This window comes from Helianthus annuus, chromosome 14 (assembly GCF_002127325.2).
Source record: "Helianthus annuus cultivar XRQ/B chromosome 14, HanXRQr2.0-SUNRISE, whole genome shotgun sequence".
Lineage (NCBI taxonomy): Eukaryota > Viridiplantae > Streptophyta > Magnoliopsida > Asterales > Asteraceae > Helianthus > Helianthus annuus.
Window position 1 is genome coordinate 47,278,883 of NC_035446.2, and position 72,089 is coordinate 47,350,971.

Sequence of the window (72,089 nt, forward strand, 5' to 3'; positions counted from 1 at the left end):
TCTAAACTTGGTTATAAGAAGAAACCTTAGGTGCAAGAGCTCATTTCACACACACTTAAAAAACACACAAAACCTTCTCCTCTATTGGGAGCTCTCGGCCGAACACCCACACTTACACCACCACCATCATTCAACCTTCTTCATCCATTACCAAGTAATCACAAGGTGTTAGAAGGTGTATAAAGGAGCTTTGAGCTTGTGGATCTTGAAGGACCTTCTCTCATTGCTTTTATCCACTCACTTTCTACACTTGAATCTTCCCTAGCCTTGTGCTAGTGGTAAGATCCTTAAACACTCTATTTTACATCCATTTTGAGTGGTTAAAAGAAGTATCATAATAAAAACTTCAAGAACACTAAAGAACATAAGCATGTAACTTGAACATAAGCTTGATTTATGAAGTAATCTTGATGAAACTAAGTTGTTTATGGTATGAGTGCTTGTTGGTCATTGATTATTTGTAAAGATGATGTTGATCATCATAACATCTTGCTAAACCATGATTAGAAACATAGTTTAGCAAGATGAGAAAGTAAGAAGGTTGTAGGATGAAAGATCATCCACACTTGAGTCATGAACTTGAAAAGGATACTTTAGTTTCTTGAAAAAAAATAATCAAAGTGAGTTAATAATTATATAGATCTAAAATTTATGAATGGTTTTTCAAAAGAACCAAGCTTAAAATATGAGTTTTAGTGGATCTTGGTTCTTAGATAAACAAACACTATTTTTAATGGTTAAACAAATGTAGAAACACTTGTGTAACAAGAAGATTACATAAAGAAGCATTTTTAGAAAATGTGATTTGAAGTTGTAAACATCCAACTCCTTTAAAAATGAAGTTTTTAAGGAAGTAAACACATCTTGAAGGGTAACTAAACTCACTAAACACACTACCAAGTTACTACAAATTTTCATAAACTTTCAAGTTCATGAAGTAGTAGATTAAGCATGATTTTGGAAAGATTCGTAAGTAAATTTGATTTGTTGATGATTGTAAATTGATTGTGATTATTTTTACAAAAGAAAATGATATGCTTGAAAGCCATAATGTGTATGATTATTTGTGTGTGATTATTTGTATACTTTGTATAATAGTTATATTATTTTAGGATTTAAAATAATATAACACATTAAAACACCAAGAATTACCATAAAAAATATTACCAAAATATCAAGGAATAACTATACAAGTTACACACAAAATATTAGCGAAACCGAACAAGAAATGTAACTTACAAAATATTCCAGAAAATATGTTCACAAAATATATTATGGTAAATAATATTTTGGATACAAATGAACAAAAATATGATTTTTTATGATTACCACAAAGCTAGGTCATATTTTGACAAAGGAAAAATATAGCATTTTTGACAAATATAAATACATATATTTTCCTTGGAATTATTAGAAAGTATATTATTTTTGGGAAAAATATATATTTTCTTGAGTAAACATGAAATACATTATTTTTGGATAAAAATAAGTTTATATATATTTTCTAAGTTAGACTTGAAAATATATTATTTTGGAACTACAAATATTTTTGCCAAAAGAAAAATTATGAATAATTTTTCTATATAATACTTCTTAAAATATATATTTTGGAAATATATATGTTGGTGGATTTTTATTAGAAATAATATTCAGGAAAGTTTAATAATTAATTAAGTATGAGGATACTTAATAACTACAATAAAATACGTATTCTCGTACGTATAAAAACACATCGGAATACGACACCAAAGCATGGCAAAAAGGTACAAATACAAGAATACGAGTACACATGTATAAGATACCCCCATCCTTGGGAAAGAAATACAAGTATTAATACTTGAGAAGTATTAAGTTAATATATATTGTTTAACAATTATTCCAAAAATTTATAAATATAATTTAAGTTAAATATTAATTATTTTGACAATAATTATATAACTTGGAATAATATCAGAAGCGTAAAAGAAACGTAACTCAGAAACGTTAATTCTAAGTCAAGGCATGGCCCGTTCGTCTAATAGACATTAGTATGTTGTAGGTAGTCGTGTTCACCGGAGAAGTTCGAGTTACGATTGTTGAAGACGCAAGACTGTGAGTTCCGTGTTCCCCCTTTTACTTTAACTGTTTTCAGTTTTATAACTTCGGGGGTGAAATACATGTTACAACTGTTTACATACATTGTTATTTGGTATGGTTAGCTAAGGAAGGGTATACTTAGATCATGTGAGTGGTGGGCACAACGCTTAAGGCAATCAATCCTAGTTATAGGACCGAGGGACATGAGTGATAGATCTATTTGGGTGTAGCGAGCCCCGCCCATGTTGGACCAGGGTTTGGCCCATGGGTAGACTATGTCTTACAGCCAGAAGCCCGGTGCAAAATTTGCTAGGTTTGAGCTACCTGCATCACGTCACACATATTAATGGCCTTGCAACCCATTGGTGATCTGTTTTCCTTGTTGCTTTCATACCGGGATTTATAAACTTACATACATACTTACAGTGATTTCAAAGGTTTATACATACACGCAAACAAATACACGAACTCGCTCAAATTTTGTTGATGTTTTCAAAATACATGTATTTCAGGGAATTAGTAAGTGGATCTGGCGGGCGTTGTAAGTTTCATGCTGCGTTGTGAATAAAGATGTCATCCATGGTTTTGAGGTTTGGGTTGGGTGTCTTATTCCTGGACGAGACACGCCCTCCAAACCTTGGTCTTATTTAATATCTTTGGATGAGTCCTTAGTGAACTCTAAAACAATTCGTATGGCCTGTAAAACTTGTGTTTGAAGTTTGCGTCTTAAAACAATGTTGTTATGTTTAAACTTATTTAATGGATGACAAGTCTATGGTTTTTATCATATAGCTGTTGTTATGATTGAATGCAATGGTATTAAGAAAGTCACACCATAATCACGCTTCCGCAAAAGTCAGGGTGTGACAGCTTGGTATCAGAGCTTCTATTGTAGCGAACTAGGATTCCTTCTCGAGTCTAGACTGCAATCATTAGGGCTCTCATGAAAATGTTTTCACAACATACTTTCATTGCATACAACACCCAGATCCAGGAGACAAACATTTTTTCAAACAAAAGACACGAAACACACTTCAAAATTTATGTTCATGGGGCAGTCTGAGAGACTGGGTGGTTCAGTCTGGGAAGACTGGGTGGTTCAGTTTGAGAAACTGGGAAGTTTAGTCTGAGAGACTAGGTAGTTCATTCTGACAGGCTGGGTGGGATAGTCTGGGAAGACGATGGATACGTGCACACATTGTTATTGATTACATGCTTATTGATGATTGTTGATATATGTGCATATGTTGTGATTGTTTTGTTACAGACACTATGTCTTCGTATGAAAGTGGACTGTCTGATACTGTAGACCCCATGGCCATTGTTTCGGACGATGAGATTGTCCCAGAGCCAGAGATTTTTACCTCCGACACTGAGAGTGACCCAGAGATGATGTCAGATGACGATGATGATTTCCAGCCTTTTGCACTACCCGACTTTGGCGACGATGTACCGCATGCTGGTGGTTTACCTGATGAGGATCCCTTTCTTATTCCTATTCCTGACCAGGACCATCTCATCCTCGGACATCTCGATGGTGAGCATGTCGTGGTTTCGATCCTCGCCCCTTCGCCTCTTGCTACTTTTCCTCTCGAGGATTTGGCATTTTGATGACTTGTCTGATGACGATGTCGATCTTTTCATTGATGGTCCCCCTGATGCTGCCAGGGTGATGGAGTTCCAGCTGAGGATGTCATTATTGTTCCATTCGTTGAGATTCCTGTTATTGAGGTTTCATCTGATCATTCTGTTCCAGATTCTTTCGAGTCTGTGTCATCCACCACTATGCATGCATTGGGATTGCAGCGTTACCCCACTGATTCTGATACTGACACGGCCCTATCTGTCGCACCTGTTCCTCCACACGACTTTGATCTTGACCTTGAGCTAGACATTGCCCCTGACGATCAGCCTATTGATGCACCCGTTTATCCTGAGCTGGTACCTGCTCCTGTGCCTATACCTGCTTCTGTGCCGATACCTACACCTGAGCCTTTACCTGATCATGATCCTGTACCATTTGGCACACCTGTTGTTGCACCCCTTATACCAGACCCAATTCCTACACCCGCTGACCCTGCTGCTTTTGCTAATCAGATAGATCCCCGATATGCCTTTACTAGTAATGGGTGGATAGAGGATGATGATGATATGCCCCCTTTTGTTGAGCCTGTTACTCCCCCTCATACACATGCACCTGTTGATGTCGCCCCTTTTCACCCGATTGTGGCCGATGTACACCACACTGACCTGCCTATCACCTTCTTATAGGACATACCTGCACCCCGTCCAGGGGAAGGTCCGTCTAGCCAGCAGCCTAGCCATGTTCCACACATGTCAGTAGGTTTTCCTCACATGTCTCAGTATGCACCTACTGCTCATTTTACTTATGCGCCGTCAGGCGAGCCATTCATATGGTTTCCACCGAATACTATGCCGGTTTCTGATCCATACCATCCCTCCTACTTTATTGGTTACACGAGGGATGAGTTACTCCTGTCCTTGCAGCTTCAGCAGGAGATCTTGTGTCGTAGAGTCATGGAGCTTGAGAGGGCTCCACGTCCTCCACCTTGTTCATGTCCGTCACCTTTTGCGACTCAACCTGCTCCTCTTTTGCCTTATCCATTTTGACGTTCGAATTCTCACCATGGAGCAGCAGATCAGTTATCTGTTGCGTCGCATTTATGCTCATGAGGAGGAGCTAGCGCATGTGCGCAGCTTGCTTTTTGTTCCTCCACCTCCTCCTCCACCACCATCAGCATAGCCGGTTTTTGGTTTTATGTTGGTAGCCTGCTTTTGATGAGAGTATCGCTATTGAGCCTAGCTTACAGAGCCTTTTGGAGACCACTTTTTGAGTATATGACTGATGTAGATTAATAGACATTTTGGGTAGTGTGACCCTGTAGTCCCTTTTGATATGATGTGATACATTTGTAGAACATGTAACTGTATTTGTGGTCGATGATTTATGAAAGCTCAATCGCAATGTTCTCATTATTGTTGGATCGTCGTGTGACCTTAACGAGTCAATATGAAGAGTTCAACATCAAAAACAAAGGCGGAATCATTGTAATTGATGCAATAAAGCTTGTTTTCCTTTAATTTTCTTCTTATATTGATTTCCTGGAGCTTTTACAATTCTGATAACAATTCGGCAGCACCTCGGTTCTCAAACAGTGACTTCTAATTTTGTTTGAAATGACACAGCAGGATCTCTATATATAGGGTGGCGAATTCCGCATGAACTGACTGAAGCGGAATTACCTGTTCACACGAAATCAGTAATTCCGTGTGGAATTAAGTAATTCCGTATGAAACAACTAATTTCGCTTGAAATGACATTTAGGTCATTTCATGCGAAATTACCCTACAACACTGTTTCCTCGATTTCCGTGCCCTGATCTATCTCTTACAATACAAGACTCTATAAAGACGAAGTTAACAGACATCAGTGCATCAACAGACTCCCCCTCGGATGTTGACGAAGTCTTTAGCATCCAGTCTTCAGTCTTTAGTCTTGTTCTATCATTCTCTTCCCTGAATTGTCTTTAACTTGTAAAGCATCCTTCAATCTACTATCTTCAAACTTTATCCTTCAATCTCCCCTTTAAATGTTGATCCAGAATCTAGACTCCCCCTTTCGTAGACTCCCCCTCTCGATAAGCTGGGACTTGAATTCTCGTTCAAACTTTAACATTTTCTTTGCCATAGGGATCTTGACTCTTGTTTCTCAAACGTATAACATTAAAAACTATACAATCTTAAACTTCTCTTAATTGTTCATCAGTTTTAGAAATCTGTGACATCTGTGCCTCCACGGCCATCAAACAAATACCAAATCGATGAAATATTGTATTTCATACTTGGGATTTGTATAAATATGTGTATCATCTGCACATATCAATTCTCGTTCTATTTCGAGCTCTAAATCGCTTTCTGGAAAGTTATACGCAAACTGGTTTGTAAACGCAGTCAGTTTAATGCAACAAACACTCCGGGATAGTGAAATAAGCTTAACATACCTTAAATAACCTTCACATAACTTAGAAATAAGTTTTGGATGGTTTGGTGTGTTGAAAACAAGTTTATTCGCTTACAGGGACTAATTTCGACAAACTGCGAAAGTATGCCGATTCGTACTATAACGAACAGTCCGGAACTTGATCATAAGCTAAACATACCATAAATAACCTAAACATAGCTTAGAAATAAGCTTTGAGGGGTTCGGTGTGCGAAAATATGCTTATTTGATCTTTCAGGGACTAAAAGCATCAAAAAGTGCACAAGTTTGCATTTTCGCGCATATCTTACATTCTGAATATATCCGGGCATCGAAAAATTTATGTAATCATTAAAATATTTTATTTTAGTGATTGGCATGATAAAATTCCATTCGTCGCTTAATTTGGACCGTTTTTGCGTTCGTTACGAGTTCCATCGTAATTAACCGAACAACGCGATCGTACGACCAAACGAACCGACATCCAAGATGTTTTTGAGTATGTTTTGAGTTCTCAATACTTTAACTTCATTTTAGAGCCTTGAAATGAGGTTAACGGGGCTTAAACGTGTCAAAAATGGGCCGAAACGCATGTTTCTAAGCTGCAGGGACCAAATTTGACAATCTGCCAAACTTGGCCAGGCGGCCCGCATAAGCCCAAGCCATATTCTTACGCAGGGTGTGTGAGCCTGTCAGACAGAAGCATTGAATCTGGTCATTTTGCACGAATTTGATGGTTTTGATGGGTGGTTTTTCATGCTATAGGCTGGTTTGTGTGTTCTCCAAGTCCCCCAATCAGTCTATAGCAAGTTTATGGCCTAGATCATTCCCTCCTCTCCAAGAAATGATCTTAACGGTTTTGCGAAAACTATATATAGGCCATCCCATTTCACTTGTTCTTTTCTCATTCCTTCTTTCTCTCCTTCACATCTGCTTTGGGAGCTCTCTCAAGCATTGGGACTTTGTCTTCTTTGTAGAAAAGATAGCAAGGACCCTTAGTGAGCCTTCTTTCATTCTTTTATTGCTTTCCTAGCTCGAAAGTCAAACTTTGTTTGACTTTCAGCTTTGACCACGAGATGGTCAACGAGAAGTTCGTTAGAACTTCGCAACGTGAGCGTAATCACGATGGTTATAGTCCTTAGTGACTATACCTACTGATTACCACGTTGACTAGGCATAGTGACGAGTCGTAGTTTCGGTCAAAATGCGCATTTAAGCGTATTTTGAAACCAAACTACTCAAGGTATCAAAACACTTTGTTTTGATATCAAAAACCTGTTTTCTAACTTAGTTAAGCATGTTTTAACATGCTTAGCTCGTCACTTTTAGTTTAGTGCTTGTTTAGAGTCGTAAGTCAAGCGGTCTAAACCACCGCTTAGACTTTCGAACTTGACCCGTTTGGTCGATCTTTAGGATCCGACCAAGCATGTTTAGTGACCATAGTTGTATAGGGAATAACCTTCGTAGGTTATACCTTATGGTCACCAAGTTTAAGTAGTTGTATGATAGGTAGATTATATGCCTTAGGTAAATTACCAAAATGCCCGTTTCATGCATAATTGGACTCTAAGAATATGTAACCTAACTTTTGTCACCTAAACTGATTATGCAACTTATTTAAACATGTTTAGGCATATAATACTTGTCATAGGACTAGTTAGACGTCTCGAACGCGCATTTGCGCGTACGACGCGTTAAAGTAGCGTAAGCTACCTTAATGGGTCATAACGGGTCGAAAGCACTTAGGTAGGTTTCAATTTAGTATGTAGGCATTGTTAAACCATATCATATGAGTTCCAATAACTCATTTGGTTTACAAGACCTCATCCTATCCGATCCTCCGACTTAGGTCCGGTTTATTTATATAGCTATTAGGTTGCCGATTGATTCCGTGCTCCCTCTAGCTTTGCTTGGTTATTGTTCAAAGACCACTAAGCATTCTCAGGCGAGTACATAGTTCCCCTATTTTACTGTTTTCAATTGTTTTGCGGTGATCCATATGTGTTAAATGATTTCAATGTTTAAACGATGGTTTTTTTGAAAACGATTGAAATGGTTTATATTAAATTAATAACGATTTTGATAAAGTGAACAAACTTGTTGGTTGAAATTACATAACGAATGACATTCATTAATTTTGGCCAAACCGACTAGTATTAGGTTATGGTACCATAGGATCTGACAAATCCCGTTATCAGACTGCACCCATTGTTATGTGTGGGTTAGGTGGGTAGCGACCGAATCTGTAATTGTCAACTTACCCTTTGGTGGTTAGTTAATGCGAGGTTGTTAACTTATCCTTTGGTGGTTAGTTAATGCGAGATTGGCGAGTCACGAAGGTTTGAATGTTATTAGCGAGGCGACCAAAAGTAGTTTCACTATTAAAACGAGTTAAACGATTTTGGGATGAGTTACACGATTTGAAACAATTTAAACGAGATAAACGATTTGGTTAAACGATTGGTTTTGGGATGTGATTAGATAATGGGACAGGTGTAGCATGATAAAAGCATGGTAGATACGCCGCTGGTACATCTTATATATAAATGCTCTTATCATATTATATTTTGAGTCATTATTTAGTTCACTGGGGGAAACGATTTTAAAACAATGTCACACAACGAGGTTTTTGAAATGATATAAACCATACGAGTTTTGTTAGCGAGTTTTTACGAGATTTTACAAAATTGATTTAACTAAATGTTTTGGGTTAAGAATCATGGCTACGAGATTTTATAACAAACTATAACCAATTTGATTTGAGTTGGTTATTTATGTTGCAATAAACTTTTCAAAACAAGGTTTGTATTTTGACTCTTGTAGTCTAACAAGGTACTGCAACATATAAACTAGCCATGAATCCGACACTCTCATAAAACCTATATACTCGCCAGCATTTCTTTGCTGACTTTGTTTTCACATATGTTTCAGGTATTGTTGATTGATGTCGATTGCTAGAATGCACACTCATATTGGACTGGACGAGGCCTTAGTGACTTAATAACAATGATAGACTATGTTTAACTTGTTTGTTAGATTTCAAGACGATGTAAACGTTTAATGTTTAATAAAACAAAACTTCAAATTTTCGTGTGTTTTGAAACAATGATTCTGTTACAACACTCCCCGACGTTTCCGCCACGGTTTGTTGTTTTAACGTGGTCGGGGTGTGACAAAATCCACTTAAGTATTCAGGTCCAAGTTAATGACCCTGATTACTCAATTTATCTACCAAGTCCAACTTAATGACCTTGGTTGATCTGTGACAAAAACAAACTGATTTTTGATCAAATTTTCAAACAATTTCTGAAATTTACAAGTTTCAATATAATGAACTTGTTTTGACTTTCCATTTTCTCAATTATCATGTAAAGCTCCCAACTCAACATCCAGCTTAGAATCTTTCTGCATCTGCTCCAACCTTCTGAATCTGAAGATCAACTCTCCACTTTGGTTTGTCGGAAAATAAAGCAGAAATGAAAAATCTTTTTGGATTTTGAATAAAGTTTCTAAACTAGAAAATGAATTACAGAAATTAAAATGCAGAATATAAACTATTCACAAACATATTTTTGATGAGCGTGTTAGGGAATCATATCAGCTTTTGACAAGTTACTAGCACCATTAAGCTTGATAACATACTAAGTCTTAAACAATTCACTTAGATTGTCGATATGCTGATCCTCTTAAATTTTCATACAAACTTCAATCTGTTTAGGATACGATTTAGGTGTATTAAAAACTTAAACTTATATGTGTGTCCCACCTCTTGAATATACTCCCGTATCCAGATCTCAATTTTCAGTCTTACAGGTGAGTATACCTAGATGATATCTGTTAAAGGGTTAAATGCGAAACCGTGAGAGCTCATGTCAGAACTTCCGTTCAGCAAAGAGATGACGGCTCGTCTTTAGGTGTGTTCTCTTTAGAGAATCTTTTCTTCAACAGCAGATGATTAACATTTTGCAATGTGTCATCATTTTTTATGCTGAGGGTGAGCTATAATTCAAGCAATGCAGAAAGTATTATACGGGGACTAGGCCATTGCTTCTGCAAAATCAGAAGTCCTGGGATAATACCCCAGATATCACTGAGTATAAAGACCTAGTATCTCAGAAAGAGGATGTGACAACCCGAGTTTTCAAGGTCTCTACTCGACTTAACCTATCACTTATTTGCAAAAGTGTGTTTTTATATAATTGGTGTGCATTATATTTGAGTATGTGTTAATAATGTGTTTTATGTTAATTTATGTTTTATAACTAAATATGTGACCTTGGCCAAACACCCCTGCCCTCACAAAATCACCCCCAGCCGAAAAAACCCACCCACCCACGAAAACACACCCCACGAAAACACTTCATGTTTTCGTCACCCACACCTTAGCGAAAACACAAGGTGTTTTCGTCCACCATGAGGCCAACGAAAACAAGAGTGGGCTTGGCCTAGTAACGTTAAGATATAGTTTTGTTTATAACCTATACGCGAGATCAGTATTCGTCAAAACCCTAACCACCTCTCACATTCTCCCTCTCTCTACCCTTTGAACCCGGCGGCAATCTCTAGCTCTTTGGGAACCGTTGTTGGTCTCTTGTCAAAACTGGTTAGTATATCATCGCGGTAATTAGATTGTTGTTACGTATAATGGATGATTGTTATATTTTATCTGCAAATTGTTATGTGTGTGGATGAAGTGCATGTAAGATGATCGACTGATATGTGATGTTGTCTGTGGATTGAGTGATGATCTTGATTTCACAGCGATGTTATGCGCGAAACTGTGGTCTTTGGTTTGATCAATTGTGTGATGATTCAATATTTACTGGTCAATGAAATCGTGTAAACAGTAGGGTTAGGTTAATGATAGTTAACTACTGAAAACTATACTATTGAAACTGCCATGGATGATTATGCTGAGTATAATGGTGTTGATGATTGATCAGGTAACCGATAGAATTATGATTAGAATTACCAGATGATTTTGCTTAACTGTTACATCGCCTAGACGAAAACACAGGGACCACGAAAACACAAGGGTCAGACGAAAACACTTTGTGTTTTCGTCACACCTTATGCTCGACGAAAACCAAAGGGTTTTCGCCAGACAGGGATTTCGCCAAGCATGGTGTTTTCGCCAATATAGGAGATTTCTCCATTAGTGTTTTCGCCCCAGGTGTTTTGGCCACGTACATGATTTCGTTGAATGTTGTGACACATTTAAATATGTTAAGTTATTAACTCTGTTAGTTCAGTAAACTCAGTTAGCTTATTTATTTCAGTTAGTTATTAACTCTGTTAAGATATGCATGTAACTCTATTAACTATATAACTTTACTAGTTTGTTAACTCTGTTAGTTAACTAACACTATTAGTTTATTATTCCTGTATGTATGTTTATCCTGTTAAGTTATAAACTTTGTTAAGCTTGTTAACCCTGTCAAGTATGTTAATGAATAACCATGATTAGTACAAACTGTGAAGGACATTTATATGAAGCATGAATTGCATGACTTTGATTAACTGCTTATGTGATACATGATAATTGCTTAGGCACACTTTGTGACATAGATTGTATGTGAAACCTTACAAACATATACTGATCGTGTATACGTGCATAACTATAGGACTTGACTGATTACTTATGAGCATAGTTTAGCATACCGAGCAAACCAAGGTGAGTTCACACTTTCTACAAGGCATGGGATTCCCAAGGGTTGGGAATGGGTTAAAGAACTAAAATGGAAACCTACATATCCTCCTTGGTAAGATATTTATGGCCATCCTCCTTGGGTAGGATGCCTCTATAAATCCTACGTATTCTCCTTGGGTAGAACTACGTACGTTCGTCCTCCTTGGGTAGGACAACAACCTTACAACTTACTAGACAAAACTCTATCATGAAGTCCCTCACTTTATATCGACTTAATCGCGGAGGCCGATGGCGAGCGGGTCATTAGTTAATAGCACTATTAGGTTTGATAAACCTCACACCGTGTCATTCGAACGGGCGTGTACTAATGGATCATGGCAAACTGTCAATGATGATAGACATTGACGTAGGGCACAACTATTGTTCGTCAGTGGTTGATATGGTAACAGTCTAGTGGTTCACATGGGAAGCCCCCACTTATGGTTATGGTTTGGGAAACAAAAGAACTGGTCAACTTGTGGTTTACGAAACAACTCATGATTTCAAAACAAACTGGTAAAACTAAACAACCAACTGTGAACTCGCTCAACTTTGCTGTTGACTCGTTGTTACATGCCTTGCAGGTCGTTAGGTACTCATGGAGCTTGCACAGGGAGACATGGTCGTTGTGGGACATGGATTGTCATATACCATGTCAAACATTTGATACATTTTAACTTTTGTTTTGGTTTTAAACATTATGCCTCCGCTGATTACTTAAACTATGTTTTGTTTGGACACCAATTATATTGTGTTTGGGTTTTACATTTATTTATACACTATGTTCAATATGATTGGTGGTGTTGATGCACTACATCTGTTGATTTCGTCTTGGATCAAGTCAAACATTGCATTGTATAGATTTGGCTCAATATACGAGAAAATAGGTGAATGTATGTGTTTTAGGAAGAGGTTTCGCTTGTAGATACATATGCTAGAGGTTCCGCTTGGTTGTCACTGTAGAGGTTCCGCTTATGTGTCACGTACACGTAAGCGAAACCATATGCACTATGTATAGCTGTCTCATGAGCGAAACCATAAGAACTTTTGCGATTTCCATACCGAGGTGCTGCCGGTGTGACGTTTGGACTGTAAACATTGTTAAATCAATGAAATCCGTAGTTTAAGTGAAGAACAAGCTATTTCTATCTACATTTCTTGTTATTCCGCACCTGAAACATAGAAGAACGCCTCTGAACGACTCTTTCGGGTCAAAAACACGATCCTACAATTGGTATCAGAGCTTGGGAGGAGGTTTTCTACAGAAATTAGCTGGATTTCATCTTGTTTTCTTGCTTCTACACCTTCTTTTATAATTTCAGAAAGTTTTAACGGTCAGAATTGGATCAAAATTTCTCAGATTGTGCGCAATAGATCAAAGACAAACCATGGAAAGTTTCATGCCAAAATATGAACTAAAAGTGAACCAAATTGATCTTCAAATAGGTTCCGCTTATTTGGACATTTGATTAGTTCCGCTTCAAGGTTTCGCTTCAACTGACAATTTGGTGTTTCGCTTGAGAGTTCCGCTTCAAATTGCAATATAGTTCCGCTTATTCGGTCATTTTTCAGAGGTTCCGCTCCAAATTACGTGGTAATTTCGCTTATGTGTCACAACTATTGTTCGTCAGTGATGATAGACATTGACGTAGGGCACAACTATTGTTCGTCAGTGGTCGATATGGTAACGGTCTAGTGGTTCACATGGGAAGCCCCCACTGATTATGGTTATGGTTTGGGAAACAAAAGAACTGGTCAACTTGTTGTTTACGAAATAACTTATGATTTCAAAACAAACTGGTAAAACTAAACAACCAACTGTGAACTCGCTCAACTTTGTTGTTGACTCATTGTTACATGCCTTGCAGGTCATTAGGTACTCATGGAGCTTGCATGGGGAGGCGTGATCGTTGTAGGACATGGATTGTCATATACCATGTCAAACATTTGATACATTTGAACTTTTGTTTTGGTTTTAAACATTATTCCTCCGCTGATTACTTAAACTATGTTTTGTTTGGACACCAATTATATTGTGTTTGGGTTTTACATTTATTTATACACTATGTTCAATATGATTGGTGGCTTAATCCTGGTCGGTCACGCCTCCAAGCGGTGATACTCCGCGAGTGGATTTTGGGGGTGTGACAGATTGGTATCAGAGCCATTGGTTATAGTGAACTTGGTTTTAAAAAGGGGAAAAGCTTTTTGGTAAAACCAGACTATAACCCGTACAGTGCTCAACGATCCACAGCGACGCTTCGCTCCACGTGCAAGGCCCAACACTATAGGCGATATGGTTTATGTTTTTATTGCCTACTTGCTAGTTAAATAGAACTTTGCTCATGGTATCCTTAGATGAACGTAACAACTATTGTTTGAAAACGAATGTCTGCTTACTCTGTTCTGTCATCGCACTTTCGCGAACCACTCTCACCCATGTTTTCTTTGATATGAAGATCATGAGTGGACGCGTTAACCTAACTCAAGCCCAGCTAACGGCTCTAATCAATGAACAAGTTACTGCAGCACTCACAGCCGCTCAGGCAGGAGGTATAACCTGCCATTGCAACTTACTCTAGGATCTCTGGATCCTACTCTCGTAAACCAATACTTGTGTTTAACTTTGTCTCTTCTTACACACGACAGGTCAACATGCTCAGCCTCCTGCATGTACTTTCAAAACTTTTATGGACTTCCGACCTACTACTTTCAACGGCACTGAAGGAGCTGTAGGCCTCCTCCACTGGTTCGAGAAGCTCGAGTCTGTTTTCGAGATGTGCGAATGCCCTGAGGGTCGCAGGGTGAAATATGCTACTGGTACTCTTGAGGGTGTAGCGCTCACATGGTGGAACGCTCAGGTACAAATGCTGGGGAATGTTGCTGCTAATGCCACCCCATGGAATGACTTCAAGGACTTGATCAAAGAGGAATACTGCAATCGTGATGACATTCACACGTTGGAAGTTGAGTTCTTTAACTTAAAGATGACGGGGTCAGAAATCGAAGCATATACGAAAAGGTCAAATGAACTGGCTATTCTGTGTCCTACTATGGTGGATCCTCCCATCAAGCGAATCGAGCTGTATCTTAAAGGTTTGGTGCCGGAAATTCAGAGTCACGTGACCTCAGCTAACCTTGGCACTATCCAGCAAGTTATTCATTTGGCTCATCGTCTCACTAATCAGGTAGTCGAGCAGAACAGGCTACCCAAGCTTATTGGTGTTGCTGCTACAGTTACTACTACATCTGATGCCCCCAGCGACAACAAGCGCAAATGGGTTGGAGTCTCAAGCAAGGGTTCGACATCAGCTCAGTCTCAGTCTCAGCAGTGTAAGACTGATGATTGCCAGAGTCCTAGTCAGCAATGTTCTGGTAGTCAAGGCAGGGTGGATACCGAGGAAACCACCCCAAGTGCAATCGATGCAACAGGCATCATAGTGGGCATTGCAACAAGGGTCGTTGTTTGAGGTTCAACAAGTTTGGGCATGAGGCAAAGGATTGCAGGGGCGGACGACCTGTTAATCAAAATCGTCAGCAGCAACAGCAGGCTTCACAGAATCAGCCGCAGCAACAGCAGGGTAACAGGGGATGCTTTCAGTGTGGTGCTGAAGGTCACTTCAAGAGAAACTGCCCCCAGTTGAACCAGAATCAGAATAACAACAACAATCAGGGAAACGGAAACAACAATGGGGGTAACAACGGGGGAAACAATGGCGCCCGGGGCCGTGCGTTCGTGATTGGTCAGGGTGATGCAAGGAATGATCCCAACGTCGTGATGGGTAAGTTTCTACTGGATAACTTTTATGTTAATGTTTTATTTTATTCGGGTGCCGATACCAGTTATGTGTCCCTAAAAGTTAGTCAAATGTTAAAGCGTGTCCCAACACTTTTGAACACTAAGCACATGGTAGAGCTAGCAAATGGTAAAAGTTTAGAGGCCACACACATAGTTAAGGGTTGTAATCTCATCTTAGCTGGTCAGGCCTTCTCTATTAATCTCATTCCTATCATTTTGGGTAGTTTCGACATTGTTATTGGTATGGATTGGTTATCTGAACATCGAGCAGAGATCCTATGCAAGGAGAAGATCATCTGCATTCCTCGTTCAGATGGAGAACCTTTAGTGATTCATGGCGACAAGAGTGGTGCCAATGTGGGCATCATTTCTTTTCTCAAGGCCCAGAAGTGTTTGCGAAAGGGCCACACTGCTATTTTAGCCCTTGTTACTGACACCTCGAAGAAGGAGAAGAAGGTAGAAGATATCCTGATTGTACGTGACTATCCGGAGGTATTCCCTGAGGAATTACCTGGTCTCCCACCCTACCGTCAAGTTGAATTTTAAATCGAGCTAGCCCCTGGAGCAGCGTCAATAGCTCGTGCACCTTATCGTTTAGCTCCATCAGAACTTGAAGAACTATCCACGCAACTACAAGAGCTATTGGATAAGGGTTTTATTCGTCCTAGCTCTTCGCCTTGGGGAGCTCCAATATTATTTGTGAAGAAGAAAGACGGTACCTTCAGAATGTGTAACGACTACCGCGAACTCAACAAGGTGACTGTAAAGAATCACTATCCACTTCCACGCATTGATAACTTATTCAATTAGCTGCAAGGGTCGAGCTACTACTCGAAGATTGACCTGAGATCAGGCTACCATCAATTGAGAGTCCGAGATGAGGATATCTCTAAGACAACATTCAGGACTCGTTATGGGCATTACAAGTTCCTAGTTATGCCTTTTGGATTGACAAACGCACCCGCAGTCTTCATGGATCTTATGAATAGAGTGTGCAAGCCCTACCTGGATAAGTTTGTTACTATATTCATCGACGACATCCTGATCTACTCTAAGAGTCAGGAGGAACACGAGCACCGTCTGCAGCTTATTCTGGAACTCCTCCGAACAGAACAATTGTACGCTAAGTTTTCAAAATGCGACGTTTGGCTTCGCAAGGTCCATTTTCTATGCCACGTGGTAAACAAAGATGGGATTCATGTTGATCCATCCAAGGTAGACTCGATCAAGAACTGGCCTGCACCTCGCACACCAACGGAAATTCGCCAATTCTTGGGTTTGGCAGGTTACTACAGAAGGTTCATCAAGGATTTCTCCAAAATTGCGCAACTGCTCACCTCACTAACGCAGAAGGGCGTCACCTATCATTGGGGTGATGCACGGGAATCAGCGTTTCAGTACTTAAAGGATAGACTTTGTAGCGCACCTATTCTCTCATTACCAGAGGGCACAAACGATTTCGTGGTTTATTATGACGCGTCGATCCAGGGTCTTGGTTGTGTGTTGATGCAATGGGATAAAGTCATAGCTTATGCATCGCGCCAACTTAAAGTTCATGAAAGGAATTACACTACACACGACCTGGAGCTGGGAGCTGTTGTTTTCACACTCAAGATATGGAGACATTACCTGTACGGTACCAAGTGCACCATTTACACCGATCACAGGAGTCTCGAGCATATCTTCAAACAGAAGGAGTTGTACATGCGACAACGTCGATGGGTCGAGCTCTTGAATGATTACGAATGCGCGATCAAGTACCATCCGGGCAAGGCCAATGTGGTGGCCGATGCCCTCAGTTGAAAAGATACTACACCGAAACGCGTACGTGCTTTACATCTCACCATCCAATCTAGTCTTCCTACACAGATACGAGATGCTCAGGTGAAGTGTTAAAAGCAGAGAATGTCAGGGCGGAGTCCCTACGTGGATCAAGGAAGCGATTAGAAAAAAAGGAAGACGACGCTTACTACGTTACAGGGCGCATCTGGGTCCCACACTATGGAAACTTACGCGAGCTTGTGATGGATGAAGCACATAAATCTCGTTATTCGGTACATCCTGGTTCGGATAAGATGTACCACGACTTGAAGACTACGTACTGGTGGCCTAGCATGAAAGCCCACATAGCAACCTACGTTGGCAAATGTTTGACTTGTGCGAGAGTCAAGACTGAATACCAAAAACCATCGGGCCTACTCCAACAACTAGAGATACCACAATGGAAATGGGAGCAAATTTCCATCGATTTCGTTACTGCCTGCCTAGATCTCAACGTGGAAATGACACTATTTGGGTGATAGTGGATCGATTAACTAAGTCTGCACACTTTTTAGCTATCAAAGAAACAGACAAGTTCTCTACTCTAGCAGACGTTTACTTGAAGGAAGTGGTTTCGAGGCACGGGGTGCCAACCTCCATTCTTTCCGATCGTGATGCACGTTTTACTTCTGAACTGTGGCAAGCAATGCACAAGTCCTTTGGCTCACGCTTAGAAATGAGCACCGCTTATCATCCACAGACGGATGGGCAGTCTGAACGCACCATCCAAACCCTTGAAGACATGCCCAGGGCATGTGTGATCGATTTTGGCAACGGCTGGGAAAAACATCTGCCGTTTGTGGAATTTTCGTATAATAACAGCTACCACACCAGTATTTTCAGGCCGCTCCATTTGAGGCATTGTACGGGTGTAAATGCCGATCACCTCTTTGTTGGGCAGAGGTGGGTGATAGTCAGATCACGGGTCCAGAATTTGTAGTAGACACAACGGAAAGGATTGCACAGATACGGCAACGAATGGCGGCAGCTCGTGACCGTCAGAAAAGCTACGCTGATAAGTGCAGGAAACCACTCGAGTTCCAGGTTGGGGATCGAGTGCTACTCAAAGTCTCACCTTGGAAAGGTGTAGTTCATTTTAGCAAACGAGGCAAACTTAACCCACGATATGTTGGACCTTTAGAAATCGTCAAGAAGGTTGGCAAAGTAGCCTACAAGTTGAAGGAGCTCGTAGTTCACGTGTCAAATCTGAAGAAGTGTTTGTCAGATTAGACCCTCGTAGTTCCTTTGAAGGAGCTCACTATCGACGATCAGTTACGATTCGTCGAGGAACCAGTTGATATCACAGACCGAGACGTTAAGGTTCTCAAGCGCACCAGAATACCTCTTGTTCGAGTTTGCTGGAACTCCCGTCGTGGCCCAGAGTTTACCTGGGAACGAGAAGATCAAATGAAACTCAAGTATCCCCAGTTGCTCGGAAACAGTGCAACCACTACTGAGGCTGAAGTTACTGCAGAATTTCGGGACGAAATTCCAAACCAACGGGGGGATGATGTGACACCCCAGGAAAACCACGAAACAACACAACACAACTAGCTTCCTCAGTAACCACGTGCTAAATTTCGGGATGAAATTTCTTTCAAGTTGGAGATAATGTGACAACCCGAGTTTTCAAGGTCTCTACTCGACTTAACCTATCACTTATTTGCAAAAGTGTGTTTTTATATAATTGGTGTGCATTATATTTGAGTATATGTTAATAATGTGTTTTATGTTAATTTATGTTTTATAACTAAATATGTGACCTTGGCCGAACACCCCTGCCCTCACAAAATCACCCCCAGCCAAAAACACCCACCCACCCATGAAAACACACCCCACGAAAACACTTAATGTTTTTGTCACCCACACCTTAGCGAAAACACAAGGTGTTTTCGTCCACTATGAGGCCAACGAAAACAAGAGTGGGCTTGGCCCAGTAACGATAAGATATAGTTTTGTTTATAACCTATACGCGAGATCAGTATTCGTCAAAACCCTAACCACCTCTCACATTCTCCCTCTCTCTAGCCTTTGAACCCGACGGCAATCTCTAGCTCTTTGGGAACCGTTGCTGGTCTCTTGTCAAAACTGGTTAGTATATCATCGCGGTAATTAGATTGTTGTTACGTATAATGGATGATTGTTATATTTTATCTGCAAACTGTTATGTGTGTAGATGAAGTGCATGTAAGATGATCGACTGATATGTGATGTTGTCTATGGATTGAGTGATGATCTTGATTTCACAGCGATGTTATGCGCGAAACTGTGGTCTTTGGTTTGATCAATTGTGTGATGATTCAATAGTTACTGGTTAATGAAATCGTGTAAACAGTAGGGTTAGGTTAATGATAGTTAACTACTGAAAACTATACTATTGAAACTGCCATGGATGATTATGCTGAGTATAATGGTGTTGATGATTGATCAGGTAACCGATAGAATTATGATTAGAATTACCAGATGATTTTGCTTAACTGTTACTTCGCCTAGACGAAAACACAGGGACCACGAAAACACAAGGGTCAGACGAAAACACTTTGTGTTTTCGTCACACCTTATGCTCGACGAAAACCAAAGGGTTTTCGCCAGACAGGGATTTCGCCAAGCATGGTGTTTTCGCCATTAGTGTTTTCGCCCCAGGTGTTTTGGCCACATACATGATTTCATTGAATGCTGTGACACATTTAAATATGTTAAGTTATTAACTCTGTTAGTTCAGTAAACTCAGTTAGCTTATTTATTTCAGTTAGTTATTAACTCTGTTAAGATATGCATGTAACTCTATTAACTATATAACTTTACTAGTTTGTTAACTCTGTTAGTTAACTAACACTATTAGTTTATTATTCCTGTATGTATGTTTATCCTGTTAAGTTATAAACTTTGTTAAGCCTATTAACCCTGTCAAGTATGTTAATGAATAACCATGATTAGTACAAACTGTGAAGGACATTTATATGAAGCATGAATTGCATGACTTTGATTTACTGCTTATGTGATACATGATAATTGCTTAGGCACACTTTGTGACATAGATTGTATGTGAAACCTTACAAACATATACTGATCGTGTATACGTGCATAACTATAGGACTTGACTGATTACTTGTGAGCATAGTTTAGCATACCGAGCAAACCAAGGTGAGTTCACACTTTCTACAAGGCATGGGATTCCCAAGGGTTGGGAATGGGTTAAAGAACTAAAATGGAAACCTACATATCCTCCTTGGTAAGATATGTACGGCCATCCTCCTTGGGTAGGATGCCTCTATAAATCCTGCGTATTCTCCTTGGGTAGAACTGTGACAACTCGAAATTTAGAACCTTTCGTTGTAACTTACTTGTACGTTATGTGACTAGTTAAAATGATAACGTGAACCTTTTTATGTGATAGGTGCTTGGTTATGTGTGCATTTGTATATATTTGTGTACGTGTTATATGTGACCCGAGAACCCGACACGAAACAACAAAGAACCCGACTCGAGACCATGAGGTCTCGAGTGGACTTGGGCCGAGAACCTTTGGCCGGTTGGGCCTTTGGGCCGTGAACCCCACTCGAAACCCACTAAGGGTGCACACACTTGGAACTTGGCTATAAATACACCACCCCTAGTTACTTGTTACCACTTTGTTGAACATTACAACACACACTCTCCTACTTCTCTCTCTCACCTAAACTCTAGAACACAAACACACTCCATCATTCTTGGATCTTTGGACTTGGATCGGCTCACACACACACCCGGTTGGAAGCTTTTCACACACCCTCGAAACCCATAACCGGTTAGTATTCTTGATGTTTTGTTGAATGTTAGTGTGTTCATGTTATGTTTGTATGAGATTATGTGACAATATGTTAAGTTGTTGAGTTATACATAGAAATCGGTTCATGAATGTTCTTGTTATGTGTTGAAATTTGCATAAATACTTGATGTTGAAAATGGGTTCATTGTATGTTAAAAAGGGTGAATGATGATATTGGTTGCACTTGGATTAGATCCGAAAAGTTTGGGTGTTTATACTATGAAAATCGGCTAATGAATATGTTTGTCAAGTAGGATGCATGCTAGTAAAATTGTATCTTGATAGTTGTTCATGATTTTGGGTGAATAAGTGGTTAATATGTTATGAACTTGTTGAATATATGTTTGAATATGTGAAGAACACTTTGAATGATAGTTAAGAATGCGAAAACCCTTGTGATTTTGATCCATCTTTGACTAGTAACCTGATTAGGAAAACTGTTAGTGGAATGCTATTGGTAGTTTCCTGATTTGGGCCTGATTATATTGTACTAATGGGACTGATACACCTGCATCAACACGTGAACTTGAAAACGACAGCTTACCGACTCGCAATCACCCGGTTGCGACTCGCAACCACAGCGTGATGACTCGAGACCACGCGGTTGCGACTCGCAACCATAACAGGACAAGCCGAAACCACAGGTTACGAGTCCGGTTGCGACTCGAGACCTTAGCATGATGAACCGAGACTACGGTTGCGACACCGGTTGCGACTCGCAACCACCCGAGATCAACACACAGCATGACTCGAGACCATGCTTGCGAGTCCGGTTGCGACTCGAGACCACACTTTGGGCCTTAGTTAATGGGCCAGACTGATGGGCTTCTGTGTTAACTGCTTTTACGTGTTTGGGCCTAAGTAGTTGGGCTGAACCTGTGAACCGTATGTGCTACTGTTGATTTAGAATACTGTTACTGCTAAACGTGCTTGCCAAACGTGTTGAACATTTGTGCACTACTTGGTTCGAATCTGATTATACGTGATATCCGTGTTAGGACGTTATTGACTGCTTGCGACTTGATTGACTTTCTGTGTTTGACTGCCGAGCAAACCAAGGTGAGTTCACACCCTTTACAAAGCATGGGATTCCCTGGGTTGGGAACGGGATTCAGGAACGTGGGTTCCTCGTCTACCATTGGGTAGGACGTCAGTGGTTCAGGAATGTGATTCCTCGTCCGGATGGACGGATAAACGTACTAGACTAAAACTCTATCGCGAAGTCCCTCCTTTTTGTATCGACTAATCGCCGGGCCAATGGCGAGCGGGTCATTAGTTAGATAGCGCTATTTAGGTCTGACAAGCCTCACACCGTGCCGCAGAGGACGGGCGTGAACTAATGGATCTGGGGCACGTCAATGATGATAGACATTGATGTTTTCAGGGCACATAAACATGACTACAGTCAGCAATCGATACGGTAACGAGTCTAGTATACACATGGGGTAGCCCCCACGGCTGGAGAGCCAGATGATGTACATGGGGTAGCCCCCACGGCCGAAATGCCTGAAAACTACATGGGGTAGCCCCCACGGCCGGAGTGCCGGAGTAACTGGGAACGAACATGTCACGTTTTTTTTAAACTATGGGGTAACCCCCACGGCAGGATGCCAGATAAAGTAAACTGTTTTCGAAACAACTAAAACGAACGCCCACCCGTGAACTCACTCAACTAGTTGTTGACTCGTTACTACATGCTTTGCAGGACCATAGGTACTCAGTGGGAGCTTGCATGGAGGAAGATCGTTGTGGGACAGGGATTGCTACAAGACTATGTTAAACTTGAAACTTTTGGAACTTATGTTATAACTTTAAACTTATGCTTCCGCTTGCAACTTAAACTTATTTGTTTTGGAACACCAATCGTGATGGTTAAACTTTTATAACTACTTATGTGCTTGTTCAGTATGATTGGTGGCTGGATCCTGGTCAGTCACGCCTCCAAGCGGTAGTACTCCGCAGGTAGGATTTTGGGGGTGTGACAGATTGGTATCAGAGCCATTGGTTATAGTGAACTTGGTTTTAATAAAGGAGAAACGTTTTTGTTAAAACCAGACTATAACCGGAACAGTGCTCAACGGTCCACAACGACACTTCGCTCCTCATGCAAGGCTCGACGTTCTAGGTAATATGATGTATGTATATTGCCTACTTGTTAGTTGCGTAGTACATTGCTCATGGTATGCTTGATTAGTATAACTACTGTTGTTTGAACATGTGCGTGCTTACTCTGTTCTACTATCGTACTTTCGCGAATCTCTCACACGTATTACTCTTATTATGAAGAACCATGTCTGGACGCGTTAACATGACACAAGCCCAGTTGACGGCTTTGATCAACGAGCGAGTTGCCGCAGCGCTTGCAGCTGCACACGCAGGAGGTCAGTATGCTCAGGCACCGGTGTGCACTTTTAAGACTTTTATGGACTGTCGACCCACGACTTTTAGCGGCACTGAAGGGGCAGTAGGTCTCCTACACTGGTTTGAGAAACTGGAGTCTGTGTTCGAAATGTGCGAATGCCCTGAAGCGCGCAGGGTGAAATATGCTACTGGTACTCTCGAGGGTTTGGCCCTCACGTGGTGGAATGCTCAAGTGCAGATGTTAGGGTTGGTTGCTGCCAACGCCACCCCATGGGAAAACTTCAAGGAAATGATCAGGGAGGAATACTGCAGTCGTGACGACATTCACAAACTGGAAGATGAGTTCTACAATCTTAAGATGTCGGGGTCGGAGATTGAGGCATACACTAAGAGATCGCATGAGCTTGCCTTGTTGTGTCCTACTATGGTGGATCCTCCCTACAAGCGAATTGAACTCTATCTCATGGGCTTGGTGCCAGAGATCCAAAGTCATGTGACTTCAGCAAGGTTGACTACTATCCAGCAGGTTGTACAGTTGGCTCACCGTCTCACTGACCAAGCGGTGGAGCAGAACAAGTTACCGAAGCGTATAGGTGCTGCAACTACTTCTGGTGCTTCTAGTGGGGATAAACGGAAATGGGATGGAACTTCAAGCAGGGGTTCAACTTCAGTGCAAACTCAGTCTCAGCAGAGAAAGACGGATGATCACAAGAGCCCCGGTCAGCAGTCATCTAGTGGTCAAAGTCACGGTGGATACAAGGGGAATCACCCCAAGTGCAAACGTTGTAGCCTACACCACAGTGGGCCATGCACCAGGGGCAACTGTCATCGATGCAACAAGCCTGGTCATGTTGCAAAGGATTGCAGGAGCGCATATCCTGCCAACCAGAATCGTCAGCAACCTCAGCAAGACCAGCGACAGCAGCAGGGTAACAACAAAGGGTGCTTTCAGTGTGGAGCTGAAGGTCATTTCAAGAAGGATTGTCCCCAACTGAACCAGAACAACAACAATCAGGGGAATGGTAACAATGGGAACAACAACAACAATGGTGCTAGGGGGCGTGTGTTCGTGATTGGTCAAGGTGAAGCAAGGAATGATCCCAACGTGGTGACGGGTAAGTTCCTTCTCGACAACTTTTATGTTACAGTCTTATTTGATTCGGGTGCCGATACTAGCTATGTGTCACTAGAAGTTAGTAAGATGCTTAAGCGTATTCCTACACCCCTGAGCGACAAGCACACCGTAGAGCTAGCTAATGGTAAGAGTTTGGAAGCCTCGCACGTAGTCAAGGGTTGCCAGCTTATCCTCGCTAACCAGACCTTCGCCATCGACCTTATTCCTATTGTCTTGGGTAGTTTCGACGTTGTCATTGGGATGGATTGGTTGTCCCAACACCGAGCAGAGATTCTTTGCAACGAGAAAATCGTTCGTATTCCTGGTTTAGGTAGTGAACCTCTCATGATTCGTGGCGACAAGAGAAGTGCTGTTGAGAACATCATCTCTCTTCTTAAGGCCCAGAAATGCTTACGAAAGGGCCACACTGCGATTTTGGCTTTAGTTACTGATACCACAGAGAAGGAGAAGAAGCTAGAGGATTTTCCGGTTGTACGCGACTATCCTGAGGTATTCCCTGAGGAATTACCTGGTCTTCCGCCCCATCGCCAAGTCGAGTTTCAGATTGATCTAGCTCCTGGAGCCGCGCCTGTAGCCCGTGCACCTTATCGTTTAGCGCCATCAGAGTTGGAAGAACTCTCCACGCAACTACAAGAACTCTTGGATAAAGGTTTTATTCGTCCTAGCTCATCGCCTTGGGGAGCTCCAGTACTTTTTGTAAAGAAGAAGGATGGTACCTTCAGAATGTGTATCGACTATCGTGAACTCAACAAAGTGACTGTGAAGAATCGTTATCCTCTACCGCGTATTGACGACTTGTTCGACCAGTTGCAGGGGTCGAGCTACTATTCAAAGATCGATCTGAGATCGGGATATCACCAGCTGAGAGTTAGGGAAGAGGATGTCTCTAAGACGGCCTTTAGGACTCGATATGGGCACTATGAGTTTCTGGTCATGCCGTTTGGGCTGACGAACGCACCGGCAGTTTTTATGGATTTGATGAACCGAGTTTGCAAGCCGTACCTGGATAAGTTTGTTATAGTCTTCATCGACGACATCCTGATCTATTCTAAGAGCAAGGAAGAGCATGAACAGCATCTACGACTTATTTTGGAACTCCTCCGGAAGGAACAGCTTTACGCAAAGTTCTCGAAGTGCGACTTCTGGCTTCGTGAAGTCCATTTCCTAGGGCATGTGGTGAACAAGGATGGGATTCACGTTGATCCATCCAAAGTGGAATCTATTAAGAACTGGCCTGCGCCCCGCACACCAAAGGAAATTCGCCAATTTTTGGGATTGGCAGGTTACTACAGGAGATTCATTAAGGATTTTTCTAAGATTGCGCAGCCTCTGACCTTGTTAACACAGAAAGGCGTTGTTTATCATTGGGGAAATGCACAAGAGTTAGCTTTTCAACATCTAAAGGATAGACTTTGTAGTGCACCTATCCTTTCACTGCCAGAGGGCACGGAAGATTTTGTGGTTTACTGTGATGCATCAATTCAAGGTCTTGGTTGTGTATTGATGCAACGAGATAAAGTCATAGCCTACGCCTCACGACAACTCAAAGTTCACGAGAAGAACTACACGACACATGATTTAGAGCTGGGAGCTGTTGTTTTCGCACTTAAGTTATGGCGGCATTACCTATACGGAACCAAGTGCGCCATCTACACTGACCACAGGAGTTTAGAGCACATATTCAAGCAGAAGGAACTGAATATGCGGCAGCGACGATGGGTCGAGCTGCTGAATGACTACGAGTGCTCTATCAGGTATCACCCGGGCAAGGCCAACGTAGTGGCGGACGCCCTCAGTCGAAAGGACACTACGCCTAAGCATGTAAGAGCTTTACAACTCACGATCCATTCTAGTCTACCTTCGCAAATACGAGCTGCTCAGATAGAAGCACTGAAACCAGAAAACATTAGAGCTGAAGCTCTACGCGGGTCAAGGCAACGCTTAGAACAGAAGGAAGACGGTGCTTATTATGTAAAAGGACGCATTTGGGTCCCGCACTATGGCGATTTACGAGAACTTGTGATGGATGAAGCGCACAAATCTCGCTACTCGGTACACCCTGGTTCGGACAAGATGTACCACGATATTAAAACCACGTATTGGTGGCCTAGCATGAAGGCCCACATAGCAACTTACGTCAGCAAGTGTTTGACTTGTGCGCGAGTCAAGACAGAATATCAGAAACCTTCAGGCCTACTTCAGCAACCAGAGATACCACAATGGAAATGGGAGCAAATTTCCATGGATTTTGTTACTGGCCTACCTAGATCACAGCGCGGAAACGATACTATATGGGTGATCGTAGATCGACTCACGAAATCCGCACATTTCTTGGCAATCAAGGAAACGGATAAGTTCTCCACTCTGGCGGAAATATACCTCAAGGAAGTTGTTTCGAGGCACGGGGTGCCCACTTCTATCATCTCTGATCGAGATGCACGTTTTACTTCGGAACTGTGGCAGGCGATGCACAAGTCTTTTGGCTCACGTTTAGATATGAGCACAGCGTATCACCCACAGACGGACGGGCAGTCCGAGCGCACTATTCAGACTTTAGAAGACATGCTTCGCGCTTGTGTAATCGACTTTGGCAACAGCTGGGAAAGGCATCTGCCACTCGTGGAATTTTCGTATAATAACAGCTACCACACCAGCATTAAAGCTGCTCCGTTTGAGGCATTGTACGGACGTAAATGCCGGTCACCCCTCTGTTGGGCAGAGGTGGGGGATAGTCAGATCACTGGTCCAGAACATGTGGTAGACACTACTGAGCGGATTGCTCAAATACGACAACGCATGGCGGCCGCTCGTGACCGTCAGAAGGCATACGCCGATAAGGGCAGGAAACCACTTGAGCTCCAGGTTGGGGAGCGGGTATTACTCAAAGTTTCACCCTGGAAGGGTGTGGTTCGTTTTGGTAAACGCGGCAAACTCAACCCACGGTACGTTGGACCTTTTGAGATTCTTGAGAAAATAGGCAACGTGGCCTACAGACTGAATTTACCAGCGGAACTCGGTGCAGTTCACAACGTTTTCCATGTGTCGAATCTGAAGAAGTGTCTGTCAGATGAGACGCACGTAGTTCCTCTGAAGGAACTTACGATCGACGAACAGTTGAAATTCGTCGAAGAACCTGTCGAGATCACGGACCGGGATGTTAAGGTCCTCAAGAGCACTAGAATACCTCTTGTTCGAGTTCGTTGGAACTCACGTCGCGGCCCAGAGTTTACCTGGGAGCGCGAAGATCGGATGAAACAAAAGTATCCCCAACTGTTTGAGAACAGTACAAACGCTACTGAGGCTGAAGCTACGGAATTTCAGGACGAAATTCCAGATCAACGGGGGGTGGATGTGACACCCCAGGATAACCGGGAAAACCATACAACTTGACTAGGTTCCTCAGTGAGTGCCGTCAAATTTCGGGACGAAATTTCTTTCAACTTGGGGATGATGTGACAACTCGAAATTTAGAACCTTTCGTTGTAACTTACTTGTACGTTATGTGACTAGTTAAAATGATAACGTGAACCTTTTTATGTGATAGGTGCTTGGTTATGTGTGCATTTGTATATATTTGTGTACGTGTTATATGTGACCCGAGAACCCGACACGAAACAACAAAGAACCCGACTCGAGACCATGAGGTCTCGAGTGGACTTGGGCCGAGAACCTTTGGCCGGTTGGGCCTTTGGGCCGTGAACCCCACTCGAAACCCACTAAGGGTGCACACACTTGGAACTTGGCTATAAATACACCACCCCTAGTTACTTGTTACCACTTTGTTGAACATTACAACACACACTCTCCTACTTCTCTCTCTCACCTAAACTCTAGAACACAAACACACTCCATCATTCTTGGATCTTTGGACTTGGATCGGCTCACACACACACCCGGTTGGAAGCTTTTCACACACCCTCGAAACCCATAACCGGTTAGTATTCTTGATGTTTTGTTGAATGTTAGTGTGTTCATGTTATGTTTGTATGAGATTATGTGACAATATGTTAAGTTGTTGAGTTATACATAGAAATCGGTTCATGAATGTTCTTGTTATGTGTTGAAATTTGCATAAATACTTGATGTTGAAAATGGGTTCATTGTATGTTAAAAAGGGTGAATGATGATATTGGTTGCACTTGGATTAGATCCGAAAAGTTTGGGTGTTTATACTATGAAAATCGGCTAATGAATATGTTTGTCAAGTAGGATGCATGCTAGTAAAATTGTATCTTGATAGTTGTTCATGATTTTGGGTGAATAAGTGGTTAATATGTTATGAACTTGTTGAATATATGTTTGAATATGTGAAGAACACTTTGAATGATAGTTAAGAATGCGAAAACCCTTGTGATTTTGATCCATCTTTGACTAGTAACCTGATTAGGAAAACTGTTAGTGGAATGCTATTGGTAGTTTCCTGATTTGGGCCTGATTATATTGTACTAATGGGACCGATACACCTGCATCAACACGTGAACTTGAAAACGACAGCTTACCGACTCGCAATCACCCGGTTGCGACTCGCAACCACAGCGTGATGACTCGAGACCACGCGGTTGCGACTCGCAACCATAACAGGACAAGCCGAAACCACAGGTTACGAGTCCGGTTGCGACTCGAGACCTTAGCATGATGAACCGAGACTACGGTTGCGACACCGGTTGCGACTCGCAACCACCCGAGATCAACACACAGCATGACTCGAGACCATGCTTGCGAGTCCGGTTGCGACTCGAGACCACACTTTGGGCCTTAGTTAATGGGCCAGACTGATGGGCTTCTGTGTTAACTGCTTTTACGTGTTTGGGCCTAAGTAGTTGGGCTGAACCTGTGAACCGTATGTGCTACTGTTGATTTAGAATACTGTTACTGCTAAACGTGCTTGCCAAACGTGTTGAACATTTGTGCACTACTTGGTTCGAATCTGATTATACGTGATATCCGTGTTAGGACGTTATTGACTGCTTGCGACTTGATTGACTTTCTGTGTTTGACTGCCGAGCAAACCAAGGTGAGTTCACACCCTTTACAAAGCATGGGATTCCCTGGGTTGGGAACGGGATTCAGGAACGTGGGTTCCTCGTCTACCATTGGGTAGGACGTCAGTGGTTCAGGAATGTGATTCCTCGTCCGGATGGACGGATAAACGTACTAGACTAAAACTCTATCGCGAAGTCCCTCCTTTTTGTATCGACTAATCGCCGGGCCAATGGCGAGCGGGTCATTAGTTAGATAGCGCTATTTAGGTCTGACAAGCCTCACACCGTGCCGCAGAGGACGGGCGTGAACTAATGGATCTGGGGCACGTCAATGATGATAGACATTGATGTTTTCAGGGCACATAAACATGACTACAGTCAGCAATCGATACGGTAACGAGTCTAGTATACACATGGGGTAGCCCCCACGGCTGGAGAGCCAGATGATGTACATGGGGTAGCCCCCACGGCCGAAATGCCTGAAAACTACATGGGGTAGCCCCCACGGCCGGAGTGCCGGAGTAACTGGGAACGAACATGTCACGTTTTTTTTAAACTATGGGGTAACCCCCACGGCAGGATGCCAGATAAAGTAAACTGTTTTCGAAACAACTAAAACGAACGCCCACCCGTGAACTCACTCAACTAGTTGTTGACTCGTTACTACATGCTTTGCAGGACCATAGGTACTCAGTGGGAGCTTGCATGGAGGAAGATCGTTGTGGGACAGGGATTGCTACAAGACTATGTTAAACTTGAAACTTTTGGAACTTATGTTATAACTTTAAACTTATGCTTCCGCTTGCAACTTAAACTTATTTGTTTTGGAACACCAATCGTGATGGTTAAACTTTTATAACTACTTATGTGCTTGTTCAGTATGATTGGTGGCTGGATCCTGGTCAGTCACGCCTCCAAGCGGTAGTACTCCGCAGGTAGGATTTTGGGGGTGTGACAAGAACTACGTACGTTCGTCCTCCTTGGGTAGGACAACAACCTTACAACTTACTAGACAAAACTCTATCATGAAGTCCCTCACTTTATATCGACTTAATCGCCGAGGCCGATGGCGAGCGGGTCATTACTTAATAGCGCTATTAGGTTTGACAAACCTCACACCGTGTCGTTCGAACGGGCGTGTACTAATGGATCATGGCAAACTGTCAATGATGATAGACATTGACGTAGGGCACAACTATTGTTCGTCAGTGGTCGATATGGTAACAGTCTAGTGGTTCACATGGGAAGCCCCCACTTATGGTTATGGTTTGGGAAACAAAAGAACTGGTCAACTTGTGGTTTACGAAACAACTCAGGATTTCAAAACAAACTGGTAAAACTAAACAACCAACTGTGAACTCGCTCAACGTTGTTGTTGACTCGTTGTTACATGCCTTGCAGGTCGTTAGGTACTCATGGAGCTTGCACGGGGAGACGTGGTCATTGTGGGACATGGATTGTCATATACCATGTCAACATTTGATACATTTTAACTTTTGTTTTGGTTTTAAACATTAGGCCTCCGCTGATTACTTAAACTATGTTTTGTTTGGACACCAATTATATTGTGTTTGGGTTTTACATTTATTTATACACTATGTTCAATATGATTGGTGGTGTTGATGCACTACATCTGTTGATTTCGTCTTGGATCAAGTCAAACATTGCATTGTATAGATTAGGGCTCAATATACGAGAAAATAGGTGAATGTATGTGTTTTAGGAAGAGGTTTCGCTTGTAGAGACATATGCTAGAGGTTCCGCTTGGTTGTCACTGTAGAGGTTCCGCTTATGTGTCATGTACACATAAGCGAAACCATATGCACTATATATAGCTGTCTCATGAGCGAAACCATAAGAACTTTTGCGATTTCCATACCGAGGTGCTGCCGGTGTGACGTTTGGACTGTAAACATTGTTAAATCAATGAAATCAGTAGTTTAAGTGAAGAACAAGCTATTTCTATCTACGTTTCTTGTTATTCTGCACCTGAAACATAGAAGAACGCCTCTGAACGACTCTTTCGGGTCAAAAACACGATCCTACAAGTGGTATCAGAGCTTGGGAGGAGGTTTTCTACAGAAATTAGCTGGATTTCATCTTGTTTTCTTGCTTCTACACCTTCTTTTATCATTTCAGAAAGTTTTAACGGTCAGAATTGGATCAAAATTTCTCAGATTGTGCACAATAGATCAAAGACAAACCCTGGAAAGTTTCATGCCAAAATATGAACTAAAAGTGAACCAAATTGATCTTCGAATAGGTTTCGCTTATTTGGACATTTGATTAGTTCCGCTTCAAGGTTCCGCTTCAACTGACAATTTGGTGTTTCGCTTGAGAGTTCCGCTTCAAATTGCATCATAGTTCCGCTTATTCGGTCATTTTTCAGAGGTTCCGCTCCAAATTACGTGGTAATTCCGCTTGTGTGTCACCATAAGTGAAGTTCCGCTTCAAAAACATCAAAGGTTTCGCTTAAAGGTTCCGCTTCAATGGATAATGTTGGAATTTCGCTTATTAGGTTTCGCTTCATTGTTAAATCAGTAGTTTCGCTTATTGATACATTAGTAGTTCCGCTTATTTGAACTCAGAGGTCTCGCTTCAGTGATCAATCATTGTTTCGCTTATTAAGACAACCAGTTTCGCTTATTTGTCATTTTTTTCTTGGAAAACGTGCCGAGTCATCATGGACTCAGAGTTTTACAACGCGTTCGCTACTCCGTCTACTCCAGCTGCGATTGCTCAGGCCATGAACTTAGAGAACGAGACGAGAACCACCCAAAAACCCCCGAAATTGATGAGCATCGAAGAATATTACGGGTGGAAAGATAGATTCGAGAACTGGGTTCAGGCGAATCATCTTAGATCATGGGAATGTATATTGAAGAAGTATGTGTTGCCCCGAACAGAATTGCAGGTTATCAAATAGTTATCCGAATTCACGGATCAGGAACAGGTGATGTACAAAGCCGAGAAGATGATGATCAGTTTATTGCAGCAAGCGATCAAAGAAGATATATTCATTCTGCTACAGCACGACAAAACTGCAAAGTCAATATGGGATGCTCTTAAAGTTAAATTTGAGGGAAGCGAGAACATGATAAAGAGCAAGAATGCGCTGCTTAAGAAAGAGTTTGATCTGTTCATCAGCTTACCAGGAGAGGATACAAAGAAGCTGATTGAGAGATACTGTCACTTAGTGCGATCATTGTCGATGTTCGGTGTTGAAAAAGATCGTGAAGAGTGGGTGGATAAGTTGGCCGATGCACTACCACAGAAAGAATGGGGAACATACTTGATGATTCTGAAAAACACGGGTGTTTATGATGGGTTGACTATTTGTCAGTTTAATGAAAAGATTGAGAGTCAGGATCTGGAACAACAAAAGATTGCTAGGATGAACAGTCCTAGTGGTCAACAGGATGTAAAGATGTACTATAAAGGAATCATTCCAGTTCCTAAAGCTGAGAGAAGTCCGAAAATCCAAACTGCTTTCAGTGCTGGTGATTCAACGGAAAAAGCTGATTAGAGCTCAACAAAAAGCAGCAGCGGATTCTCATCATTTCCGAGTGTCACTCCTAAGGAATCAAACACAAGCTTTCAGTCTCAGAGTACGAAAACTGGAAATGGCTACGTGATTCAATGCAACATTGCTCTAAATCTTCCAGAAGGTCAAAGCTTCTCAGAAGACACTGCTAAAGACCACATGGCTCTTGTTGGGTCTGTATTGTTATCTTATGAGGGTCTTGTAGCTGGATGAATCGGGAATCCTATGCTTACAAAGGAGGATTACGATCAGATAGACGCCGAAGAAATGGAACTCATGGATATCAAATGGTGTCTTGCAAGTGTTATTCGACGTGCTGAGAAGTTCAAAACAATCACCGGGAGAAATGACTTTCTTGATGCTTATGTATCTACTTTAGGTTTTGATAAATCTAAAGTTACTTGTTTCCGTTGCAGGGAGAAAGGCCATTTCAAACGGGAGTGCAAGGGTAGAGAAGCTAGTGGTGCTTAGAATCCGTTCGGAAAAGACGACTACTACCGGAAAGCCATTTATCAGCAGGTTGGTCAATCTCAAGATTCACAGATGGCTCATGGTAGAAAGATTGAGGATTCAAAGAGAGCATGTTTGGTGAACTTCAACTGGAGCAACTGCATATCTCCTGATAGCAAAGCCTGTATAGTTGATCAAGATGATGAACAACTACCTGAAGGTTTCAGCTGGGATATGTTTGTTGATGAAAAAGGAGACTTCAAAGCCTTCATTGCAAAGATTGTCAGAGAACCAGATATGTTTGCTACTTGGATGAAGTCTATTGGTGAGACTGTGAAGAGTGAGGATGAAAAGTCTGTTACTTCTGATGAAAGCTCAGAAAGTGCTGATGAGAGTTTACAGAGTTCAGATGAGAGTGAACAAAAAGTTGTTAATTCAGAAAAAGAAGTTGTATTTGATCAAACACCTTCAGATTCTTGTTTATCAGATGTTGATTCAGAAAAATCTGTAAAGTTTGATCGGTCACCAGTTGATAGTAGCAGTGATGATGAAGAGGAGAAACATATTCTCATCTTTCTCCTGAAAGTTTTCATTTCTATTTTGCAGATCGCTTGGAAAAGTTGAAGGCAAAAAGAGCTGATAAAGAACACATGGAAATGAAGACTGAAAGTGTTGTTGAGGAGAATGATAAGAATGAGCTGGTGAGTGAAGAAAAGATGTCTGAAGTTGAGAAGGTCAAAGAAGAAGAAAAAGTGGTTGAAGTTGTAAAAACAATCGAAGTTGAACAGATTGTTGAAGTTGTAAAGCCTTGCGAAAAGTGTTTGGAAGCTTGCAAGGAATGTGCAGCAAGAGACGACATCATTGCTGAGTATGAGAAGAAGAAGGAGCAGTTACGTTTAACCTCAACTATGTGAAAGAATCGTATGATGTCTTGAACAAAACAGTAACTGGTCCCCAAAAGACAAACTCAGAAAGAGAACAAGCACTGACGATGATGAATGCAGTCATGAAGTCAAAGCAAAAAAGCAATAAATTTCTACATCGAAGAAAGTGCTAAGTGGAAGCAAGAGTTGGAAACCGAGAAGATCGAAAATGAGAGGATTAGACGTTTACTGCTAAGCTATTCTAGTTCTGATTATCTCATTGATCGTATTTACCCAACTGTTGCAGGTATGGAAAAGAAAGATTGTGGTAAGAAACCGACTGTTAGCTATAACAAGTGTCCGCCTCCAATTTGGGAAGGGTACTCTCCTAGAAAACCAAACGAGGAGCAACTTGAAAAAGCAGTCAATATAAAGCTTAAAACCGACACAACTGATGTTTTACCAGATAACCTTGATGTCACATTTACCTCGTCCGATACTGATCATGAGTCTGAGTTGATCAAAAAGGTGGTCGATCAGGTGTTGGATACTGATGAGGAGTCCGAGTCAAAGTCTGAGTCTGGAAAGTCAAATTCGTCAGTCAACAGGGAAAATTCGTCGGTCAAATAGTTTTACAGTAAAGAATTTTTGTTATCAAAAGCAAATTTGAATGATGAAACATTTGAAGTAGTTTATACTTTGAATGGTTCTGACAAATTATATTACAACAAAGAGTTCCCAATAATGAGTTTTAAAACGGAATTGATTAACAAAACTTTCAAACTAATAGAGATTAATATTCCTGAATTAAAAGTTTTGAAAAGTTTTGAAAAATCTAAAAAATATACTTCAAGAGTTCAACAATGGTTAAACAAGAAAAAAGGTTACACTTCTGGTTCTGGTTTTCAAAAGAAACCTAACCAAAATCGTAGCTACAAAAAGAAAGGTCTTGGCTTTATTCCACCAGAAAATCATAAAAATGATAAAAATTCTAAAACAAAAACAGAATTTGTATCAGGTGGAATCTCAGATGAGGAACAGAAGAAACCATTTTGGAGACAGTCGAATCAAGAGTTTCTTGCTGAGAAGAGAAAGAATGGAGCTGAAGTGGTGTATTAAAGAGAGACTAGAACCTGTTACAAATGCAATGAAGCTGGTCACCATTGCATAGAATTGTTCAAAGAATGCAAAAACAAAACAGGGAGTTTCTCAGAAATTAAAAGAAAAGGTTGTTGATATTGAATCACCAACTGAAAAACTTAAAGTTTTTGAAAATTCAACTTATGAGGTTTGTGAATGTTCGAAGAAAAATAGGTATGAAAAGAAAGGAAAAGACAATCAAGTGTGGGCTGCTAAAAAGGTTGATATGAATGTCGGCGATGAATCTGGTTCCACAAAGCCAGAAGAGCCACAGGTTGAGGAGAACATTCGGTGAATGATGATGATTTTCCATCACTGAAGTTTGAGGAGATTAAAAAGAAAGTTGGTAAAACAGAGATTTCAAATCAGTTTTACAATGAGAAAAAAGATTGTGATGTCGAGAAAACATTCAACGGGAATGTTAAAAAGATTTTTGGGAAAATGTTGAGTGGGAAAGCAAAGGGGGTTAAAGATTTTTATGCAACTAAAAAGGCAACATACAACCCCACTGCGCAAGAACTGAAAGCCATCAAGTCTGAAAAGACTTGGATGGAAGTCTGCTTTCCATGATAGTTAAAGGACTTTGCCGGAGATCCCAAGTTTATATCGTGGATCAGGAATCGGCATCATTTTAGTGGTTGAAAAGTTTGTTTGAAAGATTTTGAATAGTGTTTGAATTTTACAGGTGAAAGGACTACGCCGGAGCTTCCAGGTTGGTAAGTGAGAAGCAGGAATCGGCATCTTTCTGACTAATTTGACAAGTGGTAAAGAGGTTTCTGTAGATGTCTCATTCCTACAGGAAAACCTACAAGTGGTATTATTTGGTTTACTTACAAGTGGTATTTGTTGGTTATACTTTAAAGAGATTATATTTACAAGTGATACAGAGGTTTCTTAACTGCAAATGGTAAATCAGGAACATTAAATTGTACTTGATTTACTATACATGTGAGATTGATAAACAAGATGATGAACCATATCCCCATGCTTCACAAGTGGTAAACTTAAAAGTGGTAAAAACAAACTCCTTTTCCGGAAAAATCATTTCGATTAAAACAAACTTAAGTGTTTTGAGATCTAAATGAGAAAATGGTTTGTGATAGGGGGAGTTCAGATTGTTTATGCCGAGTGAATGGCGATTTGATGTGATTCGATGTCAGTTGTCAAGTTTCTGTACAATTTATTTTACTTTTTATGTTTTCAAGTGGGTCAAGAGTCTAGTAGTTTTCAAATTTTCGTTGAAATGTGTTTGCATTTTAGGGGGAGTAGGGAAATTTCAGAAAATCCAAAAACATTTGAAAATTTGAAAAAGACAAAAACATGATAAAATTCAAAAATGAGTTTTGTTGTGAAAAGAGGAAATGATAGTACATCAGTAGGCTGTCACAACATGCTAAAGAATGTAAAGATAAAATGTGATAAACAATCTTACTGAGGATGTGCCAGTAGGATTTTACACATTTAGTAAATTGTGACGAGATATAAACTAAATTTCAAACTTGCTTGTTCTGTGGGTTAACACAAACTTGGATATATAGGTAACCCCTGAAATCTTGTTTGAAAGGTCCCTTATTCTGAGATACTAGGTCTTTATGCTCAGTGATATCTGGGGTATTATCCCGGGACTTCTGCTGTATGGTAGTACTGACCTAGTCCCCGTAAAAAGCTTGAAACATAGCTTCGCCCTCAGCATGCTGATGAAACAATAAAATTGATAGTCGCTGCTGTTGAAATAAAAAGATCCTCTAAAGGGGACACACCAAAAGTCGAAGCCGTCATCTCTCTGCGTATACGGAAGTATCGACCTGAGCTCTCACAGCCCTCGCATCTAACCCCTGTACAGATATCAGCTATGGTATACTCACCTGTAAGACTGAATATTGGGATCTGGATACGGGAGTATATTCAAGTAGTGAGACACACGAATAAGTCAGTATCTAAGACATTAACATCGTATCTCGGATCAATTGAACTTTGTGTGAGAATTTCAGTGGACCAATATACTGACAATCTAGGTGAATTGTTTAGAACTGAAAATGTAATCAAGCTTAACGGTGTTAGTGACATGTATCATAAACTGATATGATCCTCTTACACGAACTTACAAAAATATGTTTGTAAATATTTCATTTATACATTCTCGTGCTTTTACAAATGGTGTCAGTTACTTTCTTTCAGAAAATCCAAAAAGATTTTGTGTGTGTTTTAGCATAAACTTTTGAAAAAGTCAAAAAGATTTTCGACAACTGATGTAGGAAAGCTGATTTTCAAAATTCTGAGTGCTAAACATGATGACATTGTTGTGAGGGGGAGAGTGTCAAGTGTCAAAATATGTTTTTCATATTATCAAGTGGTTCATCTTAAGTGAATGATCTGAAAGAGAGTGTTTGTTGATGCTTATGAGAGGGAGTTAGAGTTGGTGCATACAAAGTGTTAAGTTTTGACATTTTATTTCTGGGTTAAGATTGTGCAGGTATAGTCAGGTTGATCTTGGTTCTGAAGATAGAATGCCAGGTTTCGATTTCTGAAGACTTGTGTTTGAGCCAAGCTAATCGATCCTGAGAATCTATAAAGGCCAGACAACGATTCTGAAGATGTTCCTAAAGAACAAAAGAATGCCAGAAAATCGAGAGGGAGAGTCTGAAGATACCTGAGTAAAATGTGAGCCAGATTTTGATCCTGGAACTGATGAACTTAAGGAATCAAGAGATCTGATCAAGAGAATAGATGAAGATATAGAGAGAAAAGCCCAGAGACTGATCAAGACTGAAGATATAAGGTCACAACATGGTGATGAACGACTCCATCAACATCTGAGGGGGAGTCTGTTGATGAACTACATCTGTTGATTTCGTCTTGGATCAAGTCAAACATTGCATTGTATAGATTAGGGCTCAATATACGAGAAAATAGGTGAATGTATGTGTTTTAGGAAGAGGTTTCGCTTGTAGAGACATATGCTAGAGGTTCCGCTTGGTTGTCACTGTAGAGGTTCCGCTTATGTGTCATGTACACATAAGCGAAACCATATGCACTATATATAGCTGTCTCATAAGCGAAACCATAAGAACTTTTGCGATTTCCATACGGAGGTGCTGCCGGTGTGACGTTTGGACTGTAAACATTGTTAAATCAATGAAATCAGTAGTTTAAGTGAAGAACAAGCTATTTCTATCTACGTTTCTTGTTATTCCGCACCTGAAACATAGAAGAACGCCTCTGAACGACTCATTCGGGTCAAGAACACGATCCTACAGGTGGCTTGATCCTGGTCAGTCACCCCTCCAAGCGGTGATACTCCGCGAGTGGATTTTGGGGGTGTGACAGAGGGACCTTTCAAACAAGATTTCAGGGGTTACCTATATATCCAAGATTTGTTCCCCACAAAATAATATATCCCAAACAAGATTTACTGAATGTATAAAAACCTATCGACACATCATTAGCGTGACACTGTTTAAAAACTTTAAAAACCTTACATTTCTTCAGCGTACCGTAACTGTCAAGCTGATGTACTATCATTTTCCCTTTTTACACAAGCTCCTTTTCAGTTTTCTATTGTTTTTGAATTTTGAAAATTTTCTCATGTTTTTGTATTTTTGAAATTTTTTACTGTTTTTGTATTTTCTGAAAATATAATACTCCCCCTAAATACCAAAACAAGTAAAAAATCGACAAACCATTGCAGATTGTTTCTCAACATCATCATCTACAATGTTATCCTCATCAACGCCAATAGTCCCATCCGACACCGATAAAAGCTTCATACCATTTAGTTTTAAAAGATATTTAAAGCGAGTTTTACCAAATGCTTTGGTATGTAAATCAGCTTTCTGTTCGTCAGTGTGGATTTTCTCAATTCGTATCAACTTCTTCTCGAAGCAATCTCGGATGAAGTGATGACGAATTTCGATGTGTTTCGTTTTAGCGTGATGAACAGGATTTTTTGTTATACTAATCGCTGCCTCATTATCAACAAAGATAGGGGTGTTAAGAAATTGCAAACCGTAGTCGCGCATCTGTTGCTGGATCCACAAGATCTGAGAGCAGCAACTGCTAGCAGATACATACTCAGCTTCACATGTGGATAAAGCCACAGAGGTTTGATTCTTACATTTCCAGGTGACCAATCGTGGTCCGAAAAACTGACAACCCACTGTTGTTGATTTTGCGTTAACTTTGCAGCCTCCGTAGTCGGAATCAGAATACCCTTCGAGCATGAAATCGCCTGTTTTTGGATACCACAACCCCAATGATGGAGTTCCTTTCAGGTAGCGTAATATCCATTTCACAATCACCATATGCGAAGCTCTGGGGCTTGACTGAAACTGTGCTGCGAGGCACGTTGGATACATGATATTCGGTCTTGAAGCAGTTAAGTACATCAGCTATCCGATCATGGAACGATACATCATTTCATCTACCCTATCTCCGGTGAGATATGGGTTTATCCCATGGTTCGTTGCTAAATGGGTTGAAGCTGGAGTAGATCCTGACATCCCAAATTTCTCTAAGATATCATGAACATACTTCGTCTGGTGTATGAAAATTTCCTCAGGTAGTTGATCAACTTGAAGTCCCAAGAAGAATTTCATCTCCCCCATCGATGACATTTCGAACTTTTGCTTCATAACTTTTTCAAAGTCTTTGCACAAATTTTCATTTGTTGACCCAAATATGATGTCGTCTACGTATATCTGTACTATCAGAAGATGTCCGTCGGCCTCTTTGGTGAAGAGAGTGGCATCCACTTTTCCTCGGATGAAGCTGTTGGCTAGTAAGTGTTGAGACAATGACTCGTACCAAGCTCTCGGGGCCTGGTGTAAACAATACAGTGCCTTATCCAGTAAGTAGACCTTGTCTTTGTGGATTGGGTCGGTGAAACCTGGTGGGTGTCTGACATATACCTCCTATTTTACCTTCCCGTAGACAAAAGCCGATTTAACATCTAACTGATATACTTTGTAATTTTTCCACGACGCAAATGCCAGAAAGATTCTAATCGCTTCTAGTCGAGCCACGGGAGCCTATACTTCGGTGAAATCTATACCCTCCTACTGACTAAAGCCCTGGACTACGAGTCGAGCTTTGTTTCGAGTAATAACCCCTCGATCATCTCTCTTGCATTTAAACACCCATTTTGTGTTAATTTTCCTGTGACCATCAGGCAAATCTACTAACTTCCACACTCCTAACTTCTCAAACTGGCTCAGTTCCTCCTGCATCGCATTGACCCAAGAATCTTCAGTAAGCGCCTCTTTGTAAGTCCTCGGTTCAATCTGCGAGATAAAACAACTAAGTGAAAATTCAGTTTGTAACGGAGCAACTGTAGTATAAAAACAAGTAAGCCCTTTATGAATTTGTCATCTAGTGCGGACGCCTGACTGCAATTCTCCAATAATCAACTCTTCTAGATGGAATGAAAGAGTTCTTGGCATCGCCTCGCCTGGAACATCTACCTCGCCTTCCAAATTAGTGATATTCTGGTTTACATCGTGTTCACCGACTGGATTTGTGTGACTTGAAATCTGGATCTGCTCCCCCTCAGAATCTGAATCACCATGATCAAATACTGGCATGTTATCAGATTCTAAATTCTCATTGACTGTCGTCTGATTATCAAGAGCATTTTCTTGTTCTGAAGATTGTTGAATATCATCATGTTCACCAGCATTGCTCGGACCGGCTTCATCATCATTTGAAGTTTGCTGTCGTCTTCTAGAATACTCAGTTGGAAACCTTTCTCCTGATGACTCATACTCTCTCAGAATATCCAACTGATCAAAGAACTCCGTTTCTTCCTTTGTTTCTTCTTCCATGTCAAACGAATCCCACAAAGTATCGTAATTAAACCTCCATGAATCTCCTAGATTCTGCGGTGGCATTGAGTAACCTTGACACTCAACATTCGATGCTTCGATGATCCGCTTTAGGCTTGGAACAAAGACACGTCTTAGTGGACTTGAGTAACCCACAAATATCCCTTCGATGCTCTTTGGACCAAATTTACCAAAAGGCTCTAGAAAAGTGCAGGGAGACCCAAACGGTTCTAAATACTTTAGGTTCGGCTTGCGGTTGTTGATCAGCTCGAAACATGTCTTGTTGAATTTCTTGACAGTGAGAACCCGGTTGAGCGTATAGCATGCGGCTGACACTGCTTCTTCCCAAAACTTGATTGGTAGCTTTGAATCAGCAAGCATCGTCCTAGCCGTTTCGATTAGCGTCCTGTTCTTTCTTTCAGCTACTCCATTCTGTTGTGGAGTGTAAGGAGCACTAAATTCATGCAATATACCTCTCTCATCATAGTATTCTTCCATTCTGTTGTTCTTAAACTCGGTACCATTGTCACTTCTGATTCTTCTGATTCGTGCTTGGTACACGTTTTCAATCTTTCTAAACAATGCCATCAAACTTTCAAACGTCTCATCTTTCGACTTCAGAAATGATACCCACGAAAATCTGGAATAATCGTCAGTTACTACAAGACAGTAGAGATCACCAGTTATACTTTTGACATTCACTGGACCAAAAAGATCTATATGAAGTCTCTCTAAAGATCTTGAGACTGAATTGACTTTCTTTTGAGGATGTGATTTCTTCTTCTGCTTGCCTTTGACGCAGCTAATGCACTCCCCTTCCAGATGAAAACTTTTCAGATGAACACCAGTTACTAAGTCATTGTGCACCAGGTGATTCATTTTTCGCAAATGTATATGACCCATCTTTCGGTGCCACAATTTTGATTCTTTCTCTGTTGCTCTAGACATAAAACAATGAGCCTGACACGTGGTAGTAGTAGCAACACTCATGTCCAACACGTACAGATCATTGACTCTAGGTGCTCTCACGATAACCCACTCTTCGGGAACAACAAATCCTGGTTTCAAGATCAAACATTCTTTGTTTGTGAAGTGCGTTGTATACTTTCTATCACAGATTTGAGAAATACTCAGTAAATTATTCTCTAGCTCGGCAATGTAGTTCACTCTTTCAATTGTAACAACTCCATTCGATAAAGTTACTTCATTGATAATTCTACCTCCTTGATTTCCTGCAAAACCTACATAACCTCCATTAAACCCTCTAACATTGTACAGCAGGGTCTTCCTCCCCGTCGTGTGCTGAGAAGCTCCACTATCCATAATCCATCGTGAAACGGATCTTGGAAGCTCCTGCACAAATCACAAACACTTAGTTAGATTTTGATGTCACCCAAGCCTCTATCGACTCAGGTAACTAGACATCAAGGACAGTTCTTTTGGTGATCAATGGTGGAAAATTCTTATCATTGATCTTCAAGCTTTCTTCAGACCCAACCTCAACCTCTTTGTATAAGAAAAACTCATCTTTCTGAGGTTGACCAAATGGTTGGTCTTTCTTTGGAACATCTTTCTTCTCAAACTTTTGCATTTCTTTCTCAAGTTTCACATAGTAATCCAAAGGAACATTCATCTTTACTGGTGTAGTAGAAGATGATTGTTTTTCTGACTCTGAAACCTTTGGTTTTGGAGAAATTGTTTTCTTTTCAACAACTTTCGGCTTCCATGTTTGTTGAGATGACGCAACCCGTTTGTAAAACTTGTCATTTTTAGTTACCACATTTTTAACAGGTTCAGTTTTGACTTTGATGTTTTCATTTTTCAAAACCTTTTGCTCAACAACCATTGGAGCTTTTCCTTTCCCATCAACTTTCCTTTTCTGAATTTCAACAACTTCAGTCTTAGGCTTTAAGTTGGTACACTTTCGTGCAATATGTCCAACTTGATTACACTTGAATCATGTTTGGGTGTCAACTACCCGACTTGTACCTTCAGACTGAGGCTGTGAGGCCTTCTTCTCAAAGAACTCTTTGTTTGATTTTGAAAAAATTTTAGACTTTTCATCAGAAAGTGAACTCGAACTTGAACTTTTCACAAACACCTTTTTCTCAGCAAACCTTCTGTTTTGAACATTCTTTTTCTGATAATTCTTACCACCCTGATATCCACCCGACCATTTGTTTTGATTATTGTTATAAAAACGCGGTGGAACAACAGGCTTCTTGTAGTAAGCTTTATCTTTTTCAAAATCCATTTGCCTTTTTGTCTGATTTAAACTTTTTACTCCAGACAAATCAACTTCAATCAATTTGAACACATTTGTCAATTTAGCAACATTGACATTCTCCAGTGGAAACTCAGAATCCGAATACAACTTATCCTATCCCGACATCTTGTACATGACAAGAGTAGGTTCTTCATTTAAGTTGTTTTTGGCTTTTGGTTTCGGAATGTATTTGTCCAAGAAACATTCATCTTCCTCAGTAGTGTCACTTTCAGATTTTAAAACTTTTTCAACCACACTTTTCACAACTTCAGATTGGACACTATCTTCATCGGAAGATGAAGTGAATGTGACATCAATTGTGTCCGGAAGTTTCACTTCATTAACATCTTCATCATTAACCAACCCCGATTGTTTCTTTGAATAATTGTTTAAAACTGGTGGTGGAACTTGATGATAACCCACCCCGGTTCCGTCAGAATATACATCTTCGCCTGCTTTGTTCTTTCCAATTGGTTTGGGGACAATATGTTGGAGAACAAAGCTTGCGGAGTTGTAACTGTTCAGTTTCAACTGAATGCGTTCATTTTCAATTTTAGCTTCTTGAAACTGAAGCTTCAACTTAGCCATTTCATGCAGTTGCTGGTTTATTAAATCCTCTTTCACTCTAAGAACTCCTGATAGTTGAAGATTTTCTTTGGTTGTTTTACCATTTCTTTCATCAGAATCTTTAACTGTTTGTTTTAGCTTCTCAATTTTTTTCTGAAATCTGACGATTTTCAAGAACTAACTTTTCGTTTTCTTTCCTAACTCTTTCTATGTCATTTTTATCATTTTCGATTTTCTCAGTTAATTCTTTTAATCTATCATTTGAAGCTTTCAACAATTTATCACGGTTTAAGATCTGATATTCAACACTTCTGACTCTACCAGTCAGATCTTCAACTTTCTTACCACTGAGGGTAAGTGATTGTACTACAAACTTTGCACTCTTTCATGCAATTTTTGCAGTCGTTCTCAGATTTAACTTTCTTACCTGACTCATGTGTATCATTTGAACTGACCTTGTTTTTGGACTCAGTTCCAGAACCAGAAACTACCTCTAGTTCTTTTGCAGCAAGAACTTTATCAGCCATCTTCTTCAAGTTTTCAGCGATAAATTCTTGTGATGTATCAATAATCCCATCATCAATCTTCTTTGTCTGCTGCTCTTTTTCTTTCTCATCAGCTTCTCCTCCTCCCCACCATAATCTTTGCCAACCTTCTTCTTCTTCTTCAGCAATTTGTTGAATCATAGTTTCAAGACTAATGGACTTTGGATCAACAGCAATGTTTCCTATGGGATCAAGATAACATTCTCTATTAGCATCCCATCTTTTCGCTTTTTTAGCTTCATTGAATGTAGAAGACATTCTGAACATCCTGGTTTGAGCTTTCATCTTTCTGTTGACATACTTCTCTTTTTCATTTCTGTTGTCTTTAAAAGGAATAGGCTTTGCCACAAACGCATATCCTACTGCATCCTCTTCTGGTAGCAATTTGCTCCAATCAAAACCTTCGTCATCATGAATCACAGCGAGAGCTCTGGATTTTTCTTTGGGGGTATCTTCAAGCTGCTTCATTCTGGGCGGTTCTGATTTGTTCTGATGATAAATCGCTCTTTTGTAGTAATCTTCTCGAAATGGATTTGCAGTATCATCAGCTGGTGCGTTACGACATTCTCGTTTGAAATGTCCTTTTTGTTTACACTTGAAGCACGTGACTTTTGATTTGTCAAAGCCAAGTTTTGTGGACGGCCCCCCGATCGATGTCTACCAGTAATCTCCATGAACCGTTGTGCACGTCGAACTGCACTAGCCATACACCACCTGATGTCGATCAACTCCATCTCCTCAGGGTCGATCTGGTCGTAATCCTCCTTGGTGAGGTTAGTGTTTCCAATCTTGCCTGCCACAAGGCTCTCATATGACTCTAGCACAGAAGCTAAGAACACCATCTGCTGCTTTGCTGATTCTTCGCTGAAATTTTGAGCGTTCTTTAAATCCACAGCAATGTTGCATTGAAACAAGTTCTTTGAAGCTGATTGGCTTGAAGTTGACGAAGAACCACTATGAAAACCACTGCTTGAACTCTCTTTGCTTGATGTGTTAGAATTTTCAGCAGAGAAAGCTGTCTTCGGAGACACATTCTTGGGAATCATACTTTTTGGATAGTACAGCTCCACATTCTGCTGGTATGAGGAATGGTTGACTTTGTTTGATTTCTTTATCTCCAGCTCATGACTCTCCAGTCTTTCAATCAACAAATCAACCGTCAGATCCTCAGACTTGATTATATTCTTCAACATCAAGGCAAAGTATTGCCAATCCATCTCATCTGGCAGCGAGTCAAACAATTTGTCAACTAATTCTTCTCGAGAATATACAACCCCGTGTCTTGCCAACTCCAACTTCAAATGTCCAAACCTCTCAATCATCTTAGAAACAGATTCATTTTTTAAACAACCAAATAAATCAAACTCTATTCTTAACAGTTTCTTTTTGTTTTTTACTATTTCAGCACTACCCACGCATTTCACTCTTAATTTTTCCCAAAGATTTATAGCATTGGTGTACTCAATCAAAGATATTATGTCGTCTCTGACGGACTGATGAAGCAATGCAATGCACTTTTGTTCAGCAACAAAATTTTCTATATCTTCAGTTTGTGTCAGATTTTCACTATCTTGTCCTCCATCATTGAATCCATTCTTTAAACTTTTCCAGCTTGGATACGCAAACGCTTTCAACCACTCTTCAAATCTTTTGGCCCACCTATTATATTCTTCAATCGCCATCAGTTTTGGAGGCTTGTTGTATGTGCTGTATGCACTCTCCACACTTAAAGCATCGGACAAAGTTTTCTTCGCACTTAGAGTGTTCTCATTGGTGTTGTTTGAAGTATCATCTCCGGTATTACCACTCAAACGAGATTACTGATTTCAAAGGAGATTACCAACTTCAAACGATATTTCCAAACAGAATCTAATTCCGTGCGGAATTAGCTTCTTTTCAAACGAAATTAAACTAAGTGAAGCAGAATTAGGTTCTTTTAAGCGGAATTAGTAATTCCGTTTAAACTATTCAAGCGGAATTTGATTCCGTGTGAAAACAACACAACTTTTCAAGCGGAATTAAGAACAGTGGGACTAATTCCGTGCGAAATTAGGATTCAGTTCAAACGAGATTATGATGACATCAGCATTTTCGAACAGTTTTACAAGCGGAATTACAAGTTTTGTCCAGTTTTGATTGAATTAAGGTCCCATTCTTTCAAGGATTACTTAAAACTGTGTTTCCCTTGATATATGTGAATTTTAAGCCATTTCAACCGTTAAATTTTGTTCAAATCAGAAAAGAAGGAGTAGAAGTAAGAGAATCCGATGAAATCAAGCTGAATTGGTATGAACTCCCTGTCCTGAGTGTAACATTTGTGCTTGTAATCATCATGAACAGTTCTATTATCAATAAAACAATGTTATTTGATCCCAATGCTTCTTTGGTTGTGTTTTACATTTTTCATGTTTTGACTTTTGTTCAATTTCAAACTCTACATCGCTTTCTGGAGAATTATACGCAAACTGGTGCGTAAACGTACTCAGTTTAATGCGACGAATACTCCGGAACATCCACATATACTCAACATACCTTAAATAACCTTTACTTAACTTAGAAATAAGTTTTGAAGGCCTTGGTATGGCAAAAACAAGTTAATTCGCTTACAAGGACTAAAATTGACAAACTGCGAAAGTATGCCAATTCGAACTGTAACGAACATTCCGGAACATGTCCATAAGTTAAACATACCATAAATATCCTTTACATAGCTTAGAAATAGGCTTTGAGGGGTTTGGTATGCTAAAACAAACTTTTGGATCATTCAGGGGCTAAAAGTGTCAAAAAGTGCACAAGTTTGCACTTTCGCGCATAACTTACGTTCTGAATACATCCGGACATCCAAAAATTTATTTAAGCATCTTTATATTATGCCTTAGTGTTTGGCATAAGAAAAATCCATTCATCGCGTCATTTGGATTGTTTTTCGCACTTATGCGCATTCCGTCGTAATTAACCGAACATCGCGATCGTACGGCCAAACGAACCAACATCTGACATATTTTTGAACATGTTTCATGTCCACAATGTTTAGGCATCATTTTAGGGCCTTAAAGTTGGCTTTACGGGCCTTAGAAGTGTCGGAAATGGCTTAACATGCAACAGGGACCTAAACTGTAAATTCTGAAACTTATTGTCTGATCTGCACCCTCAGGCGGCCCGCATTAGTTTGGCCTGCACCTTCACGCGGGCCGCATCAGACATGCAGACCAGATTCAATGTTTGATCCACTTGCAGTTGGCCTTTCAATCACCCAAAGGGCAACGCCACGTGTCGGATTCTTATGGTGGGGGCAAAATAAGGCACCACAACATTTCGACAAGTGTACGGGTTAGATCGTTGCACGTTATTCAAGAAACGATCCTAACGGCTTTGCTTTTCCTATAAATACCCCCCCCCCTTTTTTTGGTTAAAACCCACAAAAATCTGATCTAAGCTCTAAGTTGGAACCTTTGTTTCATACCTGAGCCATTTTGATCTAGATTAGCATTCGGGGACCCTTCGTAAATGTTCTTTCGTTCTTTTATTCGCTTTTCGAGTCCGAAAGTCAAAGTTTTGTTTGACTTTCTGTGTGACCAGCCTATGGTCAACACGAAGTTCATGGAACTTCATAACGTGAGCGTGCTCAAGATGGTTATAGTCCATAGTGACTATACCTACTGATCACCACGTTATCTAGGCTCAGTGACGAGTCGTAGTTTCGGCCAAAATGCGCATTCTTGCGTATTTTGTAACCAAACTACTCGTGAGCATCAAAGCCATTTGTTTTGATGCCAAACCTGTTTTCTAAACTTAGTTAAGCATGTTCTAACATGCTTAGGTCGTCACTTTTAGTATAGTGCTTATATAGGGTCGTAAGGTAAGCGATCTAAACCATCGCTTATACTTTCGAACCCGACCCATTTGGTCGATCATTAGGATCCGACCAAACACATTAGGTGACCATAGCTGTAACCCTCCGTGGTTATACCTTGTGGTTACGATGTTAGGCGTTCCAAACGCGTTCTACGCGAACGACGCGTTAAGGTAGCATAAGCTACCTAAACGGGTCGTAATGGGCCGCAAGCACTTAGGTTAGGTTACATTTTAGTATGTAGGCTTTGCTAAACCATAATTCACGAGTCTCCATACTCGTTTGGTTTACGAACCCGCATACTATCCGATCCTTCCGATTTTGGTCCGGTATATTAATATAGCTACCTATTAGGTGCCGTTTGATATTCCATGATCTCTAGCATTGTGTGATTATTACACAAGGAATTCAAAGCAATCTCAGGTGAGTACATTGAACCCTACATTTACTGTTTTCCAAACCGTTTTGGGGTGAAACACATGTGCCTACTTGTTACTTTCATGCTTTTCATGCTTTCACATCATGTACCTGCTATGTTCGTTAGTATATTATAGTACATGATTTCATTACATTTCATGCTATGTATGCCCATTGTGTGCGTACTTAGTACATTGTTTTACATTACATTTCATGCTATATATGCCCATTGTGTGCGTACTTAGTACGTTGCTTTACATTACATTTCATGCTATGTATGCCCATTGTGTGCGTACTTAGTACATTGCTTTACATTACATTTCATGCTATGTATGCCCATTGTGTGCGTACTTAGTACATTGCTTTACATTACATTTCATGCTATGTATGCCCATTGTGTGCGTACTTAGTACATTGTTTCACATTGCATTTCATGCTATTTATGCCCATTGTGTGCATACTTAGTACAATTGTTTACATCACATGCCTTCATTTTGGTATGACATTTGGTTTGTTTAACATAGAACAATACATTCATTAACATTGATCACGCCATTTGTTAGTAGGTAGTGGTACCATAGGAATTGACAACTCCCGTTCCTGAAATCCTGGGTTTGTTTTGATTGGAAGGAATGACCGAATTCGATATACATAACTTAGATAACCTTTAATTTGTTTAAGGGTTTATCGCCACAGTCTCAAGGCTTGGATGTATGCATTTTCACAATACCGCATAAATGTTTATATCAGTAGAGCATGCATTGTTCCACAAAACATAACGTTGATTTAAACCATGTTTTACTTCAACACCTTGTTTTGTGCATTTTACATATGGTTTAGTTGATACATCTCACTTACCATACAAGATATATTTTGGGTACACATTACATGATCTACATTAAACATAAACATTTTGACATTGATATACATACTTGGTGGTTTACATTGAACATAGACATTTCGATATGGTTTACACAATAACACTTGACAATTTATTTATACATGAACAATTTACATGGTGGTTGGTTTGGGTAAATGGTTGGAGTAACGTGGCGTATGTAATATGATACAAACATGGTGGATACGCCGCTGGTACTTCCTATATATAAATGCTTGTATAATATTACATATCGTAGCGTTATCTAAGTCATTTCAGTTTAGACACATTACATTTTACACAAATAACATACTCTTCACAAGACATTATTTTTACAAACAACTTATCTTATTCAACTCATTTTACTTGGTTACTCGTTTAACCTTACACTTATCTATACGTATCATCTGATATTATCGTTTTTCAAATGATTTACAAGACAAAGCAAATTACAAGGTTCATGACTGACTGTTATTAAACATTTCTTTAAACTCAAGTCATGAATCCCATTTTCACAAAACCTATGTATCTCACAGGCATTTTTATGCTGACGTACTTACTTTCACATGTGTTTTCAGGAGCTGTTCCATAGGATGATGATCATTACACTAGGGCGGACCTGTGCCTTAGAGACTAAAAATGAAGATAGACTAGTTTAATTATGTTATAAACTCCTTATTTCCTGTTTTGAGACAATATAACACTCTTGTTTATAAATAAAATACAACTTTGTATGCCATGGTTATGAAACAATTTAATTATGTCCCAACACTCCTCGGCGTTTCCGCCACGGTTGCATGTTATACGCGGCCGAGTGTGACAGAAGAGTTGGTATCAGAGCCATTGGTTATAGGGAATTAGGTTATTAGTAATGCTTTGACCTAGACTATAACTTTCTTGGACCCTAACACAAGTTATCTTGTGTTTAGATTTTAAAACATGCACATCACCTATCCTTAGGTGATAACCACAACGAGAATTTCGATTCCAAATCCGCTTTGAAAATTAATCATCTGTTCTAGGATGATTGATTACTAGGTTTTGAACCCTCTCTTATAAGGTTTTGAACCCCTTTGGATTCTCAAAAATCTCGTCAAGGTTTTGGGCATTAATAGTGTGAACACGTGCGAACTGGAAGAGTGAATGCCTGTACCCTAAGTTTTATGTCTAAGGCTAGAGTGTTCGTACAAGTCCACATAATCAGACCAGTCACTCTTACCTGGGAACTCTTGGGGTGAGTGTTCACTTATAGGCTAACATGTCTTCGCGATACATTATTTTTGACCCACTTACTTTGACTAGACATTTCGTGTCACTTGTTTGCTTTGCGATGCGTAACCACCATCTTTGCTTTTGTTGATTATGTTTCATCTCATTCTCTTCATCCAATCATCTCACTCGTTTCCTTTCATGTTTTTCCTCTTTTAGAATGCCTCCTCGACGCGAACACCAGATAGCAACTGCCGAGCTGGCAGAAATTATTGCGTAGCAGATGGCTGCTCAATTCCCAAATCTCTTTGCTCAATGGAACCAAGCCAACAACAACAACAATGGTACATGCAATTTCAAGAATTTTAACTCGGCTAAACCACTCAAGTTTAGTGGTTCTGAAGGAGCAACTGGGCTTCTTCAATGGTTCGAGAGCATCGAGAATACTTTTCGCCACGTGTAGTGTCCGGATAATCGCAAGGTCGAGTTTTCTTCGAGCGTGTTTCAGAAGAGGGTTCTTACATGGTGGAATGGGGTAATGAGAGACCGTGGTGCAGACGTTGCTCTAGCACAGACATGGGCTGAACTGAGAGCTCTTATGATGAGGGAGTTTTGTCCTCGTCATGAGCAACGAGCGTTGGAGAAAGAGTTTGATGATTTAAAGCAAGATAGTGGCGAGCACAGGGCATATACTGATAGATTTGAGGAGTTGAGTCTACTTTGCCCGACTATGGTCGCCCCACTCGACAAGGCTATCGAAAGGTACATCGACGGCCTGCCTGACTCGGTACAAGACATTATTACTGGTAGCAACCCTACCACACTCCGTCAGGCAATCGAGTTATCAGCGACACTGACTGAGTCGCAGATTCGGAAGAATAAATTACACAGGAAAGGTGACAAGGGCAAGAAATAGTCGTCTGACAAAGAATATTGCAAGAAAGGTCAAAACAAGAATGGAAAGGATGCTGGTTCATCAAAAAGGGCAAGGAAGCGTAAGGCTTCCCAAAACTATGCTGTCACTGCCCAAGCTAACCAGGCAGCTCCCAACCAACCTGCGCAGCCTCCAGCAAAGAAACCCTATTCAGGGAATGCACCTTTGTGCAATAGATGCAACAGCCACCATCAGCCGGAACATCAGTGCCGTTTCTGTACTAACTGTGGGAAGTCAGGTCATCTTGCCGATGTTTGTCGGTTTGCTCAAAATCGCGCAGTTCAGAACCCTGTTCAACAAGTTGCTCAGCCTCCTGCTCAGCAACAGGGTCAGGCTGCACGACCAAACTACCTACCAGGTGCTTGTTATAACTGTGGGGATCTGACCCACTACAGAAACCGGTGCCCAAGACTAGCCAACAAGAACCAGAATGCAAACCAGAATCAGGCTCAGGCTCGAGGTCGAGTCTTCAACATGAATGCACAAGAGGCACAGGCAGACAATGAAGTGGTGAACGGTACGTTCTTTATTAATAATCAGCCAGCATCTGTACTTTTTGATTCGGGTGCCGACAAGAGTTTTGTGTCATTGTCTTTTGAGCTAATGCTTCTCGTGTCTAGAACGATACTAGGTAAACCTTTGACAGTAGAAGTGGCGAGCGGTGAACCCATTGTTCTTGATTCTGTTCTACGCAACTGCCAGTTGAACCTTAACGACCATATTTTTCCTATTGACCTCACGCCTATGCAACTTGGAAGCTTCGACGTTATAGTGGGTATGGATTGGTTATCTAAGCATCGCGCAGAGATAGTTTGTTCTGAGAAGATTGTTCGTGTGCCGCTGTCGACAGGCGAGATCCTACAGGTTCGTGGTGAGAAGCCTGCCGGTGGTCTCAAACTCATGTCTTGTTTTAAAGCACGAAAGTATCTACGGAAGAAATATGTGGCTTTCTTAGCACATGTTACAGCAGATAAAGGCAAGGGTAAATCTATTTCAGATATTCCTGTCGTTCGGGATTATTCTGAAGTTTTTCCTGAAGAGTTACCCGGTCTACCTCCAGCACGCCAAGTCGAGTTCCTTATTGATCTCGTACCTGGTGCAAATCCCATTGCCAGAGCTCCATATCGTCTTGCACCGTCCGAGATGCAAGAGTTGTCTAAACAGCTTCAGGAGCTCTCTGACAAAAGTTTTATCCGTCCTAGCTTTTCACCTTGGGGTGCTCCCGTTCTTTTTGTCAAAAAGAAGGATGGATCTTTTATGATGTGTATCGATTATCGTGAGCTCAACAAGCTCACCATCAAGAATCGATATCCCCTACCTCGCATTGATGATCTCTTTGATCAATTGCAAGGCGCTTCATATTTTTCAAAGATTGATCTGCGATCTGGATATCATCAACTCCGTGTGCATGAAGAAGATATTCCCAAGACAGCGTTCCGTACTCGTTATGGACATTACGAGTTCATAGTCATGCCATTCGGTTTGACTAATGCTCCTGCTGTTTTCATGGACTTGATGAATAGGGTCTGCAAGCCTTATTTAGATAAGTTCATCATCGTTTTCATTGATGACATCTTGATATATTCTAAGACGCGAGCTGATCATGAGCAACATCTTCGTCTTACTTTGGAACTCCTAAAGAAAGGGCAACTTTTCGCCAAATTCTCCAAGTGTGAATTCTGGCTTAAAGAAGTTCAATTTTTAGGGCATATTGTCAACGAACAAGGTATTCATGTAGATCCCTCCAAGATCAGTGCGATTAAGGATTGGGATACGCCTACTACCCCTACTGAAGTTCGTTCTTTTCTTGGTCTGGCGGGTTATTACCGCCGCTTCATTGAAAACTTCTCAAAGATTGCAGTTCCGCTAACTGCTCTAACTCAGAAGGACAAACCCTTTGATTGGGGAATCAAGCAAGTGGAAGCGTTTCTGACTTTGAAACAAAAACTTTGCGACGCGCCTGTTCTAACTTTGCCCGAGGGCAATGATGATTTCGTCGTTTATTGCGACGCATCTAAATTAGGTCTTGGTTGCGTCCTGATGCAAAGAAACAAAGTCATAGCATACGCATCAAGGCAGTTGAAGATACATGAGAAGAACTACACCACTCATGATCTGTAGTTGGGTGCAGTTGTTTTCGCTCTTAAAATCTGGAAACACTATTTGTACGGTACAAAATGTGTGGTTTTCACAGACCCTCCAGCATATCTTCAATCAGAAAGAACTCAACATGAGATAGCGACGTTGGGTTGAACTTCTAAACGACTAAGACTGCGAGATTCGCTACCATCCTGGTAAGGTGAATGTCGTAGCCGATGCTTTGAGTCGCAAGGAACGTACTAAGCTTCATTGTGTACGTGTTCAATCTGTTATTCAAGCTCAATCCGATATCCAAGCCCGTATTTCTCAGGCTCAACAATCTTGTGTTTCACAAGGTTTGATGGATAAGGAATTTCCTTATCACATAACTCCTGCTCTTGAACTGAAAGACAATGGATCATATTACTTCATGGACCGTTTGTGGGTCCCGAGCCAAGATAATCTTCGTACCTTGCTTATGGATGAAGCCCATAAGTCTCGTTATTCTATTCATCCTAGCTCAGATAAGATGTATAAGGATCTTCGTATTCAGTATTGGTGGCCTTACTTGTCTTAAAGTTAAGGCTGAACATCAGCGTCCTTCCGGATTATTGGAGCAACCGGAGATCCCAGTTTGGAAATGGGAAAACATTACTATGGATCTCATTACTAAACTCCCACGCACAAAGAAAGGTCACGATGCCATCTGGGTAGTTGTTGATCGTCTTACCAAATCAGCGCATTTCTTGCCAATCCGTGAGGATTTTTCGGCTGACAAACTTGCTCAAATCTACGTAGATGAAATTGTAGCTTCACATGGTGTTCCTTTGAACATCATTTCTGACAGAGATGCTCGTTTCACTTCTCATTTTTGGAGAACCATGCAATCTGCTATGGGGTCCCAACTCAATCTGAGCACAGCTTATCATCCACAAACGGATGGCCAATCTGAAAGAACAATCCAGACACTAGAGGATATGCTTAGAGCTTGTGTGATCAATTTTGGTGGTAGTTGGGATTCACATCTTCCATTGATTGAATTCTCCTACAACAACAGTTATCACTCCAGCATCAACATGGCTCCTTTCGAGGCTCTCTATGGTCGAAAATGTCGTTCACCAGTCTGCTGGAATGAGATCGGCGAGGCCCAACTTACTGGACCTGCCCTCATTTTAGAGACAACAGATAAGGTTAAGAAAGTTCGTGATAACCTTCAGACAGCTAGAAGCCGTCAAAAGAGTTACGCGGACCTAAAACGCAAGCCCTTGGATTTTCAAGTCGGTGATCGAGTATTACTTAAGGAATCACCTTGGAAAGGTGTGATCAGATTCGGAAAGAAAGGAAAACTTGCACCTAGATACGTTGGACCATTCAAGATCGTCGAAAAAATCGGTAAGGTAGCCTACAGACTTGAGTTACCTCCTGAACTTGGAAATGTTCATCCAACTTTTCACGTGTCCAATCTCAAGAGGTGTTTAGCTGATGAGAACCTCCACATACCGCTTGACGAAATTCGTGTTGATAAAACACTGAAATTTGTTGAGGAACCGGTAGAAATTAGGGAACGTGAAATCAAGTGGCTTAAACGCAAGCGCATTCCTTTGGTCAAGGTTCGTTGGGAATCTAAACGTGGACCCGAGTTTACTTGGGAACGCGAAGATCAAATGAAGGCAAAGTATCCGCATCTTTTTCCACGAGTTTCCTCTAAATAAATTTCGGAACGAAATTTCCACAAGTAGGGGAGACTGTAACATTTGTGCTTGTAATCATCATGAACAGTTCTATTATCAATAAAACAATGTTATTTGATCCCAATGCTTGTTTGGTTGTGTTTTACATTTTTCATGTTTTGACTTTTGTTCAATTTCAAACTCTACATCGCTTTCTGGAGAATTATACGCAAACTGGTGCGTAAACGTACTCAGTTTAATGCGACAAATACTCCGGAACATCCACATATACTCAACATACCTTAAATAACCTTTACTTAACTTAGAAATAAGTTTTGAAGGCCTTGGTATGGCAAAAACAAGTTAATTCGCTTACAAGGACTAAAATTGACAAACTGCGAAAGTATGCCAATTCGAACTGTAACGAACATTCCGGAACATGTCCATAAGTTAAACATACCATAAATATCCTTTACATAGCTTAGAAATAGGCTTTGAGGGGTTTGGTATGCTAAAACAAACTTTTGGATCATTCAGGGGCTAAAAATGTCAAAAAGTGCACAAGTTTGCACTTTCGCGCATAACTTACGTTCTGAATACATCCGGACATCCAAAAATTTATTTAAGCATCCTTATATTATGCCTTAGTGTTTGGCATAAGAAAAATCCATTCATCGCGTCATTTGGATCGTTTTTCGCACTTATGCGCATTCCGTCGTAATTAACCGAACATCGCGATCGTACGGCCAAACGAACCAACATCCGACATATTTTTGAAAATGTTTCATGTCCACAATATTTAGGCATCATTTTAGGGCCTTAAAGTTGGCTTTACGGGCCTTAGAAGTGTCGGAAATGGCTTAATCATGCAACAGGGACCTAAACTGTAAATTCTGAAACTTATTGTCTGATCTGCACCCTTAGGCGGCCCGCATTAGTTTGGCCTGCATCTTCACGCGGGCCGCATCAGACATGCAGACCAGATTCAATGTTTGATCCACTTGCAGTTGGCCTTTCGATCACCCAAAGGGCAACGCCACGTGTCGGATTCTTATGGTGGGGGCAAAATAAGGCACCACAACATTTCGACAAGTGTACGGGTTAGATCGTTGCACGTTATTCAAGAAACGATCCTAACGGCTTTGCTTTTCCTATAAATACCCCCCCCCCTTTTTTTTGGTTAAAACCCACAAAAATCTGATCTAAGCTCTAAGTTGGAACCTTTGTTTCATACCTGAGCCATTTTGATCTAGATTAGCATTCGGGGACCCTTCGTAAGTGTTCTTTCATTCTTTTATTCGCTTTTCGAGTTCGAAAGTCAAAGTTTTGTTTGACTTTCTGTGTGACCAGCCTATGGTCAACACGAAGTTCATGGAACTTCATAACGTGAGCGTGATCACGATGGTTATAGTCCGTAGTGACTATACCTACTGATCACCACGTTATCTTGGCTCAGTGACGAGTCGTAGTTTCGGCCAAAATGCGCATTCTTGCGTATTTTGTAAGCAAACTACTCGTGAGCATCAAAGCCATTTGTTTTGATGCCAAACCTGTTTTCTAAACTTAGTTAAGCATGTTCTAACATTCTTAGCTCGTCACTTTTAGTATAGTGCTTATATAGGGTCGTAAGGTAAGCGATCTAAACCATCGCTTATACTATCGAACCCGACCCATTTGGTCGATCATTAGGATCCGACCAAACACACTAGGTAACCATAGCTATAACCCTCCGAGGTTATACCTTGTGGTCACGATGTTAGGCGTTCCAAACGCGTTCTACGCGAACGACGCGTTAAGGAAGCATAAGCTACCTAAACGGGTCGTAATGGGCCGCAAGCACTTAGGTTAGGTTTCATTTTAGTATGTAGGCTTTGTTAAACCATAATTCACGAGTCTCCATACTCGTTTGGTTTACGAACCCGCATACTATCCGATCCTTCCGATTTTGGTCCGGTATATTAATATAGCTACCTATTAGGTGCCGTTAGATATTCCGTGATCTCTAGCATTGTGTGATTATTACACAAGGAATTCAAAGCAATCTCAGGTGAGTACATTGAACCCCACATTTACTGTTTTCCAAACCGTTTTGGGGTGAAACCCATGTGCCTACTTGTTACTTTCATGCTTTTCATGCTTTCACATCATGTACCTGCTATGTTTGTTAGTACATTATAGTACATGATTTCATTACATTTCATGCTATGTATGCCCATTGTGTGCGTACTTAGTACATTGTTTTACATTACATTTCATGCTATGTATGCCCATTGTGTGCGTACTTAGTACATTGCTTTACATTACATTTCATGCTATGTATGCCCATTGTGTGCGTACTTAGTACATTGCTTTACATTACATTTCATGCTATGTATGCCCATTGTGTGCGTACTTAGTACATTGCTTTACATTACATTTCATGCTATGTATGCCCATTGTGTGCGTACTTAGTACATTGTTTCACATTGCATTTCATGCTATTTATGCCCATTGTGTGCATACTTAGTACAATTGTTTACATCACATGCCTTCATTTTGGTATGACATTTGGTTTGTTTAACATGGAACAATACATTCATTAACATTGATCACGCCATTCGTTAGTAGGTAGTGGTACCATAGGAATTGACAACTCCCGTTCCTGAAATCCTGGGTTTGTTTGGATTGGAAGGAATGACCGAATTCGATATACATAACTTAGATAACCTTTAATTTGTTTAAGGGTTTATCGCCACAGTCTCAAGGCTTGGATGTATGCATTGTTCCACAAAACATAACGTTGATTTAAACCATGTTTTACTTCAACACCTTGTTTTGTGCATTTTACATATGGTTTAGTTGATACATCTCACTTACCATACAAGATATATTTTGGGTACACATTACATGATCTACATTAAACATAAACATTTTGATATTGATATACATACTTGGTGGTTTACATTGAACATAGACATTTCGATATGGTTTACACAATAACACTTGACAATTGATTTATACATGAACAATTTACATGGTGGTTGGTTTGGGTAAATGGTTGGAGTAACGTGGCGTATGTAATATGATACAAACATGGTGGATACGCCGCTGGTACTTCCTATATATAAATGCTTGTATAATATTACATATCGTAGCGTTATCTAAGTCATTTCAGTTTAGACACATTACATTTTACACAAATAACATACTCTTCACAAGGCATTATTTTTACAAACAACTTATCTTATTCAACTCATTTTACTTGGTTACTCGTTTAACCTTACACTTATCTATACATATCATCTGATATTATCGTTTTTCAAATGATTTACAAGACAAAGCAAATTACAAGGTTCATGACTGACTGTTATTAAACATTTCTTTAAACTCAAGTCATGAATCCCATTTTCACAAAACCTATGTATCTCACAGACATTTTTATGCTGACGTACCTACTTTCACATGTGTTTTCAGGAGCTGTTCCATAGGATGATGATCATGACACTAGGGCGGACATGTGCCTTAGAGACTAAAAATGAAGATAGACTAGTTTAATTATGTTATAAACTCCTTATTTCCTGTTTTGAGACAATATAACACTCTTGTTTATAAATAAAATACAACTTTGTATGCCATGGTTATGAAACAATTTAATTTTGCCCCAACACTCCCCGGCGTTTCCGCCGCGGTTGCATGTTATACGCGGCCGGGGTGTGACACTGAGCTCTGATACCACTTGTTGGATCGTCGTGTGACCCTAACTAGTCAATATGAAGAGTTCAACATCAAAAACAAAGGCGGAATCAGTGTAACTGATGCAATACAGCTTGTTTTCCTTTAATTTTCTTCTTATATTGATTTCCTGAGCTTTTACAATTCTGATAACAATTCGTCAGCACCTCGGCTCTCAAACAATGACTTCTAATTTCGTTTGAAATGACACAGCAGGATCTCTATATATAGGGTGGCTAATTCCGCATGAACTGACTGAAGCGGAATTACCTGTTCACACGAAATCAGTAATTCCATGCGGAATTAAGTAATTCCGTATGAAACAACTAATTTCGCTTGAAATGACATTTACGTCATTTCATGAGAAATTACCCTACAACACTGTTTCCTCGATTTCCGTGCCCTGATTTATCTATTACAATATAAGACTCTATAAAGACGAAGTTAACAGACATCAATGCATCAACAATTATATGTGTTGTTGAATTATACATTGATAAAATAAATGTGATGTTATGTGCTTACTTGCGTTGATAAATGCTATTACGTACACGTACTATATGCTTATATACATAAGACCTGACCTATACAATCTTCTTTTAGAAGATGCCTCCTCGGAGAAACAATCAGTTGCCCACAATAGAGGCTGAACTACAAGAACGGATTTCACAAGCGATAGCACAGTACGAGGCCTTGCGCTCTAAACACAGCGGAGGTACCTCAGGAAACAACCCACCTCATGATAATGTTTAAGTCACTAAAGACACATTACGTTACATTTGGATATTCCATGTGCGTTCGCTAATGCTTTCTGTGAATGATGTTGCTTGTACAGGCTGTACCTACAAGCAGTTCCTTGACTAGAAGTCTCTGAATTTCGACGGCACTAGGGGTGCTGTAGCTTTCGTTAGATGGGCGGAGAAAACCGACGATTTGGGTAATCGTAGACCGTCTGACAAAATCTGCGCACTTTCTGCCGATCAGGGAAAAGGATAACACCGGTAAGCTAGCTGAGCTGTACCTAAGGGAGATAGTTGCACGTCATGGAGTGCCTATCTCGATTATATCTGATAGAGACGGAAGATTTGTGTCAAGGATTTGGCAATCTTTCAAGGAAGCGTTTGGTTCTCAATTGAAACTAAGCACTTTCTTCTCACCCACAGATAGACGGTCAAAGCGAGAGAACAATTCAGACGCTTGAAGACATGCTGCGAGCTTGTGTTATGGACTTGGGTGGCAGTTGGGACACTCACCTACCTTTGGTTGAGTTCTCCTATAACAACAGCTACCATACAAGCATACAAGTTGCACCGTTTGAAGCTCTTTACGGACGCAAGTGTCGATCGCCGTTATGCTGGGCCGATGCGGGCGATAGACAGCTAGTTAGTCCCGAGTTGGTTCAAGAAACGACAGATAAGATCATACAGATCCGAGAGCGCATTAAGGCGGCTTGTGATCGACAAAAGAGCTATGCGGACCAAACAAGGAAACCTTTGGAGTTCGAAGTGGGAGACATGGTTCTGTTGAAACTTTCACCTTGGAAAGGTGTGGTACGCTTTGGAAAGCGTGGAAAGTTAAACCCACGATTCATTGGACCGTTCAAAATCTTGAAATGGGTTGGGCTTGTAGCTTATAAGTTGGACCTACCTACGGAACTAAATGGTGTTCATGATACATTCCATGTATCCAACCTGAAGAAGAGTCCAACGCAGGAAACGGTGGTTATTCCTACTGATGAAGTTCACATTGACGACACACTCCATTTTACCGAAGAACCCGTTGAGGTCACAGATTGGAAAGTTAACAAAACTCAAAGGAGTAGTGTTAAGCTTGTTAAGGTTAGATGGAACGCACGTCACGGCCCAGAGTTTACTTGGGAGCGTAAGGACCGCATGAAAGCAAAATACCCGCACTTATTCCCTAATACCCCTGCAGCTAGTAGTAAAGCTTAAAATTTCGGGATGAAATTTTCTTAACAGGGGGAGAATGTGACAACTGTCAAAAATCCAGGTACCAGTACAATTAATTAATCTTGATTAAGTGCTTAATAACTGTACTGAATTACAATTAACTGCCTTCTGATTATTGCTTTATACACACATGTGCATCACATATTGCAAATGACATATCATTGATTGCATGAGAACTTTATTGACATAAATAATGCACAAAGCACAGTTAGCATAGTGAACGGATAAATCAGAAATATGCTGATGAAGTTCAGTACATAGACAGACAGTGTTTTTGAGACCCAGTGTGGACCAGAGACTAAGTACTACACTAGTATAGAGTATAGGGAAGTAAGGATCACAAAACTGCTTTACTAAGTGATAGTTTAAGTGCCAGAAAGTGCCAAAAACTCACCCAAAGTGCTGAATTCAGCATAAATGAGCATTTTAACATACTAATTTTATGCAGAAACATGGTAAAATGGTCCTGAATGCTTTCCTAAGTGTCAGGAATTAAAAGTGTCACAACAAGATACATAAAGAACACTAAACTGTATAGTTTAGCACTTTAACGAACCAGTATCTAACCAAACAACCGGACACTAGCCGAAACATCAAAATTACACTAGAAGCATTGTTTTAATGTTTCCAAGTTAGTTATGGTCCTCGAACATCATAACACATCATACAAAATATCTAGTAACTAAAACACTTAACTTATACTTGAAATTAAATAGATTACAACTATATGGTTTAAACCTAAGCTAAGACCCCCCCCCCACCTATGGACGGCCCATACATGGCCCCCATACCTTGATTTTATTTCAATTGTTTATTAGATCTTGTGTGTGCTTTTAGTGACATATTACACATAAGTTAACATCTAAACTTGGTTATAAGAAGAAACCTTAGGTGCAAGAGCTCATTTCACACACACTTGAAAAACACACAAAACTTTCTCCTCTCTTGGGAGCACTCGGCCGAACACCCACACTTACACCACCACCATCATTCAACCTTCTTCATCCATACCCAAGTAATCACAAGGTGTTAGAAGGTGTATAAAGGAGCTTGGAGCTTGTGGATCTTGAAGGACCTTCTCTCATTGCTTTTATCCCCTCACTTTCTACGCTTGAATCATCCCTAGCCTTGTGCTAGTGGTAAGATCCTTAAACACTCTATTTTACATCCATTTTGAGTGGTTAAAAGAAGTATCATAATCAAAACTTCAAGAACACTAATGAACACAAGCATGTAACTTGAACATAAGCTTGATTTATGAAGTAATCTTGATGAAACTAAGTTGTTTATGGTATGAATGCTTATTGATCATTGATTGTTTGTAAAGATGATGTTTATCATCATAACATTTTGCTAAACCATGATTAGAAACATAGTTTAGCAAGATGAGAAAGTAAGAATGTTGTAGGATGAAAGATCATCCACACCTGAGTCATGAACTTGAAAAGGATACTTTGGTTTCTTAAAAAATATTAATCAAAGTGAGTTAATAATTATATAGATCTAAAATTTATGAATGGTTTTTCAAAAGAGCCAAGCTTAAAATATGAGTTTTAGTGGATCTTGGTTCTTACATAAACAAACACTATTTTTAATGGTCAAACAAGTGTAGAAACACTTGTTTAACAAGAAGATTACATAAAGAAGCATTTTTAGAAACTGTGATTTGAAGTTGTAAACATCCAACTCCTTTAAAAATGAAGTTTTTAAGGAAGTAAACACATTTTGAAGGGTAACTAAACTTACTAAACAAACTACCAAGTTACTTCAAATTTTCATAAACTTTCAAGTTCATGAAGTAGTAGATTAAGCATGATTTTGGCAAGATTGGTAAGTAAATATGATTTGTTGATGATTGTAAATTGATTGTGGTGATTTTTAAAAAAGAAAATGATATGCTTGAAAGCATGGAAACCTCCATTTTTAGGGGAAACTATGGCAAAATTTTTCTAAAAATATAAACACTTAGAAAATATTTATAAACACACACTTACAAGTGTATTTTCAACAATAGATGGTTTCATAAACTTTGCCATAACTTTTTGTTACAAAAAATACAAATGTTGGAGGTTGGTTTTTATAAATAAAAGTGGCTAGATATATATTTAGAATATATATATATATACATTAAAGACATAATGTGTGTGATTATTTGAATACTTTGTGTAATAGTTGTATTATTTTAGGACTTAAAATAATATAACACATTAAAACACCAAGAATTACCATCCAAAATATTACCAAAATATCTAGGAATAACTATACAAGTTACACACAAAATATTAGCGAAACCGAACAAGAAATGTAACTTACAAAATATTCCGGAAAATATGTTCACAAAATATATTATGGTAAATAATATTTTGGATACAAATGAACAAAAATATGATTTTTATGATTACCACAAAGCTAGGTCATATTTTGACAAAGGAAAAATATAGCATTTTTGACAAATATAAATACATATATTTTCCTTGGAATTATTAGAAAGTATATTATTTTTTAGAAGAATATATATTTTCTTGAGTAAACATGAAATACATTATTTTTGGATAAAAATAAGTTTATATATATTTTCTAAGTTAGACTTGAAAATATATTATTTTGGAACTACAAATATTTTTGTCAAAAGAAAAATTATGAATAATTTTTCTATATAATACTTCTTAAAATATATATTTTGGAAATATATTTGTTGGTGGATTTTTATTAGAAATAATATTCCGGAAAGTTTAATAATTAATTAAGTATGAGGATACTTAATAACTACAATAAAATACGTATTCTCGTACGTATAAAAACACACCAGAATACGACACCAAAGCATGGCAAAAAGGTACAAATATAAGAATACGAGTACACATGTATAAGATACCCCCATCCTTGGGAAAGGAATACAAGTATTAATACTTGAGAAGTATTAAGCTATATATATTGTTCAACAATTATTCCAAAAATTTATAAATATAATTGAAGTTAAAATATTAATTATTTTGACAATAATTATATAACTTGGAATAATATCAGAAGCGTAAAAGAAACATAACTCAGAAACGTTAATTCTAAGTAAAGGCACGGCCCGTTCGTCTAATTGACATTAGTACGTTGTAGGTAGTCGTGTTCACCGGAGAAGTTCGAGTTACGATTGTTGAAGACGCAAGACTGTGAGTTCCGTGTTCCTGTTAGGATCTGAGTTCGGATTGATTGTGATTTGTGTTTGAATTAAGATGGACAAATGAAAGAGTAGTGCAGCGGAATTTAATGGAACCAAACTTTTCACAATCAAACAGAAGAAATGCTATCAATCATACATTTTCTAACACTGAATCAAATGATTAAATTTATTTTTAAACTCCGATTACAATGTGTGTATGATATGCAAACTCCCCCTCAGCCTGAGCTCAGTGTTTGTTCGTGCAGAAAGAAGATGGTGAATGAGCTAAACAGAACAGTACAGAGTACTGTTCTATTTATAGGCACTTGCAAACCACTGAGCATCAAAGCTGACGTCACCATGAAAGTGACATCTAACCTCCTAACAAACTCTAACCTCTGATCTATACAAACACTGCTATGCTAACTACTGATATTACATTACAATGCATAAACCAAATATAAACTGCCGCTGCATCCTTCCATTGCTGTGAACCCAGCAGTACTTGTCATGATCGGCAGTGCTTGAACCAAGGGAGTATATTGAGCAGCAGAGCTTTAGTTCTTCTATCAGACTTTGTCTTGGTCAGCAGTTGTAAGTCAGCAGATTGTATGATCAGCAGATAGGAGGTCAGCAGATGTTGAAACCACTTTCAAGGGGAGAGACTTGCAACCAAACATCTGCTTATTCTGAATCTACTGCTGTGATCCAGTTTTGGCTTTTATTATCTGTTCCTTTGGTAGGGTTCAATCCCAACAATCTCCCCCTGGAACAGATAATGCCAAAACTCTCCATTATTGTAGATTTTTATTGCCTCAACAACAGTTCCCTTATTTGCCCTTTGAATTGTAGTTCAAAGGTTAAGGCATATGTATCATCTTCATCCCTACTAAGTGGAAGATCAAGGAGATCCTGCAAATCTTCAAGTCTCAGGCCAAGAGCTTGTTCCCTTGTAAATTTCTTCACTTCGCCATCTGCCCTGACCATAGTCAATACGTGGTTCTGTTTATCAGTTTTCCACTCTTGTATTTTTAGGCGAGATGGGTTTCCTGGGAGATTTTTATTTGTTGAGGAGTTTGGTGATGCTGGCCTATTCATTACTGGCTGAGCAGTATTTGCAGAGTTTTCCAGTTCAGATTCTTCTTTCAACATTAACAGCAGGCCCTTTTTCACAACGGCATTTCCAGTAAGAATCTCTTGAACTGTTTCAGAACCTAACTGGCTTTGTCTCCTTCTTTTGTAGATAGCAGTACCAGCAGGAGCAGTGGTTCTTTTGAGATGTGGCTTTGATGATCCTTTCGAAACCTCTGCTTTGGAGTAGTCAGGCTTTTGTGGAGCTTTCGGATCTTTGTTCCTTAGCTCTTCCAAACTTTTGTAGGTGGCCCTGACCCTCGCTTCTCCCCACTTAGATACAGAGTTCTTTGACCCATATTCAGCAGTTATCAGCTCCTCTTTCATTCTCTTCAGCTCTAAGGCCTTATCAGCTTCAACCCTTTTGAATTTTTCTGGGGGAGTCTGCTTGACTTTATTCTTGATCATTTCATGAATCCTGGCTACTTCCTTTTCAAGCTCAGGAATAGTCCAGTTTCTGAACATGTGCTTCTCCCCTTTGTATGTCTTGTTGGTCATTATATTTTCAAGGTAGTCTTTTCTCAAGGACTCATCTGCCCTTTCAGAGATTTGCTGACATACCTTCTTTGCAAACTGTTCCAAAGCTCTGACCTGTGTAAGTAGAAACTGATAGTTTTGTTGATACTCTCTATCAGATTTCCCTTGTTTGTTTTTGATTGAGATATCCTCTGCTTGCTTGGCCTTGATTTTCAAATATTCTTCAATATTAGTTGGCCTGGGATATCCTTCAATCAATGGCAAGCTCCTCTTGGCAGGGTCATCCTCATAGTAGAAGGACTTAATTTCTTCTCTAACTGTTACAAGTTCAAGAGGAAATTGAACGCCTGCATGAGGTAAGGGTTTGTACAGTTGAGCTGAAGAGAGAGGAATGGGTTTTGAAACTTTGATAAGTGCTTGGGATTTTGAAGCTTTTGGTGGTGGTGATGGAGAATCATCATCTGATATGACAACCCTTCTCCTTTTTATATTAGGGAGGGCAGATGATGTTTTGGGTGGATCAGTGGTTTGTGGTTGACTAACAGCTGTTGAAACAACTGTTGTTTCAAGCACTGTTGTCATTACAGCAGATGTTTTGTCATCTGCTGTCTTCTGCTTTAGGGCAGGAACAGATGGTGGTGGTAAGGCAGTGGTAGTGGTGTGTGTTGAAGTGGTGTGTGTTTGAGTGGGAGCAGTTGTTGTAACAACTGTTTGGGTGGAGGTTTGATGTTGGTGGCTTTTGGACAGTGATTTTGGAGTATGCTTTTGAAGGCTGGATGGTGTGGATTTGGGTTTCCTTACTTTTTTAGTAGGATTTCTTTTTAGAATCGGATTTTGATCATCCTTTTCACCAGAACAACCCTGCGCATTCAGCTTCATGAAAGCTCTTTTCTCCTCATTCCACCTTGCTAGATCCTTTGCCGTTCTATCCTTCTTTACACTTATGACAGCGTCATCAAGTGCATTTTTGGTAACATCAACCTTTTTACTACCATCTGGCAAAGGAATATCTCTGAGCATTGCATCCTTTTCTGTGTCAAGGTATAGCCTATTATCAATCCCCTTCTTTACCCACTCCTTCATTTTCTCCCCCTTTTTGGCATTATCTGCAGGGAGGTCATCAATATAAAGTATAGTTGGAGGAGCAGTGCCAGTGGTAGTCAACAAATGGGCCTTAAGTGCCTTGATGTCATCGTTTGTATCCCTGAACCTAGACTCCATTGCCTTTTTGAGCTCTTGAACATGTGTGGCATGTTGTTGCTCGGCCAACTGAAATTGTTGATGGAGAAAAGGTTGAAAGAGGTTCCAAAGCTCATTTGTAACATCTGCTGGTGGTGGAACAGGTGTTTGAGGTGGAACAGCAGTGGATGGTACCTTTTGAATTGTTAACAACTGTTGCATCATTTCTTTAATTTCTACAACAGATGTGTCCAATTTTTCAACACGTTCCGTCAATTCTTGGTACTTTAAACCATCACCCAATTTAATGGGATCATCTGATTTCCCACTAGCAGTGGTTTTATCAGAAGTTGAAGTAAGGAGTGTACTCCAAACATCAACAACTGATGCCCCTTTTTCTTGGTACTGGGTCTTCTTCCTTCAACACTTGATAATCTTCTGATGTTACCAGAGGTTAGTACAAACTCACTGGCAGATAACAGAGGTGTTATAGAAGGAATTGCCTCCAAGGAAGTCTTATTGATGTAACCATTGTCCAAGTGTAAACCTGTAGGTTCAACACTTGTAGTGGCTGCTTCACTTGGAATACCACCAAGAGTTACGTGTAACTCAAGGGGTGTAACCTCCTCAGGTTGTGTTGGTGGGTTAGCAAAGATTGATACATCAAGCCCAGTCTCTTGTTGAGGTATTTTCTCATGAACAGGTGATTGAGAAGGACTGGTTTGTGCTAGGTTCAAATCAATTGCATCCAACAAGAGTTTGGTGTTTGGTGGAATTAGGGATGTGATGGTAGGTTTAGAAAGCGGAATTGCCCCGGGTATTGGGCTGTGGAGGATGGAAACGAGTGCTTCCAGAGCCTCATGATGTGGTGACCCTGTGTGTACAACCTGTTCTTTTTGTGAAGAGACAGGAGGAGTTTTAGGTATAGGTTGAGATATTTCTACCAACTGCTGTGAGGAAGTAGCAACAGTGGTTTGTTGTGATTTTTGTGCAATCACAGGCAGTTGCTCTGGTATCTCATCCTCCAGAGTTGCCTTTTTGATGGGTTTGGGGGGTTTTTGATTTTTCTTTTTCTGTGGCTTTTTGGTGATTTTAGGTGTGGGTTTCAAGACAGTTGTTTGGCTGTCTTGATCACCTTGAGCAGTGGGCTCAGCAGCAGATACCTGAGGAGCAGTGTTTGCTGCTAAAATCTGCTCAGGCACCTCTGCTCGTGTTTTACAAGGTGTTGACATTCTTGAAAAAGTTTTAGCAGTTAAGCTGTTCATTTGAAAAGAGTCATCTTGGTTTATTACCGCAATATTATCCTTACGGAACTTTTTCTCAAAATAATAACTTAAAAATCTTGGGAATAGTAAGAATGATTTTGTTTCAACATTTTTAACCAAATCATTGAAAATTGCCTTGGAGTAGTTAAGATTTTCGCCTTGTAAAATAGCATACCCCAAGTTTTGAATTTTCATTGGTATTTCATTAAAGGAAGTGGTTTTATTTGAAACGCACATGAGAAGGGTATGAAATAAAAATCTGGTTGCAGAAGGGAAGAAACCTTTTTCTAAGGTATCCCTCTTCATCATTGTGTCTGCATACCCTCTCTCAATGAAGTCAATTTTTAACTCGTTTTTAGGAAAAGAGTCTTTACCTTGTAGATCATCGAGTTGAAAGACTTCAGATATGGATTGCGGTGTTATTTGGACTGTTTTCTTCTGCAGAGTCGAGTTAATGGCTATGACATCTTTTCCTTGTTTTTCAAGGATGCAATTTTTCCAAAACTCTCTCTGAGTTTGCAGGTAAATTGGTGCATCAGCGGTCAACAAAGTTTTGTACTTTGAAGCGTTGATAATGTCGAGGATGGAATCAAATGTATTGATATTGACGGGTTTTGTGAGAAGACCCAGTAGATTGTGAGATGGTTTGTGTGGGATGTCGGTGGAGGTAGCCTTTTGAGAGGCCCCTTTTGTAGCGGATGATTTCGATTTTGTCATTTTGAAGATGAGGATCGAAGATGAGATTGTGGAGAGATTTGAAGAAATGTGATGAAAACTGCTTTGAGAATAGAATTTTTGAGAATTCAATTCGACAGTGAAACCCTGTTTAGGTGTTGAAAGGGGGTTTTATAGAAGAAGAGTGAATGCTGACGTGGCAGCAGTTACAAAAGTTCTGACCACTAAGTACTGTCCGCATGCCATCCCCTGGTGAAGTGAAGGACAGTACTTTTGAACAATACTTTTTGTGAAAACAACTGGTGAAAGCAGTAGTTACAATGGACATGGAGGACAGTGGATGCTTTTCACTATCAGTAGATAGCTCAGCAGTGGAGACAACACTGATTATGATCATCAGTGGTTATCAAGAAAAAGGAGAACAGGGGATGACTTTCAGCAGTGGACAGACTTTTGTAGCCGCACAGACTTTTGAACCCAATCAGTGGTTATGGCAGACTTTTAGGATTTTAATGAAAAATTCATTTTTAGCTATTTTTAAGGATGCATTTTTTATTTTCTGAAAACATTTTAATGCTTTTATTCATAGAAAAACAGGATTTTGCCTGTTATTCCATGTTGAGCCTACCAATCCTAGAGATCAAACTTTCAAAGGTAGATGTGTCTAATGCTTTGGTTAGCACATCTGCCAGCTAATCCTTAGTTGTAACATGATGCAGAGAAATCAAACCTTTTTCATAGCAATCCCTCCCAAAGTGATGTCTGATGTCGATATGTTTGGTGGTTGAATGGGAAACTGGATTTTTGATGATATTTTCTGCTGCCTGGCTGTCCAACATGAGTGGTGTCTTCAAGGCAGCGATACCAAAATCCAGTAACTGATTTTGAATCCAGAGCAGTTGGGCTGTACAGCTTGCAACAGCTATGTATTCTGCCTCAGCAGTGGATGTGGAAACAGCTGCTTGCTTTTTGCTTTGCCAAGACACTAAGCAATTGCCTAGGAATTGGCACCCTCCTGAAGTGGACTTCCTTCTTTTATCACATCCAGCAAAGTCACTATCTGAGAAACCTGAACGCTCAATTTTACCATCAGCTGGATACCAGATACCTAGTGTGGGAGCACCTTTGAGGTATCTGGATATCCTTTTTACAGCAATAAGGTTTGACTTTCTAGGGGATGATTGAGATCTTGCACAGACACATGTTGCAAACATGATATCTGGTCTAGATGCAGTTAGGTACAATAAAGACCCAATCATGCTTCTATATAAGGTCTAATCAACCAAATCATCCTTTTCTTCAGACATGACCAATTTGTTGGTTGCAATGGGTGTACTACATGGCTTACAATCATCCATATCAAATTTCTTTAAAAGTTCTTTTGCATATTTGCCTTGATGGATGAAAGTGCCATTTTGCAGTTGCTTTACTTGGAGACCAAGAAAGCACTGGAGTTCACCCATTGCACTCATTTCAAACTCAGCTGTCATGAGTTGTCTGAACTCTTCACACATTTTATTACATGTGCTTCCAAAAATGATGTCATCCACATAAATCTGGACAATCATCAAATCCTTTCCTCTCCATTTTAAAAACAGTGTTTTATCAATCCTGCCTCTGGTGAAACCAATGGAAAGTAAAAAGGTGGAAAGAATTTCATACCAGGCTCTGGGTGCTTGTTTCAAGCCATACAAAGCCTTGTTTAGCTTGTAGACATGATCTGGATAAAATGGATCCTCAAAACCTGGAGGTTGACAAACCTTGATATTGTGGTTGACAGCAAAGGCCAGAAAGAGTCTGATTTGGTACACCTTGATATTGTGGTTGACAGCAAAGGCCAGAAAGAGTCTGATCGCTTCAAGTCTTGCAACTGGAGCAAAATTTTCATCATAATCAATTCCCTCTTCTTGTCTGTAGCCTTGAGCCACAAGCCTGGCTTTATTCTTGAAAACAATGCCCCTTTCATCAGTTTTGTTTTTGAAGACCCACTTTGTACCAATAGGACTTACATTCTCTGGCAGTGGTACAAGCTCCCATACTTGTTGTCTTCTGAACTATTGGAGCTCTTCTTGCATGGCCTCTACCCAACTGTTGTCTTTCAGTGCCTCTTGGTACTTGACTAGCTGATGGAGTGATAGAAAGCCAGCAAAAAGACAAATGTTTTGGGATTGCTTTCTGGTAAGCACCCCTTCATTGATGTTGCCAATGATTTGATCTGGTGGATGAGATTTCAAGAAGATTAGCTCTCCTTGGTAGGGAATGATGGCATTTTGTGGTGAAGGCTGCAAATGTGTATCATCTGAGCTATCCACTGCTGGTGACTTTGATAACCCAGCAGTGGCTTCAAAAGGTGGAGGCATTGGATGTAAAGGTGTGAACACCTGCTGTCTTTGATCCACTGTTTGAGGACTTTTGTCAGCAGTGGTTGATGAGGTGGAAGCAGTGGTTAAGGGGCTACTTTGGTCAACAACTGTTGAGGTAGCAGTGGTTGAGCTTTGACAACTGTTTTGAACAACTGATGCTCCCCCTCTTGAGGTAGACTTTTGAGGAATGATGATTTCATATGCATAGTCTGGTGATGAATCCTCTAATGGACCTGAATCTGCAAGCATAGTTCTGGCAG